General features: G+C 37.3%; 3 protein-coding genes across 3 annotated transcripts; 1 reads left to right on the forward strand and 2 right to left on the reverse strand.

Annotated features, from left to right (window-relative positions):
- Window positions 1-10,235: 10,235 nt before the first annotated feature.
- On the reverse strand, window positions 10,236-13,079 carry LOC114364939 (juvenile hormone esterase-like). The gene is made up of 3 exons (XM_028321297.1): window positions 12,775-13,079; window positions 11,283-12,541; window positions 10,236-11,012 (listed from the first exon to the last, which is right to left on the reverse strand). The coding sequence occupies exons 1-3, from the start codon at window positions 12,967-12,969 to the stop codon at window positions 10,484-10,486; spliced, it is 1,983 nt and encodes a 660-aa protein (XP_028177098.1). The 5' UTR covers window positions 12,970-13,079; the 3' UTR covers window positions 10,236-10,483.
- Window positions 13,080-37,414: 24,335 nt separating this feature from the next.
- Window positions 37,415-40,229, forward strand: LOC114364938 (esterase FE4-like). The gene is made up of 3 exons (XM_028321295.1): window positions 37,415-37,621; window positions 37,788-39,070; window positions 39,504-40,229. The coding sequence occupies exons 1-3, from the start codon at window positions 37,430-37,432 to the stop codon at window positions 40,000-40,002; spliced, it is 1,974 nt and encodes a 657-aa protein (XP_028177096.1). The 5' UTR covers window positions 37,415-37,429; the 3' UTR covers window positions 40,003-40,229.
- Window positions 40,230-45,282: 5,053 nt separating this feature from the next.
- LOC114364937 (uncharacterized) lies at window positions 45,283-60,578 on the reverse strand (the record flags this gene model as incomplete). The annotated part of the gene is made up of 8 exons (XM_028321294.1): window positions 45,283-45,977; window positions 46,235-46,377; window positions 46,841-47,000; window positions 48,446-48,676; window positions 49,159-49,263; window positions 55,475-55,723; window positions 56,686-56,802; window positions 60,440-60,578. Coding segments are annotated over 8 exons (1,231 nt in total), but the record flags the coding sequence as incomplete, so codon positions are not given.
- Window positions 60,579-66,410: the final 5,832 nt, after the last annotated feature.

Raw genomic sequence — 66,410 nt, forward strand, 5'->3', positions numbered from 1 at the left:
TTAGAACGTACACTTAATGGTCTTTTTTAGCCGTACCGAATGTTCACGGGTCGTTCGTCTTCTGTTTTCTTATTTTATATGCTAATAAATGTATTTGATGTGTCTGTTTGTATGTCAAAATAATGGATGCTTACGAATGAAAACATGCATCTTTACAAAGTATAAAACAAAGTCTCTCCATCTGTCTCTACGCTTATAGGTTAAGCTACGCAACGGATTTTAATGCAATATTTATAGATAGAGTGATTTAAGAGGAAGGTTTGGATGCATGCTATGTAAGTATTATAGCACCAACCAAGTCATGCGAAGCAGGGCTGGGTCGCTAGTAACATAGAAACAAAATAGAAATTGTTAGTGATCACTTTTAAATAAAGAAACTCGTTATTTCTTTAAATTATTAGCACTAGAAATACAGGGTGGCGCAATAGAACGTGCATATTGCATCATTTTTTTTTGCGGGGTAGAAGGGGCGTGGGCGAGGGGAGACCGATATCGTTGGGTAGCGCGGTTCATGAAGTTTTAGTCACTATGAGTCACTTCGACGGGAAGCGTCGCGCATTTTGCGTGCGCGCATTTTACGAAAACTCTCGTTCGTACGTAGTTGTCAGGCGACTATTTTGTTCTGAGTATGGTGTACGGCAAATTAGGGTAGCTCCGAGTGCTAATTTAATTAAAATCTGGATAAAGCGGTTTGAAGAGACTGGATCGACGTTTAAACCACACGCAAAAGGTCGTCCACGCACATCTAGGACCGAAGACAATATTGAGAGTGTTAAGCAGTCGGTACGAGAAGATCCACAAATGTCTACTCGCAAGAGATCGTCTGTCATAAACATATCGCGACGAAGTTTGCAACGAATTTTAAGCTTGGATCTTAAATTGCATCCATACAAGCTGCAATTAACTCAAGAATTGAAAGACTCTGACTTCATAGCACGGCTCACATTTGCTAATGAAATGCTCAATCGGTTTTCAAATTTTGAAAACATCCTTTTCTCTGATGAGGCACATTTTCATATGAATGGGTTCGTAAACCGCCAAAATTGTCGTTATTGGAATAGTGAGAATCCCAGACTCAAACATCAAAAACCGTTACATAGCCCTAAAGTGACAGTTTGGGCCGCAATCTCTGCCAAAGGAATAACCAGCACTACTTAAGAAAGTTTTCGGTAATTTCCGTTTGCGGTTAGAGGAGTGCCAACGTAGAGAGGGTCATCATTTAGATGATGTTATTTTTAAAAAATAAACTTCAGTTATCACTTAATAATTGCTTAGTTTTATTTTAACTATACCTTTTGTATTTATTTTTTAATAATTATTTTAAAAATGCACGTTCTATTGCGCCACCCTGTATATAGGTGATTTATAATATAGGTCAAGACAAGATATACCTACCTTAAATTTTTTATCATAACAATTAACAATCAAGCTAGACAGTGGCACGGCACTAAATATAAATATATACAATTTATTTAAAACTACCACACGGTTTTGTTATGGTGCCTTGCTTTTCTCTCTAGAGTTTTCTTGCCTTGTCTCCTAAATAGTTTTATATCTGGCACTTAGCCAGAAGGATATCTTAGACTTGTCATGCTCACTAAAATGTCTCTGGGGTAGTGGCGTGTGAGGCGGGTCGTTGCATTCCCTATAATATGGTCGAGTGAAGCGATGGCTGGTTCACACGTCATGTCTGTGAACAGGCGCTGCCTTCGGGGACTGGTCAAGGAAAGATATACCTGACATAAAATATATATGTATCAAAACGCAACAATTAACCTAGAAATTAGCACGGCACTAAATAAACATATTCAAAACTGCCACGCGGTCTCGTGCTAGATGGGCGTCTTAAAGACCACCTTCTATTAACGGGAGCGCGTGGTAAGTAACTTGCTTCTGAATGTATTGTAACTTCCTACTTTTTTATATTTTTAAACCGGCAGACAGTGGTGACTGAGTTTGTTGCGGCGCTTCTTCTCAGCACTTGCCAAAAGTTTGTCTCGAAGCGCTGGTAGGGCAAAAAAAGAATGAGACATGTATAGGCTCCTTAAGAGCATTTGACGATTTGCAAGAACTAATTTAATTAGTCTAAACAAATAAAGAAAATTTTGATTTTGATTTTTGATTTTGATTTTGATAATCTCATCAAACTTTTGCTTTGAAGTACTTATGCAGTAGTAGTATTTAGCAGCTCCACACATACGAGTATGCAGCCTTTATCTGACATGTCAAAGGAAAAGCCTACGTCAACCAATTAGTGGATAGGCAAACCTAAAGCCTAGTCAACTTGCAAACTTCAATATGATTACTGTACCTATATGCTTATGATTAATATTACCAACTAGCTTTCCGCCCTCGGCTTCGCCCGCGTGTAATTTTGTCTGTCACAGAAAAACAATATCGCGCGCGTATTTGCTCACCGTTTAGACCTACCCTGGACTACGACAAACATTTTAAAACCAAAATCAGCTCAATCGGTCCAGCCGTTCTCGAGTTTTAATCAGACTAACGAACATCAATTCATTTTTATTTATATAGATAGATAGATTAGCTTTGGGTAATAAATAAATAAATATAAATAAATAAATAAATCTTTGGACAATTTCACACAGCGCCAGCTAGCCCCAAAGTAAGCAACTTAATGCTGCTTGTGTTATGGGTGCTAGCTTAACGGATATGCTACTTATATACTTTTTTTTTAAATACATACATATTATACATGGTAACACCCAGACCCGTCACAGAAATTAAAATTCATCATTTCAATTTCTGCCCGGCCGGGAATCGAACCCGGGACCTCTCGGCATAGTAGTCCGCTCTGAACCACTACACCAAACGGCCGACAAACTAACAAACATTTGAGTTGGGCTAGATGTCAATATTTTAGCTTATTCTTGCCTATAGCAGCAGTATATAGCACATGGCGAGAAGGAAATGATCACTGGTAATAGTAGTAGTAGTAGCCAGCTTGAGAGGTTTGTGGTAATATCTGTGGTTTCTTTGAATGAAAGATCATCAAATACATTGAGTTATAATGTACTACGTAGTAATATTACTTCAATGATCAAAATATATGAGTTTCTATTCATTCAACAACAAAATATAAAATGTACCTATTTAACTGTATGTTTTTGGCGACAAAAAGTGCATTGCTGTTCAAGGAAAATGATTATTGTTTTATAGAAGATATAGATAAAATGATTATTGTTTTACAGACTGAGAATCTGTAACACAAACATATGGGTTTGTGTTACAGATTCTCAGATTACAAATGGTTTATCCGGATCATTAACCGTGACCCGTTTCGGATATAACGGGAACATCCAACAGTCAGTGTTTGCAGTCCTTTTAGCGGCTGAGGCCTCAGAACAAGCCAATTAGCGCCTCTATTTGCAAAGCTGCTGGAGCCAGAATCCATTCGAGTTTACTCGACGACATTTCCCGGTTTTTTTTTTTTCGATTTCATTTTTTAGACAACCTGTATAGACGGCTCGGATTACAAAAGAATATTTCAAAATAATGTATTTGTTCTTTAATGCCATATTTTTTAAGAATATTAGTAATTTGTATTGCACAAAATGACTAATAGACCCGTTAGCCCTTCCTACTAAGCTAAATAAACCTACTTGTGTCACGAGTGGGCTCACCACAATTTATAGTCGAGCGGTGCGCGGCGGGATTTGAACCCGCGTTCCTCGGATCACGAGTTGGTCAGTCGTTCGGCTATCGTGGCTTCTAAAATATAGTTGGTACATAAGGCGAACTTATTTTTTTTTTTATCCACAACGAGGAAGCTCTTGGCCTGTTATCTCACCTGATGGTAAGTGACGATCAGGCCGAAGGTGGAAGCGAGCTTCACCCGGAATCCTCAACCACGGAGGAACTGGCTATCTTACCTCTAACTGCCGGAACACAACAATGCTGTTAACATTGTTGTTATGGCGACAGACTTATGTAAGATGGTGGTAGCTAGCCAGGCGGACTTAGAACAAGCCCTACCATCAACCAAACCGAACAGAAAAATCTGCTCCCACTGGGAATCGAACCCGGGACCTCTGCGTCTGAAGCAGGTGGTCTTACCACTAGACCACAGAGGCGGTTAATGACATTGGGCATTCTCTGCCAGTTAACCTTTGGGTTAAACAGAAAATAATACCTTTACAACCATATGAGATTCTACAGTTTGGCTTGATGTATCATCTCATAACACCCTGTATATTCCACGAGTTCCCGGGCACTGGTGCGTTACATGCGCGAGTTGACGTCGTTACCATAATGACTACGTTTTGCAGCATAAGCGTCGACTTTAGCATTAATTAGTGAGGAGAAATCCTCAGGACAACATCGTCTAATTAGGTTACATACGCCGTAATTACTTTTGTAATTTAGTTCAAAATAGCCGTATTGTCAACGAAGTTTATCTAATTTAGTCTACACATTCTTATTTTTATGTCAAACTAGCGACCCGCCCCGGCTTTGCACAGTATACTTTAAAACCTTCCTCTTGAATCTCTCTATCTATTAAAAAAACCGCATCACAATCCGTTGCGTACTTTTTAAGATCTAAGCATATACAAGGGACAGACAGACAGCGGAGCGACTATGTAGTGATACAAAAAAAGTATAAAGCCTACACAAAGAGCTCCCTTTTCCCTTTTACATAACTTACAAAAGATTACACCTACCCAATGAATTACGAATTACTCACTCGTATATAAAAATATTTCACCGCCTCTAAAACCCATACATCACAAATTATATCGGGAAGGAAACCGAATATCCAAGTTCGTAGGTGGGAAATAATCTCATAAATAATCGAAACACGGCAAAGGAAATGCTCTGGAGAATCCGTAGCTATTCATGAATCCATCGTGTAAACTGCGGAAAACTGTGGCTCAACACGTAATTGCGGAAAATATGTGTTAACTCGCAACGTGTCTTGATACAAAGCTATGTGCTTCTTTATGTTTGTAGTAGTGTGTCACTTAGGCCCGTATGCTGAAACAAAGACGAAGTTTATGTATGAAATCTACACTTAGTGCCTTTTTACTGTGATGCGGATTTCCTATTACGCGGTCTACACGCATGCGGATATGGAATAATGAAATGTCGAAATAAGCATCACAGGAAAAAGGCATTTAGAAATAGACAGATGAAGAAGTTTAACGCCTGTTCACAAACGATGCTTGCTTAAGAGAAGCAGCAAATCGAGCGCACAGCGTTGAATAGAGCTCTGTAATTGGTGGCACTGTGAGACCTCATAGTAATGTTTGTGAATACGGGCATTAGTTTATGATTCGTCAAAATATAGATTGTCAAAGATAAGTTGAGTGTGAGATGAGTTATGGACGTTATTTTTGCGGGTTTACCTACCTTTAATTAATAGTACAGTACCTAATATGAGTACATACATTCCGTTTAAAATAAATGCTCGTAATGTTAAGGGATAAAATCGCGACGCGATGCGACGTAATTGAACAGTATAAAAGTCGGCAGTCGAGTCAAAAATACCTTTCTTGTAAATCATGTTTTGTACTTACACATCGTTAAATATTTCATTTTTGTCCAACAAGACTGAGAGGAAAGAAAAGATAAAATTAATATTATCGTCATTTTTATGGCTGGAAAAACATCAATTTAGGATGATAGGACCAGTGACTATCATTTAATTTTGACCTGACATTTCGCGAATGATTTTAGAACGAATTTCAATATTAGAAGAGAACAAACTCTAACTTGATACCAAAATGAATGATTAAAAAATAATTTGGTGAGGAATATACAAACTACAATAAATACATTTATATTCAAAACAGTTATTAATGCAGTGTTCACTATGACTATAATATGGCATTAAGCGCTAAATTGGTGTACAGCCGCTATCTTACAAGACTATTAAGTGCTCCAGTATAATTTTATGTGCACTAAGCCGTTGTCGTTTCGCTAAGGGGCAGTTAAAATTCAGAACAAGCCACAGTTTTGGGAAAAAAGTGTAATTGCAACGTCGGAATTGTTGTGAGGCTTAAAACAATGTTTGTATTCTTGAGAGAAAACAAATAATGCCAATGAAACTCAATCCGTTTTATTACGTATTACGATACTTTGTAGGTACCCGATGTTTGAAAGCATTGTAATTTTAAATAATTTGTAAATATCATCATCAACATCATCATAATTTCAGCCATAGGACGTCCAGTCCACTGCTCAACATAGGCCTCCCCCAATAAGGTCGTCGGCCCACCTACCACCACCACCACTACCTATTATAGTCTTCGGGAAAGAAGGCAGCAGGCAGCCAATTCCAGTCCCTAGCTGTTCGCATTATAAAAGAGTCATCGAAACGCTTAGTGCGAGCTGGTTGAATGTCAACAATATAGGGATGTTACGCCAATCTGCGTCTGGTTTCCCGATGATGGAAGGGGGCTGGTGGAATTAGATCGTGTAATTTGCACCATTAACTTATCTTCTAATGGTTTGTGATGAAAAAAAAGGTTTGGTGTTAATTGAATAAAAACTCGAGGCAAAAACGCGCAGAAATATATGACGCTCGACCCGCACAGGTGCGAATACAAAAATGACACCAAAAAGCCTGTTACATTTTATAATTAGTCCCAACGTCGACTCTGGCTTACATTCAGAATTAGTACAGAACGATGTCGCCATACAATTGCGACATACAACAAATAGTATCCAAAACATAGCCCTTGGATCAGGAAACTTTAGGGTTTGTTAATGATGCTTTGAATATTTTTTTATATGAAGTTTTATGGCTCTGTGTAACTATAAGCCCTTTTGAGCCAAAGCCTTGGATTTGAATATGTCAACAGAAGTCACAGATAATATTCGTAGAACTACGACGACATGCTACGAAGTTGTGCATGCTACAAAGTTCGTAGCTTGCTACGAATACTGCATACGTCATAATTGCTGGGTGATAAATTAATTTCTGAAACAATTTATTGTACTCGTATATCCCACAATCAAACTTTCTTGTTATTTTAAATCCCATTAATTTGCGTAGAATTTATGTTGAAAATGACGTAGCACAGAACAAACCAATAAGTACATCCAAGGAAGGTTCGCAAAAAAATAATTATCAAATAATGATCATAGCCACTGCAACTCTGTGGCAAAATGTCCATGACCTACGGCCGTAAAGCAAAATAAACGGTACACGAGTCATTTAAATTTATAACCAGACTTTTTATGTCCCTTTTCTCGTTAACCCTTTGTTGGTCGCTGTGGACTCAACAATGTAGCGAGGGCCTTAAGACACACATAAATAAGAACAGTATATTCAAGTAACACGTGCGATCAAATCGATGCAGTCCGCCACCAACCGGCCTTTGTGGAAATTATTGGGGGAGGCCTATGTTCAGCAGTTGACGTCCTGTGGCTGAAATGATAATGATGATGATGATGATAAGAGGTGTTCATTCACAATTGTCGTAACAGGCGAAAGTCTGAAATATAGTGAACGATGGAAAGTGGAACGTATACATCACTATTCACTATGCTTAGTGACAGGGCGTGTGATAAAAAGCAGTTTAAATGATAGGCAAAAATAAAATTAAAGAGTACGCTTACGCTTGTGTAAATGGTATTTACTGATCGAAATACAAAACTCGATTCAATTTCAAGCATACATTGAGGCTATTAAATTGGTTGAATTTCAATATTAGTCATAGTCATAGTCATAAATGGTACTATGGAATCTAGAGGAGCAATACAGAATTAGAATCTAGCTTTAACGTTGTTTTGTATTACAGATCTTAGAATACCATCTTCTACTGTGTGTTTGTTTCAATAAAATATTTGTATTTGTACTGTGTTCATTAGGCCCAGTTTCCACCAAGGCGGAGCGGAGCGAAGCAGAGCGGAGAAGTGTCGGGCCGTTAAAATTTTCTACAGAATTTGACAGCGGTGGCGGTGCGGAGCGTTTCTGTGCGGGCCAGCGACGAGAAGTGGAAATAATGAAATTTTATTGGTTATTCAAAACACTGCTCCGCTCCGCTCCGCCTTGGTGGAAATTGGGCCTTAAGGCCTGTCCTGTTGCAGATGGTCATCTGGTCAAGTCGTGTCGTGGTGATTCATCATAAAAAAGTTGACTAAGATAACACATACAAAATATTTATCTATGGACCTATGGACACAGCTCTTGTTGGCGGTTCTCGTTGCACTGTGTTTGAATTACAACCCAAAACGGCATACTAGTGTTAGCAAAATGAGATTATTTTCAAAGGAGAATTTAACCCATTCCTCCCCACTGTCCTATTTTTAGGACACCATATTCAACATTTTTTTTTTACAAGTTAATAAACTAATTTTTATTGTTTTTGACAAAATTCGTATTCTTGCACTGTTATTCTAATAAAATAATTTTTTTCGGCAGCAAAAAGTGTATCCGTTATTTTAATGTAATTTTTTCAAATTAACACTTTTGTTGCCTCAAAAAGAAGCATCATATTTTGATTTTATATACCATAATATAAAAAAACTGGCCAACTACAATTTACATAAAACTGATTCTTAGACATCTACCAATATATAAAAAAATTAAACATAAACAAAACATAATTTAAAAACTTGTGGTAATGTTTTAAAATAAGCCGTACTATAAATATGACACTGGGAATATGTCTATACAATTTGCCGCGAAAGCATTTTCGGATCTGCAACGATAAGCACTAGTTCAAACGTGTCAATTGTTTGTTTGTTTCTTGCGGGTCTTGTGTTTAGATTACTTAAAAGGTCTCTGCCGAACAGATATAAAGAAAACTGTACTGATGAGGAGTTGGACGATAATGAAGTAGCCATATTACCTCCGGACGAAGTGGACGAAATGACTGACATGGAAGAAGGTTCTGGCGACTTCTTCTAGTAATCCAGTATATTCTGAAATTCAGCTGGTATCTAATACCGCAAAACAATGGGCTTATTCCACTATTCCCCATTGACAATCCCCGGGGGATTTGGGGAAAAGTGAACTTTTTGTTCACTAATCCCCGTTAACGCCAATTGGAGCTTATAATGGGGAATAATGAACTAACAAGTTCATTAATCCCCGTTATATTAGGATTTTATTTTTAACGTAATGGGGATTAATGAACTTTTTAGTTCATTATTCCCCATTATAAGTTTTATAAGCTTCAATTGGCGTTAACGGGGATTAGTAAACAAAAAGTTCACAAAACTTCAAATATTTCTATCGTTGACTTTCGTCCAATTCTGTAATCAATAGATTATCTTCAGCTTCAGAGGCAAAAAATGGTATTGGCCTTAGTCATTCGTGTTTTAGACATGTCCCTAGTGAATGCATGGATTATTTATTATTTACAACGAGGTAAATAAAGATGAGACATTGAAATCTAGAAAGATTTCAAGCGTAGGGTTTTTTCTTGGATAAAAAAATCGGGAGGCAAGGCAAGCAAACCTGCACCAGGTACATATGAACGCCTTTTACAACCTGTGAGGTTTAACAATATGATCAATATTGGCGACTATATGACGAAGAGGGACAAATAGAGGCATTGCCAGGGAGAAGATTGTAAAAAAAAAGTCTTATTTTTTGCGCTAAATGTGAAAAAAAACACTCTGCAGTGATTGTTTTATACCTTACCATACAAAATAAGTTAATAAAACTTTATGTTTAAAGCTGTTTACGGACAAATTTTCAAATACTGCTAATTTTCTTATAATTGTTATCTTTTATTATTTCTGATCACATGTCCCCACTGTCATATTTATAGGACAGGCTGACTCAGCATTAAAGGCACTATTTTTTTTTAATTTTTTATTTTATTATTTTTTCTTAGCCTATTATGAACTTAGTTTCAAGATTTGATCAAAAAATTCCAAAGATTTCGATGCTTGGGAAGTAATGGGTTAATATAACCTTGTTAATCATTTCATATTTTATGATAATATTAGTTAATATGTTTTCAATATGCTCTCTTTATTATTATAATATTAATATGTACGGTCAACAGCACGTCAACGTAAACACTGTGGTATCTTACGTAGTTGCGATAGGGGCGACTTTGCAACGAAAATGTATAGCTTGATGTGCTGTCGACTGTACCTAATGTGTGTTAACCTACATTATGATAGTTAGTGGGATTTTCTTAGAACTCCTTCTATGTTCTTCTGATTAATTTCGTTGCGAGTCCAATGAGAGTTTGACTTTTATCGGGACAAACTTGGAAATAAATGCAGTTTTTTCAGGGTCAAAAATGATTTTATCTTGTTATTTCAATTAACTTAATTAATACATAATTAATTTATACAATAATTTAATACAATTATTATTAAATAGCTATCAATGTCAAGCCTAAATCAAAAGTCCTCAGTCTTGTTTAGGTGATCTATCCATGAAGGCTTGACTGTCACTTCAATAGCTTATAAATAATACTTATTCACTAGATGTCACTCAATATTGAGAACCTAAGTTCAGTCCACACAATTTAGTAAAACATTACAAACTAATCTACTTAAAAGTTATTAAAAGAACGATCGTGTACAACACCCATAACTGGTGAGAAAAAATGAGATTGTTAGCAGAGTTATATCCTTCTGTAGTCGGTTCTGAGTCGTCACCTGCTTCTGTAGTTGTTTCGTCATCCTCATATGCTTCTGTAGTCGTTTCTTCTTCGGCTGTTTCTGTAGTAGTTTCTTCTTCTTCGGCTGTTTCTGTAGTAATTTCTTCTTCTTCAGCTGTTTCTGTAGTAGTTTCTTCAGCTTCTGCTGTTTCCGTAGTGGTTTCTTCATCTTCGGCTGTCTCTGTAGTCGTTTGCTCATCCTCGGGTGTTTCGGTTGGTTCATCCTCAACTATTTCTGCGGGTGGTTGGGGTACAACACTATAGCTCTCATAAAGTCCATCCCACAAAAGGGCCCTGCTTTCAACTGGGATACCGGCAACTTGGATGGTGTCTCCTATGGAGTAGTGCGGAGATCGGTTGGCGCCCACCGGCGGCCATGTCGGTAAGGAAGAAACTGTATCAGATGGAGTTGGGTTCCTAGAAAAAAAAACCAGTTCGGTATAATAGACCGTATAACAAGTAGGTATTTGTAACGCATTCTTAAATCTTGTATAGGCCAATGTATCGATGCTCCTTTATTTACGTTTTTTTTCTATCTATCTAAAATGTAAGTTAATTATTTCGCAATATAACAACACAAAAATAGTGATAATGTTGATTACATTGTTTATCACATATTAATTATTTTTTATCAAGTCCAAAGTATATAATGATGATGATTGAAATTGCACTAATTGTAGCACTTACCCAGTCCGAATAAAATCATATATGAGTCCTCTCATCGTCTGTGCCATTTCAACAGCTTCCTCCGACAAGCTCACAGATTCGTCATGGTCCAGTATAATATCCAATTGATCACAGTGATCAGCGCCCTTCATACCATCCGTATTCGGTATAGTCACTGATTGGTTGTGTGTGAAAGAGTATTCGTATAAATAAATATTGTCTTGACCGGCGTCTACTCGCAACGATATAGTTCTAAGTATACCACTTAGAAACGCACTATCTGTCATAAAGTCCAAATACTGTAAAGTCGAGTTTTCGGTTATATCTCCAGTTCCGAAGTAAAATTCTTTTACTTTATTGGCTACCTCCAACTTATGGGTTTCATTTTCAAACTGTAGGTCAAATGGCAAATAATATGAAAAATCATCATTCATCACACTGATTGCATCATTGAAGTTTGAAATACTCAACAGACCTTCATGCGTAGCATATCCGTATATTAATGGAATTTTGCTGAAATTACCGCTCTTCAAAATAGTTACAGGCGCATCTTCTAAAAATCTTTCTTGCCCAATATTTCTCTCTACACACGGCTGGAAATGCACATATCCATGCCTGAAAGGATGCATTGAATCATCCATCAAATCACTGAGGGCTGCAGTTGTGTAGAATTGTCCTAATCCACTCAAGGTTCCATTATAGCCAAGATTTTGAGCATGAATTAATGCATTATCTAGAGGATCTATTTGCGTTGAAAATGTATTTAGACTGCATCCACTTTCAGCTATAGCCTTTTGGAATAGACCTTCAGTCATAGTAGAAAGAGTGAGCAGGTCCACCGAGGATCCACCTGCGCTGCAGCCAGATATCGTGACATCTCCTGGATTGCCTCCAAAACTGTCAATGTTGTTTTGAACCCACCGCAACAGTGCGACCTGGTCTTTCATGCCAGCATTCCCAGGGGCGTCTTCCGTGCCAAGACACAAGAAACCATGGACTCCAAGGCGGTAATTGAAGGTGACGACGATAATGTTCTTGTCGCTAGATAAACCATTCGGTAACTCAAATGCACCTCCTCCTTCCTTATAAGCTCCACCATGGACTAATACCAGGACTGGGAGGTTAGTTTCGTTTGTGTTTGGTACGTGTATATTCGCGACCAGACAGTCTTCTCTCATATCGAAGAATAAGGCTAAGATAGGGTTTATGTTTTGAGGGCATATGATCCGCCGATCGACTGCGTCTATAACGCCCATCCATAGTCCTGGTGCCATAGGTGCCTAAAATAGACAAAAAAAATTACTGACGACATGGTTAATTACAAATTAAGGCAACGTATCGCTCAATGGTGTCGGCATCTGACTGCCGGTTCTAAGGTCTCTAGTTCGATGCCTGTCGACCTTTACTCTAATGATGAACTCATCTCTAATCCAAGCAAGACCAGTTAGGGGGCATATTACTAATATAGTCACTAGATTGTTAGAATTTAACCAGATTATTATAGTATTCTTACCTTAAACTTGTCTGGGCCGGTCATCGCTACGGCGTAAGGGATGTTTAAGAATTGGAACACATCATAGTTGGCCGCTTTGAATCCCCTGACTTGTCCTTGGGAGATGGTCACCACCTTCGACTCCGTTTCCTCAGTCTCCTGACCGGCGCCGGCGGCCACCATAGACGCACAAACCAACACTACCACCCTCCACATCTTAATTAATTGCACTAAAATTTGCTGTAATTATTTCTGTTTATATAATGTAAAATGTCTTGTATTACATACGATTTAGATAAAAGAAGTACGTCCATAAATACACGTAGGAAGGAGCCAAATTTATTATACCGATAGGTAGATAAGTAGTAAATCATGGATAAGATTATCACAAAAATTCTTAATAAATAAGTGAAACACGTTTATAATTAGACATTTTTCTTTTTATAATAATTAAAATAGGTACCTATTATCGTATTTGTAAGCGGCAATAGTGTTACGCAATCTGAGAACATTTAATTGTTTATGTACTGACTTTAAATCGGATAAAAGCCAAAAAACGCGCTTAGTGACTATGTTTTTTCTTTTCGAAATCTTTTGGGTACAATCTCTAAAAAGAAGTATACTTCGAGCACGTGCGAAAGATTATAATGTAGGGTTGTCACATACAACTGAAAAAGTGAATAAAATGAAGCTTATTTCTAATGTCGACATTAACATTATCGACTCTTCTTGTATTTCAAAGAAATGACGTCCACAATTCATTGATACAATCTGTTTTCTCAGTAACTGTATTATCTAACGGCTTATAGCTATCATTGATAATCTTCAAATATAAATCTAACGCTTATAAATAAATCAAATGATAAAGTCGGGCCCATTGAGAGATTAAAAGGTGATTTAAAAAATGACATTTTTAGTCAGATAATGTTTTTTACATATAAAATTCTTGTGTTACAGTATTTGTGACCGGTTCTTTGCATTTTGTGACCTAGATCAGTAGGTCTCAGAATAAGACGAAAACTATTTTTCATACACCTAGGTGCAAAACGTTTTCTGGGTCAGATAGTTTTAGTAAAAAACCATCAAAGGTTACTATAACTATGCTATACAATAATAATATTGACAATTACCCTCTTTCTGGCGCAGTCGGGTAAATAGCAGCAGAATAATGGCAAGAAAGAATCCGCGTGTCATAAATAAAGATAAAAGTAAAGAAACGTGTGTTTGTTATATTTTTTTGGTATTTGTGTCAACGACTGCTTTACAATAAATGTTTTATTATTATTATCATCACTATCATCATCATCAGCTTATTTTAGTCTCAACTAAAAGCTTTTAGTTTCTGATATCCAAAGTAATCAATAATTAATCGCAACACGTCTGTTACAATTGGAATAAGGTTGCGTGCGTTGTCTACTTTTTGACCACTTTGCGTGTCACGAACTATATTTTGACGCTGACTGTACAATCTTCTTCTATATTTTATTCGTGCCTTTGCTCGCGCATCAAATAAGATTGATACTGACAGCCTATGAGAAATGCGTCAATATATTGCTTTACGCGAGGCAATGTTGTCACATAGATTTATGTCAGCTTACGCCATTATCGACGGTGTTTTTAAAAGATATGATACTCATTCTTTCGCATTTTTCTTGCGTCTTAATATTCTTCTTGGTATATTTTATGGAAAACACACTTTGAGTGTTACTTTTAGAAAGTTATTTTAATACAATAAAGCTCAAGTATAAGCTATCTTATACTAGTGTAAAGAAGTTGTAAATAACAGCGTGTGAAGTACCTACCGGCATGTAAGTACTTAAGGTACTAATAAACTTTGCATTCGTATGAAAGATATTTATAACCTAATTAGCAAAAATTATACGATAATGACCCATGCTGGACCATTAAACGGCAATTGCACTAAAGGATAATTAGACAGAGAGACACAAAGTTAGAGCCAAAGCACACGATGCGTTGCGGCGACGATGCGATGCCGGAGGGGTGTCGCTGCGTCGACAAGAAATATCTGTGGCAGGGATGTTATGGATAACCGTAATCAAAACTATCGGATATCCGAAATAAAAAAAAATCCTTATCGTAACCAAAACCGATTCAAAAGTTTCGGATTAAAGCGGAGGCTTTTACCTTTTTAAAATTCTAATATCCGTAACCGAAATTATCCGAAACTTTCGGATAATCCGAAATGATTTACTATTCGTAACCGTAACCGAAACCGGTATAATATTATTCTAATATCCGTAACCGTATCCATAACCGAAACTTCATATCCATAACATCCCTGCTGTGGCAGGCACACGAGTGGTGCGGCGCCGCGCCGCGCGATACGGCGAAATCTTTGCGGTGCGGCGCCGCAACGTATCGTGTGCTTTGGCTCTAAGATACAAGCACATTTAGCGGTAAAATAAGATAGCGCAAAGTGGCCTTTAAAGCCAATGCTAAGCGATCGTTTTATTTGAGATCGCTTTGGACATACATACGCGGCCATTAAGGTCAACACTGTGGTACCTTATGCAGTTGCATTTGGAGATATTTTGCAATAAAAATGTGTAGTATGATGTGTTTTCGCTACAAGAATGTTAAAGCAATCATTTGGAAAAAGAAACAAGTCTTGCGTTTGAATAGAGCTATTAGGTTTAGCTTCATAAAAATTATGTAACAAAAAATCATGTAGGTAGTTATCTCTATGTTTTTACAAAAGACTGAATACAATACATCGTAATGATTTTGTTCTTTTGTGTAGTAATCACTGACTATTCGTAATATTCACTGAATACACTTTACTCGAAAGTTGTCGTTGGAAACTTGAAAAAAATCTAAAGAAGAAGAAAGATTTATTCGTAATGATCTATAAGTAACTGTGAATTTCTTATCTCTACAATATCGCAGTCATAGATAAAACACAAAATAAATCATTTCATGATTTTCATCGCTGAAATTCCCCATTGCGAACAATAAGATTATAAAAGCCTTATTTTCCCAAGAATAATAATAACAACCCCAGTCTGTTAAGGTCTCGCTGTTTAATTGAGTTACAACAAGCGACCCTCTCTTAATTCGTATTCAGTATGCTTCTTAAGCTAAGGCTGCCTCTCACGCAAAATACAAGAGGTCGCAGATTTAAAATAATGCTTCAAGCACACCAACGCATGCAGATCGCCATCGCCGGCGCGATCACGGCGCGATCATAGGCCAATGACAGGTCGCGTGAACTGTCATGGGTCCCCTTGGTGTGGTTGAAGCTTTACTCGAATACTTTACTCGAAATTCTTTATTCGTAGTTCGTTTCAGCCTAATAACGTCCACTGCTGGACAAAGGCTTCCCTCAAGGATTTCCACAAAGACCGGTCTTGCGCCGCCCGCATCCAGGCTCTTCCCGCGACGTCGCGCGATCGTCGGTCCACCTAGTCCCCACCCAATCTACGTCTTCCGGCTCATGGTCGTCCCTCGAGAACTTCTGCCCCAGCGGCCATCAGCTCTGCGAGCTATGTGCCCCGTCCACTGCTACTTGATTTTATTTATTTATTTAAACTTTAATGCCAAAATAAATTTGTACATAAGGCGAACTTAATGCACTAATACATTCTCGACCAGTTTACCTTTATTCGTAATGCATGTTGTCCCGAAGTGGTGGTAGGGCAAGCTATACGTGGGACGTGTAGTAGCGTTTTTTAAAAGCCTACATACCTACATGCAAAAAAGAAATGAGATGTAGAACAAATTACCAGTCATTCCGTTAAACTCTCGTAGTAAGCTAAAGGTGCTTGAGTTACAAGTGAGTTCACCACAACAGTCCAGCGGCGGTGGGGATTTAGTACCTAATTCAATCTTACGCATTTTCTTTTCATATTTCTCCAAATTCCATTTCGAATGTTATTTAGATTACTTTAATCTATGATCTATTGCTAAGATATAATTAGACTGCTGAATACAGACTTTTCCATAAAATGCTCATAGCAAGTGTCACCGAGCCGTTTAACTACGTCATCAGTGCACTGGGTTATTTGGATGCGTTCCGACATGCATCTCACTTTAAACTTTATAGTTTTGTCCTCGCTTTTCTGGCTTGGTACATATTTTATTGCCAACGTTTTTCTACAGGGATACCATTATCTGCAGTCGGCTAAGCATCTTATCCAGATAATTGAATTGCAAGTTCCCGCTTGTGAATGAGGCGTAAGAATTTTTACTGAAGCGCTTATTACGGCAAGAAGTATTTTATAATACGAATCACCATATTTAAATGACCATATTTTTTTTAGGTTTTTAATAAAAACATCTTCACAGTAATTAAAAAAACTGAACAATTTTCATTTTTCACTCAACACCGTAGCCCTTCAAGTACCAGCGAATAGTGACACAATAGAAATCAATTGTTACCGCGGTCTCATGCGACCACAGGGTTCCACAAGATACTATTTTTTTTACAAAAGTGACTTATTTATTTATTTATTTATTTAAAGACTTTATTGCACACACAACAATGTTCTGTACAAAAAGGCGAGTTATAGTGAGCGAGCGAGAGCGAGTTGAGGTTATAGTGTTGTGAAAGACTATAAAAATGAATAAAGCGTCCAATCCACTGCGTTTTCAGAATAACTGAAGTCTGTGTATGTGTAATGACTTTGTTCCTCAATGGAAAACAGCTCCATTAAAAAAATTAAACCTTTTGTACAGTGTTATGAGTATTTAACAAATAAAAACGCCTTCAGAACATGGGAGCGTGCTATTCATTTCACTTACGCTCCGAAAGAGACGTGTGAATGGGCTCTTAAAACAGTTACATTAAACTATATAGATTGTAGAGTTTGTGGTTTCATTTAATTTGCAAATATCATTTCAGAATTTCATTGACTTATTAATCTGTTAAATTAAGAACTTTTCACCTAACATCCATGGCGACTTTTTGTAGCGATTTTGTAGCTGTAGCGCGTTAGTAGCGCGTTGGCGTCACTTCTGTAGTGCGTTGCAAATGCGACTAACGCGCGTTAGTAGCGATGCTGTCGCGCGTTTCGGGCCCTAAACGGGATTCTGCAAAGAACGGGATTTCTACGTGGAAACAAGCCCTTAGTGGGCACTGATGTTAGCCAGTATATTCCAAATCTAACCAACTTATCCTAGGATCTTTTGACTGTAAAAAACTCTGTTGACCTCAAACAAAAAGTTCAAGTAGCTATTCTTAGCACAACGATTTGTTATTATAACGAGGTATAAAACCTTCAGTCCACAGTCTAGGAGAAAGCAGTCTTACGTTCTAAATTGACAGCATTTTTTGTCTCTCACATTGATCGAAGGGTAATGTGATAAGAGCATTTTTCCATTTTTAGTTGAATGTCTTTAGATAATAATAGAAGATTGGATTTAATTACGATTCAAGATCGAGGTCACTTGCTGTATTCCCAAAATATTGTACTTTTGTATACCCAGCATTATATGTATATCCTAAGATATTCTTTTAGGAAGTAGGTACATAGACAAGCACATTTTCATTGTAAACTCGCTCTTCATGTAAGATGCCACAGTGATTATTATTAGCTTGATGTGCTGTCGTCCGTCCGTACGTGGATTTTTTCTCTTATTGTGATTGCATGTTGCAGTTGTTAATCATTTTATTATTAGCCTATTAATGTTTTCTATAATTTGTCTGCTGCATATTTTAGACTGTGGCTGTCCCTACCCTCACAGCCATCTCTTGCTAATGAGCTGTTAAAAAATGCGCTAGTTTTTTCTATCTTTAGCCGGCGCCGCATCAAATTAGCCTATTATGTCCAGGCGCCGTTTCTGTAGGCATTTTCGCATTGTTCCTTTAGATGCTTTGTGTATGAAACATTGCTTGACTATAGTAAAAGGGCGTTACTAATAATGGATTTCTATATTCAATCCTATTCCAAATCCGTCCTTCAACTTTCAAATTTTAATATGTTTTTGGTCAAAATATCTGCGGTTTTCGACGCATCGAATATTTTGGATATTTAATATAAAACTGAATTCAATTTGATAGTTGTAATCAGGATTTGGACAAGGATTGAATATGGGAAACGGGCGTAAAAGAATAAATAACTTTTCTACGAACGGATAGTAAAAACATTTTAGCTTTTAAAGAAAACTCTATTTGTTGTAGCAGCCTACGATCGGGAAACAAAACTCGTTACAAACTAATTAAACCTTACTACTTAATTAAGGCTACAGTTTGGGACTCAAGTCTTGCTATAGGTTGAGTTTGAGGTCTGAGACAGTGCCTGGTATGGGAGCGGCACAGAAAGATGTTTTTGAGACTTCAAATGTCAGCGAGAAATCAGATTTATTTCAGATTAGCTTTCCGCCCGTGGCTTCGCCCGAGTGGAATTTTATCTGTCACAGAAAAACTTTTTAAGTCAAATTTTTCAAACTTTTCTATGGAAATGAATAAATAAAATTGGTCATTATCTTAAAACTTATGAAACTTTTCTATGGACATATTAAGCTTGTTCGATGCGTCTTAGACTCAGCTACCTCCAGTGTCAGTATGACGTGCTAATTTTGGGACTCCCTGTATAGTTTCCAAAATGGCAAAAATCGAAATCAGCGATCCGGTATTGACGGTGGCGCCCCCTGTCAATGTCACTGATGGGACGATTCGTTGTAGTTGGACGTAGTTGCTCTGTTACATCATAAATGTCAATGTCATGTCCCGTACCTCTCCTACACCTCAGGAACTGAATAAAGCGCTAGACTTTATAGTTTTGTGTAACAATTTCTTTAAAATTTACAGCCTTCCCCATGGCAGCTACAACAATTTGCCATTTTCCCCTTTGTGTGGGGAATCCCCTGCCGATCAGCTTTATCCGCCATGGTTGCTGTACAAAAACCTTTTGTAGGTACGTCGATCTATTCTGCCGCACAATTTATAAACGCAGTAAGTAACACGTGAACAGTTTCGAGAAAAACGCGATCAAAGTTGAAATTTTATTTTGGGGTGTCTACAATTAGTTACGAAAATATTTGTAAAAAAAAATATATGGGCTTATAGAGCTAAACTCAAAGTTTATTTTGATATGAGGTTTTTGTATTTTAATTAATATTTTGTATTTAAAATTATTAAAAAACTGTTTATGTTATGGATTAACTAAGATTTCGTTCGATACTTACTACCCATGAATGCAGTATGATTGTTCCTTACTGCGTTTATCAGTAGTTTTCGTTACTTACGGTACATGTGTTAAATGATTGATTTAAATTTTAGTTCTTACAACGTAATATATGCGCCGTATCTTTACAACTTACTGCATTTATGAGTGGGAGTGTGAATCAAAATAATTTATCAAAACTTTAAATGCGCAGTAATAATACAATTATACTGCGCTTATCATAAGCCAATAACGCTTTCATGTTGAACTTTCCCAAATGACCAAGGGGTAAATGAAACAAGTATTACAAAATAATTGCTGAGATCGCTTGTTATTCAATCAAAAATTAAGATATGGCACCCACTTTTAGATCTTAAATATACCAATCTAATAAAATAAAGACTCGGTCGTTCGTTTCAGCCGAAAGACGTCCACTGCTGGACAACGGCCTCCCCCAAGGATTTCCACAAAGACCGGTCCTGTGCCGCTCGCATACAGGCACCTGACGCGACCTTCACCAGATCATCGGTCCACCTAGTGTGAGGCTTGCCCAAGCTGCGTCTTCCAGCTCATGGTCGCCACTCAAGAACTTTCCTGCCCCAGCGGCCATCAGACAACTCATAGTGTCTCCAACATTCAGAGGAGTGGGTACAGCACGGCATTTGACATGATTTTTGTCTTGTCTATTAAAGACCCATTTGTTGAGAGGCTCTATTGAGGCAATCGAGGATTGAGCTTAGATCCTCCACGTTCTCAGCCATGACTACGATATCGTCCGCGAATCAAAGATGGGTGATGTACTCGCTGATGATATTTATGCCCAATCCGCTCCAGTCCAGAAGCTTGAAAACATCTTCCAGAGTGGTAGTGAACAGTTTTAGAAATATCACATCTCCCTGTCTAACCCCTCGCTGCAACTGGAGTCCTGATCCCGGAGACGGACTGACATTGTGGCCTATTCGTACATTACAAGCCTCTACTTTCCTCATCTTTGTAAGTGTCAAAATCTTTATTTTCTTGTACAGGGTAATAATTTTATATCACGTGGCTAAGGATTTGAGCATGTACAGTTGAGCGTATATCAGATTTCATTTTTGTTGGAATTCTATTGGAACTATTTATAAACAAGAACTGTAGAGATTCTTCAGGGTTAAGCTTGACATAGGTACCTCGTATGTATAAGTATTGTGTTTAATTTTCTTTGTCTACGTAAGAAAAAGTAAAATGTTAACAAAACTCTAAAAACTCATTAAAACTCATTTATTTCTGTAAATAGGCTTAAAAAAAGCACTTTTACACGTTAAGTTGCCTCATGGCAGAACGACGTGCAATGACGCTGCAGTCCTCCGTTGACGCTACGGCATATAGGCAGCTCAATAGACAGATAAGGAAGTCCTTGCGACATGATATTCGCAACTTTAATACAAACAGTATTAAAGAGGCGATAGAGCGGAACCAAGGCTTCAAAGTGTTCGCAAGAGACAACTCTATTGGGCAAAGCCAGCTGACGAAGCTAACGACGGCGGACGGTAGTGTAACGTCAACAAAAGCCGAGGTTCTAGGTGAGATCGAGAGGTTTTATGGACAGCTATATACCTCGGTCACCAAACCCGTTGAAAGCTCAACTTCAGATCTAAGAGCTAAGCTAACTCGACACTATACCGAAGATATCCCGGACATCAGCCTATACGAGATTAGGATGGCTCTCAAACAGCTAAAGAACAACAAGGCACCGGGTGATGACGGAATAACATCGGAGCTTCTGAATGCGGGTGGAACACCGATACTGAAAGTCCTTCAGAGACTCTTTAACTCCGTCTTACTCCAGGGAACTACGCCAGAGGCATGGAACAGAAGCGTGGTGGTGCTCTTCTTCAAGAAAGGTGATAAGACCTTGCTGAAGAATTACAGACCCATCTCGCTTCTGAGTCATGTCTACAAACTGTTTTCGAGAGTCATCACGAACCGTCTCGCGCGTAGGTTCGATGACTTCCAGCCTCCCGAACAAGCCGGATTCCGAAAAGGTTATAGTACCATAGACCACATCCATACGCTGCGGCAGGTTATACAGAAGACTGAGGAGTATAACTTGCCACTATGCTTGGCGTTCGTGGACTATGAGAAGGCCTTCGATTCGATTGAGACTTGGGCAGTGTTACAATCTCTCCAGCGGTGCCGTATTGACTATCGGTATATCGAGGTGCTGAAGTGCTTGTACAAAAACGCCACCATGTCGGTCCGAGTACAGGAGCAGAGCACGAGGGCGATTCCACTGCAGCGAGGCGTTAGGCAGGGAGATGTTATATCTCCGAAACTGTTCACCGCTGCATTGGAAGACGCTTTCAAACTCCTGGAATGGAAAGGATTCGGCATAAACATTAATGGCGAGTACATCACTCACCTTCGGTTTGCCGACGATATTGTAGTCATGGCAGAATCGTTGGAAGATCTTGGCACAATGCTCGAAGACCTTAATCGAGTTTCCCAACAGGTAGGCCTGAGGATGAACATGGACAAAACGAAGCTTATGTCGAATGTCCATGTTACGCCCTACCCAGTTTCAGTTGGGAGCTCAATTCTCGAGATTGTCGACAAGTATGTCTACCTCGGACAAACGATCCAGCTAGGTAGGTCCAATTTCGAGAAGGAGGTCAATCGTCGAATCCAACTCGGCTGGGCAGCGTTCGGGAAACTACGCAACATCTTTTCGTCCAAAATACCTCAATGCCTGAAGACTAGAGTGTATAACCAATGTGTGTTACCAGTGATAACTTATGGCTCGGAAACGTGGCCTCTCACTATAGGCCTTATACAGAAGCTCAAAGTTGCACAGCGTGCTATGGAGAGGGCTATGCTTGGTGTTTCTTTGCGAGATCGAATCAGAAATGAGGAGATCCGTAAACGAACCAAAGTCGCTGACATAGCCCGACGTATTAGCAAGCTGAAGTGGCAATGGGCAGGGCACATAGTACGCAGAACTGACGGCCGATGGGGCAGAAAGGTTCTGGAATGGAGGCCGCGTACCGGAAAACGCAGCGTGGGACGTCCACCTACAAGGTGGACCGACGACATCGTAAAGGTAGCAGGGAAGCGCTGGACGCAGACCGCTGCCAATCGATCAACATGGAAAGCATTGGGGGAGGCCTATGTTCAGCAGTGGACGTCCTATGGCTGAAATGATGATGATGATGACGTTAAGTTGTAGTTATTGTTGTTGTTAAGTATTAAGTTGTCTTCCAGCTTGTTTTTACAAATTATGGTACAGACTGTTTACTTTTTTCACTATTACGGCGCTTCTTGCGTTTAAGGCGCCTTATAATGTCTAAGGTTAATAATTGTGACGTCAGTTTACGTTTAAAAACAAATTATGTATAGACAATCTCTTCCAACATTTCAAAGAAATACTTAGTTAAAAATAATTTAAAAAATATATTTTTAGATAAGCTAATTAACACGTACGTTTAGTGCATTCAACTCAGTGCATTATTGTGTTATCACGTTAAACTATGATAATGGGATTATTTTATAAAAAAAACTAGCTTTCCGTCCGCGGTTTCGCCCGCATAGAATTTTGTCTGTCACAGAAAAACTTTATTGCGCGCGTCCCTGTTTACCGGGATAAAAACTATCGAATGTCCTTTCCCGGGACTCAAACTATCTAAGTACCTATCTATCTAATATGCCAAATTTCATCAAAATCGGTTCAGATGTTTAGGCGTAAAAGCGAGACAGACAGACAGAGTTACTTTCGCATTTATAAATATAGTAAGTATAGAATGTATTGATTACTTATTTACGATAGTCATGGTCGGACTATAGCAACACTTATCTTGTGCTGAATTAGACGAGTGATTGCGTTATCAAACCCACTCCTAACTTAATATTTGCTATCGATGTATTACTACGACTTGCTAATTTATCTTTGCCATTCTAAACTATTTTTGTCCAAGCTACGAGTGTGTTATTATGTAATGAAATGTTAATACGAGATGTTGGTGGTATTATATTAAAATGGCATAATAGTTTTCTATGTCTGTTTATTATAAAATTATTTTAGCCAATTTTTGTTTTAATGTAGACATTCATACATACATATTTCGAAACATAGAGGATGAAATAGGTAGGCTTTCATTTACCGAAAAAATGTACCTACCTAAGTTCATTGGGACTAAGCCTAGGCGCAGACCACCGACTATAAGTTGGCCGATAGTTGGGCCCGATTTTAATTTGTACAAAGAATAGGCCGATAGTAAGTCGGTGTCCGACCCAACTATCGGCCAACTAAAAATCGGTGGTCTGCGCCTAGGCTAACACGCGTCGCCGCGTGTAATTATTTTTGCATGTGATGGTGATAAGTATGTATATCTTTGATAACAAGGTAAAGTAATGTCATTCCCCTACATGAACGAAAATTAGAGCATACAGGGTGTACAATAGCGCATGCGGTTAACGAGATCCTAAATATCTTTTTATAGCTCTCTGGCAAGTAGATAGCTCAGCTTTTAGGTAGACCTGTGTGTTTACGTTAGGTGTGTTTGCTAGCGACTTCGTAAAAATAGATATTAAATATATTATTATGACAGATTGTAATAGCGCCCCTAGCGGTTACTTTCAAGAACTAAAATCTTCATAGATTTTTGACGCACTCGCTAGCGTACATCTAACGTGAACTCATGGTAAGTACCTACTATCGGCAACAGTGTTAATTACCCATTGCCGATTATATTGTCATCTTATTCTATCGCAAAGAATCACCATTTTAATGAAAATGAGAGCAAAAACGGAAATGGATAGTTAACACTGTGGCCGACCCGACAGTATACAGTTACAGTCTTAACTACGGTAATATTAACTAGAAATAACCGAGTCTTGGCGTTATCAATAATTTTGTCGTGAAAAATGTTTTTACTACATAATCTACTGTATGTAGGTATTGTCTACCCCAATAGAAACTGCCAACTGACCAAATAAATAAAGCCAAATAATTTAGACTCCAAATGGTCTACTTATAAAGAATTCGAATAGAATCTTTGATTTAAAGTGCTGGACATGATTCAAATCTCCGACTGAGTCGAATTTTATTTGTCAGCATGAATTATACAAATACTGTATTATTCTATTGGCATTGACTGTACAGAATTCTTGTCTACCATCCAATATACGCTACACCAATAAAACAGAGCTGATCGCTGAGCGCATATATTTATAGCCTGGGGCGTATGTGCCCAGGACGTTGCGATCGTTACCGAAATCGAAACCTTGACGTATGAAAATTCAAATGAGTTTCAAGGAGACCTTATTTTACTTTGAAAAGGGTGAATAAGATTGAGCAAGAAAAGAGGTTTATTTGGTTAAGCGAATAAAAAATTTCAGTTATAAGTATTTTTTCTATTTGCCAACGCAAAAATAGTTGGCAGCAGTTGCATGATAAAATATCTCTAGATCGTACTTTGTGGTGTTTTGCGTAATGGTCAACCTTGGGGTGATAATGATGAGCACATTCTTTGCTATGTCTTTATTTGGGAAGTTAAACCTTAACTTCGAACTCCTCCTATGTTCTTCTGATTAATTTCGTCCGTTTTAACTTTCCCTCGGAACAAACTTGACCTACCTACTGGTTGGATTTTTATTAGTAGTCAAGCTGAAAATCCTGGCTACACAGGAGTTTTAGCGGTGAGAATAGTCCCGTTTCGTTCGTTCGTTCGTTTCAGCCGAAAGACGTCCACTGCTGGACAAAGGCCTCCTCCAAGGATTTCCACGAAGACCGATCCTGCGCCGCTCGCATCCAGGCACCTCGTGTCCCGTTTATGTCTTTGTTAATATTAAATGATTTTCAAAAAGTCCATACGTTTCAGTCACAGAAGTCCACAAATGACAAAGGCCTCCCCCAACGATTCCTACAACGACCAGTTCTGTGCTGCCCGCATCCAGGTGCCTCCCGCCATCTTTGTCAAATACACGGACCATCCATTTCTTAACCTGCCTTATAAAGCTGATAATCATATCCTTCTAATATTATAAATGCGAAAGTTTGGATGTCCAGATGTTGGTTACTCTTTCACGCAAAAAATACTGAACGGATTTTGATGAAACTTTACAGTATTATTGTTTATAACCTAGATTATCATAAAGGCTATAATTTATGACGATCTGTGACTTACTAAATTTCACGCGGGTGAAGCCGCGGGCGAAAGCTAGTTAACCTATAAATGGAATTATACTCTGTATAAATTCTGACTCATTGAAGATAACTTTCACAATCATTTAATATGTAGCTCAATCAATAGATATGCTTTTAAGTTAATGATTCATTACTTATTCGATTAGAGAAAGATTACAAATGGGGTTCCTTTTGTGTTCGAAAGTTGATAGTTCAATTTTTATCATACCGAACACGCTGTGTCGGTAGTTCAGTTGTGCGATAATTTATTGTATCGATGCTTTATTGATGCGATGTAACGTTTGTGCGAAAAATTCTGTAGCGAAAAACCCTACGACGATTGATCATTACTTCGATAATTTATTCCTCCGATAGTAATGTCGGTTCGAAATGCCTACTAAGTATTAAAAAGTCCTGTGATTTAACTAAATATCATACCTACCTACATATCTTCATTCAATCAATTAGGAAGACAGGCAATAAATGAAAACACATTCAATAATAATTTACATGTTTTATTTTCATAAACAAAAAATAAACAAAACTTATTCCTTTTTTAAGAGCCATTTCTAATAATATAGAATTATAATCACAATTATAATGTATGTAATTAATTTTTTTGCATTTTTATTGGTAAAATGTGTTTGAAAATGTAGTCATAATATATTTTTTTTAATTTAAAATTAATTAAAAGTTTTGTTTATTTATTTTTTATGAAAATAAGACATGTAAATGATCATTTAATGTGTTGTCCATTTATTGCCTGTCTTCCTAATTCCTTAAATTAATAAATAATAAAAACAATGAAGATTTATGTAGGTAGTTATGATATTTAGTTAAATCACAGGACTATTTAATATTTAGTAGGCATTTCGAACCGACATTACTATCGAAGGAATAAATTATCGAAGTAGGTAATGATCAATCGTCGTAGGGTTTTTCGCTACAGAATTTTTCGCACAAATGTTACATCGCACCAATAAAGCATCGATACAATAAAATATCGCACAACTGAACTACCGACACAGCGTGTTCGGTATAATAAAAATCGAACTATCAACTTTCGAACACAAGTAGGGAACCCGTCACTTTAAGGTTCCGTAGTCAACAAGGTAGGTAGTACACTGAAAAGATTCGCTATAATTATGTTATTTTTTTCCTATAGGTCCGTAGTTGTGGAAGAAAACTGAAATATTTATATAGTTTATTTTTTCAAGTCTCTAAATTCCAGGTTTTTTACGCGCTACGTATTTATTATTTTTGAATTATTATTTTTTAATAATTCACATTGCACTGTATAAAAATAAAACTGTCGATTCCATCGATTTGGCTGTTTGTGTGATTCATAGGGCAGTGTGCTTACCATGAGTTTATGTTAGGTGTGCTCGCTAGTAAATACGTCAAAAAAATCTATGAAGATTTTAGTTCTTGAAAGTAGCCGCTAAGGGCGCTGTACCAATCTGTCATACATTCAAATGTCATTTTTTACGCAGTCGCTAGCGAGCACACGTAACGTAAACTCATGGTAAGCACACAGGTCTTTTTAAATGTTGGAAAGTCTTTGACAGAATAAAATTAAGGAGACCGTATTCGCAGTCGTGGGTTAAAGCTAATATTACTAAGCATTAGATATCCTACTAAGATATAGCCTTATCTTTCAGTTTCATTCATGTATTAAGCCCAAGTGTCAGTGGCAATTTATACATGCCTTTTTATCACTTCCTTGAGCTACCCACAAGCCGTCAAAGGACTCAAGGGCTGTAACATCAAATGAGTTGTTACACACAATGTCTCACGGCCTCGTTCATACGGGCACTCTATCAACGCCTGCGGGGCGACTTTGGACTACTCCCAACGACGTGATCCGAATTCTCGGATGTTTTTATCCCTCTCACGCAAAGCGATATCTCGGCATGAGCGACAGTGACGGATAGATTCGAAACCTCGTAAACGATGAGCAATAACGTTGCTGGCCGTAGCGACAGAGCTGGGTCATCAATATTTATCGACACGCGCTGAACAGATTTCGTCGCACCCGAGACTTTGTGTAAGGTGTGGTAAAACAATTTATTGGTGGTATGTCGCGTAGCTGGAATGGACAACGATACTGGGAGAGATTATATTAATTTTCGCAGCAGATTCTTGTAGGGTTGTGCCTACAAGATGCGATGATGCGATTGCATGATATTAACGTAACTGGGCCCTGAGTCATAATACCCGACGAGTTATTGTGAAATTACTTAAAAGAATAGTTTAAGCTTTGATAAATTCGAATTCTCACAATCTTGTGAACATTATCAATGTCACAATGTTTTTCCTTTTCAACCTAAAAGCCGTCTGCTGGATAAAGGCTTCCCCAAGGATTTCCTCAACGATCGGTCCTGGGTTGTCCGCAAGAGTTATATGTAGAGTCGCAATAATGTATGATTTTTTTTCATGTCATTTCAATTAGGTATAACTTGTATAGATGATAGCAAATTAAGTTAACTGAAGTTTATAAAAACGTTTTAAAAAATAGAGGTAAGCCAAATAAGTAGAAAGTTTTTAAAATTTTGTCATTTAGCATAATTAGGTATAAGTATTTTACTAGCTGTGCCCGTGACTTCGTACGCGTGGAAATCAAATCGTTATTTTTCCCATGTTTCTCACCGTTCAAACCTTCCCTGGACTACAACAATTATTCAAAAACCAAAATCAGCCAAATCGGTCCAGCCATTCTCAAGTTTTAGCGAGACTAACAAACAGCAATTCATTTTTATTAAGATTGATGATGCCTTGATATAACATTGAAGTGACAGTGGGTGGTGCTATTCCATTATGAGTATAAAAGTGATTGAATATTAAACTACTTCTTCTTTGTTCTTAAGAGGTAATATAAGATTTGTTCTTCCCAGAATCCCTTACTGGATTGTTTTGCACGTTATCGAGGGAAATGAATAAATTATATAACTTAGAACTTTTATCGTAATAAAATTACTTAAGAAACGAAAAACCGCATGACAGACTTCCGCTACCGGGGGTGAACTATGTTTTTAAAAAAATATTAGTAATATCGTTGAGGATTGATTGTGCGTGTAAGACTAAGCGCAGACCACCGATTTTTAGTTGGCCGATAGTTGTGCCCGATTTTAAATTATATGAAGAATCGGCACAAATCGAATTGGTGTAATGTGCGCACTTCCATACATGCCCACACTGATCAACTGCCCGACTAAACTATCTGTGCCGACGATAAATCGATGGTCTTATAGGCTAATATAATATAACTACGTGTAAATATGGCTTAGCATGTTTATTCAAAACCCAACGATCAAGAGACGTCTCTGGCGATGCGACCCTCATAAACATGTCTCCCTGACAGATTGTCAACCCTAGTTTTGATGAGGACATTAATTCGAGATAAAGGGGTTTGCGTGAATTTGCTTAGCCACCAGATTAGGCAGGGTTATTTGTAAACTATTTGACAGCGTACACATAATATAGCTCGCGCAACAAAGGTTGAGGCAAACGCACTCACACTAATGTAATATTTCAATACAGAACACACAAATCTGTCACGCACGACAAGCGTTGTTCACCTCAACTCTTGTTGCGAGATCTATACATTAGTAAAAGAAGAAATTTTTCAAGTTCTCCCGAATGGACGACGCCGCGAGCCGCCAGTCTGCTTGTGACCACGGCTGTAGCATAGCAGCCGAAACGTAAGGCCACATAATGTAACTCACTAATAAACGTCGCGTTAAGACCAGTGTCTTACTATTTAGTTTTACTTAGTTCTAGCACACTCATTCCGTGTGCCTGAAGTATAAGGGTAAATGATATTGAACTAATATGACGTGACAGAGCATAAAAATCTGAAAGTTTTGCTGACGATTATTGACGTTACAAAAACACGCTCCCATACCTCACAATGACCGAGTTAAACGCTAGAACTATGAAGCAATCGGAGGTCTCGCTCTACCAGTCTCTATAACTCTAAAATCTGATTCTCCAAGGGTTTGTATCGAAATGCCTGGAAAGAAAGGTTCTAACTACTTTGGTTAATGAAATAAGTTAGGAAATTATGTTTTTGTAAGAGAATTTCCGTAGGTTCATTTTTTACTTGCGGTATTTATTTTTTTCAAACACTCGTTCTTTAAAATATCTCATGATTGGTGTTAAGATCTTAAATTAACGTTGGTTTTACCGCTAAATAGCGTTGAGGTTGAAGAGGCTGAATTTATGAAAAAGGCTGACTAATAAAAAAATAAACCCTGAAAGCGCTGAAGTAGGACATTAGACTTAATCTCCTCGCTTTGAAGAGTTCACTCTTTGCAAGAGTAGCATTCTACGTTATCTTGCGTCTTGTCAAATTTATGCGTATATTCAATTTAGGGAATAGACAAGTTGTACAAAAATCGACCGTAAGTCTTCTGTGTTAAGGAACACGTAAACGCGATGGCAAGGCAGGCCCCAAGTAATAATATAAAATACGTCTCGATTTACGAGAGAGATGATTGAGCAGATTCTCTGATCCAAATTAACGGTCGCTGGAAAACTCAGGGCGAATTTGAACCTTAGGTTAACTCAGTTGTTAAAAGATTCGATTCGAACAAACAGACAACGATCATTTCATTCATTAAGTTAACGAGTGGTCTTGGTCTGAAAATGTGCATTTGGTGAAAAGCAAAAGCATATTTACATTTATGCCTACTTAAAGTATCCATTACATAAATGTACAGGATGGAATTTTGTAATGTCACCTGAAGGGAAAGTACTCTTAATAACTGTAGATAGAAATTTTTACTCAAGGAAAACATTGCTTTATTTTTGAAAAGAAATAGAACGGCATTCAAAGATTTCCAAAAATTTGCTTGCTACACCCGGGAATCGAACCAACTTCAAAAATAAAGGAATGTTTTCTTTGAGTAAAATTTTCTATCTACAGTATTAAGGGTACTTTTCCTCCAGGTGGCATTACAAAATTCCACCCTGTATATTAATGAAGTGAACACAGTATACCGGAAATAGGAAATTACTAAAGTAGTTTTAATCTCTATAATATGGGCTTCGTTATCTTTTTTTTTGCGATTAAAAGTAGAGTCGACAGCATAATAATAATTACCTACTCGTACACTAAATTACAACAAACCTGAGAAGCCACAGTACTTTTACTTGAACTGAAATACAACCCTCTACTTTTCCTACTGAACCAATATAAAATTCTCAAGAGAAAAATTAGGTCATACTGGTCACATACATAATGATTGACTGCTGATTTTGTAATTTGTTTGCTCTAAAGAGATCGATATCGCCGCTAATCATATCGATTTTTGAAGAGATGGTTTTTTATGAGATTTCTGTTGAAACCAAAATATTTTGATTGCTATCAAATTTCAAATTACTGATTATGTATTACCAGGATGGAAATTATGAAGTTTATGTTCTTCCCCGACAAAAGATGACGTTATTTTTAATGAATCACTCATTAATCAGTTTTAATCCACATGTACGTCATGAGATGATAACATAATTTATCTGCTACTTGTTACTTGATTTGGTTTTTAGTTGGGCTGTGTTATACCAGAGTAAATACAAATGAGTAGGTTATCTTCATAGAAACGCACCGAGCGCGGTTTGTATGTGAGCGCGCCAATATACGTATGCGGCGCGCTCGCACACACTGAAAAAATTCGGCGCAACCATGACTGGCTCTCCGCTAATCCCCGCAAAATTTTGTCAGTGTGTGCGTGCGCGCCGCATACCTACGTGTTGGCGCGCTCACATACAAACCGCGCCCGTGCGTTTCTATGAAGATGACCTACTCATTAGTATTTACTCTTGTTATACAGTATGTATTATCCCTTTACACACGACGATACACGTACGTGAGAGTAACTTTGAAAAAATCTCATGCCCATGTAAACTTGTTTTTGCGGCCGCAATCGGCAGCGATCGCTCGTGAGAGATATTTACTCGCACACAGTGCCGCTCATTTAGTGTTGGGACCTGTCAGTGCTCGTTTACTCGGACTTAAAGTTGACTGCATTTTTTGAAACGAGAGGCGGCCAGTGTAAATATTGATTTTATGTGGTTATTGTTGTTTTCGGATAAGTGTTATAGTTTTATTTTATTACGAAAACAGTGATTATCCGAATGGAATACTTTTATTGTTATTTCATTGCATAAATTAATAATTATTACTACCACAAAATTAAGTCGCACGATCGTAACTGGTCGGTCAAACCTCCAGTAGTTGATTGAAAACTATTTTATTTGTGATTTGATATTATGGCTTAGTGTTTAGTTGTTTTTCTATTTTAGTGCATCCTAAATATGAAGGATGTGTCGTAGCATTATTTGGAAACGCAACCGACTATGAAATTAAAGATTTTCATGACTAAAAGGACCAGGAAACACAATTTCGGGTTTTTACGGACTTTGAAGAGTAGAATACCAAATGTGAAAGCTCAGGAGACGAAGTAGACCCTGAACATGAATCAGCAAGGCTGGTCAGACATTTTAAAAATACTATGTGGCAAGCAAAAGCTGAAACAAAAGCCACGTCCGCTACAAAATACAGGGTCAATTTGGAAGAAAATTCAAACAAATTGAATTCGTACTCCAACTGAGTATCTCAATTGATTATTTTGATGACACATTTTACAAAGAGATTGCTAGGTTTACAAACTTGCACTACATGCGTTAAATCGATAAAGAATTAAAAACTATTAGAACCGAAATTGCTATAGTGTTCAGTGCACATATTTTCATGAGATGCCTTCCGGACCCATGTTTGCATATGTACTGACACACTAGTATAAAAAATAGGGGCTTATTGCTAACAAAATAGTTCATAACCGATTTGTACCCACACGACATTCCCTTTATGTATTTTACCATGACCAACTAGCAGAAACAGAACAAGACAACCGCTTTGGAAGGTGCAACCCATGATAAATAAAGGATCAATATACCTGCAAAGAGGTCCATCTTATTATTCAATCGTTGAACGATATTAGTGGTGTAGATATTCTGGACTAACAAATGGAATGCCACCAAACCTTTATTACAAGATAATAGGGTTTGAAAGTTCTAGTTTAAATTTTGGACCTGGCAGTTGTTAATTCGCGGCGGCTTTAGAAAATTGATTGCACAGCTAATGGTTATTCAAAAAAAGACATTTTAGCATTACTCTATTTTCGTTTTAGCATAGCTGAGGCTTTAAACAGATATCCTAATAAAGAGCATCGTGTTGAAAATTTACTAAACGACTCGACATCCATAAACAATATAATATAGACTTTTAAGGTCAGAAGGCAAATGATAACACAGATGAGAACGATTACCTGGCTAAAAAGCACCGAGGTGTTACATGTTGGAAGGATGTTCTAGCTGGTCAAAAATTAAATGTGCTAAGTGAGATGTCTACCTGTGCCTTTCTCACAAAAAAGCTGTTTCCAGTCATATCATCTTAAGCCATAAAAATGACATTTATTTCTTTATTATTAGTTATAAAGTAATTTTGTTCTATTTTACAATCTCTTAATAATCATCTCGGACCTCATATTGGTGCCAACCAAACTAATAAAGGTTTTTACTTTGCAAATTTGTCAAAAGGTGGATATTTTTCAATTAATTCGTTTTTTGTAAGACAGTTTGCTAAAAGAGGTTTAATTGCTTGTTAAATTATAGCTTACTCTTTACTTATAGGGATCTCTTACCAAATGAATACTTATGTGCTCATAAATTAATAGTTTTCATTAAATAAATTAACTAAATAGTATAACACTCACTATCGTGAGACTAACAAATTATACCGAAGCCTCACTATCGTGAGGGCATACTTTCAGGAAAACTGAAATTTCAATTTTTTTTTAAGTATTTTTCTAATCTTATTTAAACTCTAAAATAACCCCTTAGTAAAGTTTTATTAAAATATTGACACTTTTTTATTCTCGTGTGTAAAGGGTTATTTACATAGGCTGGGTTGCACCATCTTACTTTGACTTACTAAACGTCAAAAATCTGTCATACTCCATTCAAAAAACTCCGATAGTTACGGTCAAAGTTAGGTGGTGCAACTCAGCCTAAATATCGAAGTATTTCGAAAAAACCTTGCCAGACAAAATACTTCTTCTACTTGTATTACCTACATGATTATGTTGTGGAGGAGAAAATCATTTTTCTTTTTACCAGCTTTATTTTAAACAAACTTTTAGGACTTACACAATAAGACTGACTCTTGCATCACTAGCCGTTGCTAGGTCTAGGGCTGACAGCACTGTCTAGTATGCATTGCATGCAATTATTATGTACCACTACCATTATTATGTACCACCTGATTTATACATTTACCTATGTTTTACAAATAAATGATTTGATTTGATTTGATTTGATTTGAATTTATCAGCAACTAGACCGAGCTTGCTTTTAATTAGCATGGTGTATACCACAAACTGTGTATGTAAAGTTCTTCTAACACAAGAAAAAAAATTGTGCTTAGATGGTTTCAATCTAGCTTTTTCATCATCATCATTTCAGCCATAGGAAGTCCACTGCTGGACATAGGCCTCCCCCAATGCTTTCCATGTTGCCCGGTTGGTAGCGGCCTGCGTCCAGCGCCTTCCTGCTACCTTTATGATGTCGTCGGTCCACCTTGTGGGTGGACGAACTTTGCTGCTCCATCGGCCGTCATTTCTGCGTACTATGTGCCCTGCCCATTGCTATAGCTCTAATCTAACTTTTACTTTAAAATGAATAGAGCATGCAAAATAAGTATAGTCCAAATATAGCTTGCCCTTTGATAATTTAGAATATTTGAAAGTAATTGGAAAAATTTCTTGTAATCCATACAGGAAATTAACAAGAAACATAATTATATATAATAATAATAGTCAGTGAAAGCAATATTTGAAAGGTCCTGCAATTTTAATTCAACCATATTTACCTTTTTATATGGATTGTCATAAACATAACTTAACTTCAACTTAAGAAAAGGCAGTTCAATAGCAGTCGGTGCCTTTAATTAAAATCCGTATACTTACTTACCTACTTGCCAATGCCAAATAATGAACTTCACGAAACCTGAAATTAGGAACTGTAACTTTATTCTTATTTCAATTTAAGGAAAGTACTACGAGTACAGTAACGTAACCTTTACCTACCTACACGAATTCCTTTTTAGTCTAAGCAGAATATAAATACAGAAAATCTTTAGAAATCATCTACACATAACTATGTTGTTCAACACTGATATCTTTTAACGGGTAGCTACGATATTTTCCAGAAAGAAGGTACCTAACCAATTTTATTTCTCATCCGATGCCAATAGCAGACTCTCAAGACATCAAAAGGGATGTATTGTTGCACAAGTCCTTTGTCTTTATAAACGTTCGCTTACAAAATAAGTAGAATGACATAAAAGCAGCCTTTTGTATGTACGGTAAATAAATTGTCTTAGATGGATGACAAAACCTGTTATTCAACAGCAACAGTAAATAGGAAAGCATCTGTATACTAACGCCCGTATTCACTAACGATGCTTCTTAATAAGTGAAGCAGCAAATCGGACGCACAGCGTTGTATAGAGTTCTTTGAGTGGTTCGTGTTTGACCCTGTGCGTCCATGCGCACTGTATCTAGATACTAGAGATACAAGCTGTCCCATAAATTTAAGTACTGAAAATGTTTGCTATGGTTGTATGTTCAGTCAAACACGACATTTTATTCTTAAAGGAGCGGTCCAGCTATATCATCAGATGTACCTACATTATAATATACCTACAAATAAATAATTTAATTGCAGTTTTCTTTGTTTTCTTTGATTAATCTATGTACTGTATTAGATAGAGTACTTTCCCTTCAGGTGGCTTTACAAAATTCCACCCTGTATAGTTATTAATTTGTATAGTTTAGACAGTGCAGTAGATTTTAATCCCAGAACACAAAATATTACCAGCCAGATGCTTATTAATGATTTGGTTCCAACGAGACACAATTTCAACGGGACACATTTTCAATCAGACACATTTCCACGTGGACACATCAATTATTGTATCATCAGTTAAATGTTTTAATGAAAAAAATAAAATGTTTTAATTGTCATGGATATATTCGTCTGCCGTTTGGTGTAGTGGTTCAGAACGGACTACTATGCCGAGAGGTCCCGGGTTCGATTCTCGGCCGGGCAGAAATTGAAATGATGCATTTTAATTTCTGTGACCGGTCTGGGCGTTATACTATACTTATAATAAATCTGTAGAGAGGTCAATTCTGTACATGAAATATATTTTCAAAATAACTATCAAGGGGTGATTAGAGATCGATACTGATGCCAAAAATGCAATCAGTAAAATTTTTGTCTGTCTGTCTGTCTGTATATTCCTTATAGAAACAAAAACTACTCGACGGATTTTAACGAAACTTGGTACAATTATTTTTCATACTCCTGGGCAGGTTAAAGTATACTTAGGAGTATCCCACGGGAACGGGAATTAGCGGGAAAATCCTTTTGTATGAAAAATCTAAACCGCTTAAGTAAGACTGCTAAGACGCTTAAAATTTGGCATGCAGGTACCTTAGTAAACTTAAAGCTTAGACAACAGGATATTGCAAAATTAGAGTTAGCGGGAAAAAACATTTGTATGAAAAAATCTAAACCGCGTAAGATAGATATAGGGGATAATAAAACGGGATCCACGCGTACGAAGTCGCGGGCGGACGCTAGTCTTTCCATATCTATGTGCGGAAACGCCACGAAATCTGAATTTTAGTTGACCTAACCCCTCATAAAAGCCAGGTCTATGTTATGTTTAGGTTATTTTATTGATTTAAGGAAAGTACGCGAAGATGCTTATTTCTGTTTAATTTTGTTTTTAATTGTAATAAAATATAGTTATTTTAATGTTCATATTTTTCATTTCACTTTCATTTATTCGACTGACTGTATTGTGTCAGTTTGCAACTGTGTCCACGTGGGAATGTGTCTGATTGAAAATGTTTCCCGTTGAAATTGTGTCCCGTTGGAACTAAATCTTATTAATTAATATGTGTCATCAGCCACGGTTATGGAGACAATGTAATGTTTTTTCCGGTGAAATGAAAATATACACAAATAACGACTCACTAATGTATAAAACAATAAACATACAAAAATCCCGAGTCGTATATACATATCCAGATCTACATGCCACAATACTATGCTATTAAATTATTACCCATAGTCCAAATACGCCGAAATACCTACTTGTCAGAATTTTTAATCTTATCCAAAATTTACTATCTACTCAGCAGGTGCCACTGCCAAAGAATTTCTTACAACTCATACTGCTATCTTAATCTGTTGTATTATGCATTATCATATTGTATAAAAAGAAATAATTGCAGTCAATTCGTTATTGTAATCGTTTAAGATGTGGAGGGTGGTAGTGTTGGTTTGTGCGTTGGTGGCCGCCGGCGCCGGTCAGGAAACTGAGGAAACCGAGTCGAAGGTGGTGACCATCACCCAAGGACAAATCAGGGGGTACAAAGCGGCCAACTATGATGTGTTCGAATTCTTAAATGTCCCGTACGCTCTTGCACCCACTGGTACAGACAAGTTTAAGGTGAGAGAGTAAAATGTATCCTATCGAAAATAGAATCTGACAGTTATAAAACTTAAGTTCACATTTAAATCTTTGCAAATTTTCACATTCAATTAGCGTATTACATAATGTGCTGATAATAATATGAATCAGAATAATTCAATTTGTAATATTTTATCTGTTTTAGGCTCCCTACACAGTAAATTCAGTATTCATGGGAGTTTTTCCCGCAGTTGATCGGGGGATCCTATGCCCTCAGAGCATCTCCGCGCTTTTTCCTGATGACTCACCTTTAAACTTCAAAGAAGACTGTCTAGTCGCGAATATACACGTGCCGAATACAAACGAAACTAACCTCCCAGTTCTGGTGATAGTTCACGGTGGAGCCTATTTATTAGGAGCAGGCATATTCCAAAAAGCTAATGGTCTGGCTAGTGACGCTAATATTATCGTTGTCACCTTCAATTACCGCCTCGGACCCCATGGTTTCCTATGCCTTGGCACAGATGATGCCCCTGGGAATGCTGGTATGAAAGACCAGGTAGCATTGTTGCGCTGGGTACAAACCAACATTGCTGGGTTCGGAGGCAACCCTAATGATGTGACGATAAGTGGCTGTAGCGCGGGAGGGTCATCAGTAGACTTGCTCATGCTCTCCAATATGACCGACGGCCTGTTTAACAAGGTTATTGCCGAAAGTGGTTGCAGCATAAACCCATTTTCAACACAAATAAATCCCATCCAAAATGCAAGGGATTATGCTCAAAGTCTTGGTTTCACGAACGCGAACGTGAGCAGTTTAGAGGATTTGGCAGAGTTTTACACAACAATACCTCTTTCCAATCTATTTAGCTCTCTGTTGGACATGGCCTCTACCAAAAATTCTTACTTTACTTTCCAACCTTGTGTAGAGGCAAATATTGGCCAACAAAGATTTCTAGAAGACGCGCCTATAAATGTTTTGAAGAGTGGTAATTTCAAAAATCTACCAGTTATATATGGATATGCTAAACATGAAGGTTTATTCAGAATTATGCAGCTCAACGAATGGACCGTTGCAATGAATGAAGATTTCTCTCAATTTTTACCAGCTAACCTGCAGTTCGAAAACGAAACACAAAAAGTTGAAGTAGCTAATATGGTTAAAGAATTTTATTTTGGACCTGGAGAGATCAGCGAGTCTTCTGTTTCTCAGTACATTAATTATTTTACTGATGTGGTATTCCTAAGTGGAATACTTCGTAGTGTTTCATTGCGAGTTGGAGCTGGTCAAGATAATATTTATTTATACGAATACTCTTTCACACACAATGAATCTACAAGTATACCGAATGCTGATGATCGAGGGGCTGATCACTGTGATCAATTTGACATTCTATTAGATCACTCAATACCTGAAAGCTTATCAGAGGAACGAACTAATATGTCACAAACGATGAGAGAGATTATATCTAATTTTATTAGCACAGGGTAAGAACTTTAACAGATACTTGGTGATTTAACATCTAGGTGGTGGTGACAGAACAAATATATTTGTGAGGCAATAAATAAAATTACCAGTACTTATAAATTTTGTGATGAATGCATACTTTTATCAGTAAATACGGGTATTAACCTGACATTAAATGCGTAAATAAAAAAGACCTTTACTCAACGTCTCACATGGTAGCATGATCTAGCTAGAGCTTCCTATAATTTATTCTAATAGACTATAATGAATATCGAGAAAACAGAATAGTCTAAATACCTAATAAAATAACCCGTTTTGAGACAAATAAATATTTTCTATCTATCTATCTAATATCCTTGTTTGTTTCATGTTTCTGATAGTCTCCGTAAATTTTATTTAAATCTCTATAGAATTATGATTTTATCGGATGTGATAACTCTGCTTATTTTTTAGGAACCCAACCCCATCAGAATCTTCCTTGCCGACATGGCCGCCAGTGGCCAGTGCCAACCGGTTTCCACACTACTCCATAGGTGACACCATTCAAGTTGCTGGCATTCCAGTTGAGAGTAGAGGCGCCTTCTGGGACGCAATTTATGACGTCTATGAAGCAATACCTCAACAACCAGTAGAAAATGAACCAGAGGCAGAGCCAACTACAACTGAGACACCGGAAGATGAAATAACGACTACAGATTCCTATGATGAAGAAACGACTACAGAGACAGCTGAAGATGAAGAAACGACTACAGAGACAGCTGAAGATGAAGAAACCACTACAGAAACATACGATGATCAAGAAACGACTACAGAAGCATATGGAGACGATGAAACAACTACAGAAGCAGATGACGTAGAACCGACGACAGAGGGATATAACTCTGCTAACAACATATTTTCTCATCAGCTATGGATGTTTTTCACGGTTGTCGCTGTAATAGCGTTTAAGTAAGAATTTTTTAATGTGCTATTATGTAGGCCAGGCAAAGCTTCGCTTTTCAAACTCAGTAATTATAAATTTAAGTTACTTTAAAGACTGTGCATTTGTGCAAGTGGACTTTTTTGGATTTTAAAGTAAGACAAATAGATTAGGTACATACTAAGTATAATTTATTGGCCTGATTAGATTTTACATGACACGTGTTAGTGAATAAGTATTAAATTATGTTCAAACATAAATAATCTTACTGATTTACTTTCCTTATCATTCGATTAGCAAAGAAATAAATCCTTGCAAAATTTCTACGAAAATTATTGCCGTAATTTAATTTTATGTTATCTATTTAACCTATTAACATCGAAGAACTGGAATAATTGATTCCGTGATCAGATAAATTTTGTTTCAATAGTGTGTGTCCTTGTACGACAAGATAGTGTGGTTCCCAGATACCACTTGGCGAAAAAATATAAGGTAACATTTTGTAATGCGCGCATACAAAAATTGATATAGCGTTTTGACTTTGACATCGGCCATGTACACAAGACTGTAATTCTACCCTCAAACACCATGTAATGAAGTATACCCGGGTTAATCGTGGCAGGCGACATAATTGGAGCCGACCCCTGCTCCCCCCGGGTAGTAAATACCCGAGATATTAATACCGAAACAACGGGCAGATGTAATGACTTCGCGATAATAATATTTCGTGTATGAAGCAAAAGGTCACTGAATGGGAGATTGCTTTTTCAAAGCGGTTTTGTTCTACAGTTGTTTTGTATACCTGCTTCAAGAGGCAGCTTAGCTCCACTCTTCCTTCAATAATGGGGACTGAAAGGAACAAGTATGACTTATGTTTTAACAAAAATCCTTTGTATGATGTAATAAATAAAAAATGATAAAATTAAAGATCTGAAAATCAACAAGAAAGAGTTGATTTCGCATGCTAGAGATAAATAATGTGATCGCAAGAAGGTTGTCTAATTTCATACGCGTACTATCTGAATGTATGTTACAATATCGGTAGTGAGATCTATGTAGGTGAGTTGTAAATTGTAATAGAGGAGAGTTGTGACATTGTCGATTTTTTTTTGGAACTTATTATCTACTAGCGCCCGCGACTTCGTACACTTGGATCCCGTTTTACCCTCTTAGGAGTGGAGTTTCGTAAAACCATTTCTTAGCGGATGCCTACGTCATAACATCTACCTGCATGATAAATTTCAGCCCGATCCGTCCAGTGGTTTGGGCTGTGCGTTGATAGATCACTATGTCAGTCAGTCAGTCAGTCACCTTTGAGTTATACATTATATAATTTTAAAGACAAGCGAGCTCGTAACAGTGCGCTTTTTTAGTTCAAGACTCAAGCTACACCCTGCTGCGAGCTCCCAGAAATTTACAATGTCACAATTCTCCGCTGTTACAACTCTCCTCCTACGCTAGTATAAAATCAAGTTACTTGATTACCTAAATCAACTATGTCCCTCAGCCGAACAGATATTGCCTTTATTGCTTCTCGATAAGTATTCCACTGGGACGACATTTCTGTGGTATCCCTTGTTTATGTTGTAAGTCGTAGTGACCCGTGAATATTAATATTATACTGGCTTTCTGGAAGCCGAGAGGAATAATAATCGGTCTGGATTGAGATTTTGGGATATTCAATATATTTCTAATCTCACCAGCTTATAGGACATCTGTCTAGTAGGTCAAATTTCTTCTTGCCTGGGATACAGCTGTTCCAATTAAAGTTAAACTTTGACCAAACTGTCCTTTTTTAGGGTTCCGTAGCCGTGGTAACAAGCAGACTCAATCGCAGCCGAAACGTCAAGCCGTGAGTAGGTAGGTACATAATGTAACTCATTAATAAACGTCACGTTAAGACCCGTGTCTTACTATTTTAATTGAAACCATTGAAGCATTGAAGTCTGTCTATTTTAATTCTAAAACGGTTCTTTTTGTCTCAGAGGCACAAACTCCACGTTCTAGTTATTGGTCACTCACTGCACATTACACCCTATATGATATCAAAATAATCTGCGCATAGTGAGAATATTAATCATAAGAAAACTATGCGACTTTAGCGATAGTCATCTGGACAATTTCACCGATAAAATCCCAATCCTATTAAGTACAACCGACCGAAAATTGGGATGGATAAGATTTGCCGCAATGCACGTGTGAACGGTATGTTCAATAACTCTACCATTTGTCTCATAGGTAAGTAAAATTGGTACCACAATTTTTACTTTTCAAGGGGTCTAAAACAATAAAATGTTAAACTTTTCTAATCATCAAAAAAGTTCAGTGACTCTACGGGCAACGTATTTAATAGAATTTTGTAGCACCAGTTTGCGCCACTACTGGTGAATACTAGTTAGTATCACTTGCTAGTGACTAGGATAATAGCATAGGTAGTCGTAGTCAGTACTAATATCCACTATCAGGGCTTCATAAACTGTGCATTATCCCAAGGTATGGGCTTGAGGATTGTCCCAAAGAAGGCGCGAGGCAATCGAAAACAAATATAGAGAAAGAGATGAGAGTGCCAATTTCCAAAATTGAGTCACATTTTGCTCAGAAAAGTAAGTTAACCACACAAAAAAGCACATACTTTTTATTAGTACCCATTTTTTTGTTGTTGTACGTAGTTAATAAACAAAGGCGTCGCAAAAAATTGCACTACATTATTATTGCTCTTTTATCAAAATGTTGGTAAATAAACGGCACTGCGAACCTACTCATAGGCATTACTTTATTCCACTATACGCTTTGCCCAGCATTTTCTGCTTGCGAGGTCGAAACCTCGTATGTAATAGGTTTTAAGACCCTAATCTCTTTACAAGCCTTCGATATGATCTTACAGCTGGGGTTTCGGAGTAATAGACCCGAATATACTAGGTTTTACCGAAATTAATAGTTTTTCAGGCACAGAATCGTATTTAGAGGTAGGTTATATTCGTTAGTCCACGTTAAAAATAATAATTTAATGTTAGTTCAGGGTTAATTAATGGATTAATAATTTGAATTTTACTCAACAGACGTACTCACAGACTCGTACTTTTTCAACAGAAAAACAATTATGATGCTTTGTTTTTTTATTAATTTCATTTGACGTCTTTATTATTTCCCGTGTTATGTTATTTTAACTCACGAAAAAGGCAATTTAAACGCACAAAAGGATAAAATACCGTGGAGTTAACAACACGGCAACGAAATAATTTTCTGAAAGCAACAATATTATATCCTAAACAACAATACGCCCTACAAAAATAATATAATATGTTTAATATTAACGAAGATAATACCTTCGGTTCCCGTATTTTCATAAAGCTTAATTCTTTAGTGTGCCGTAGAAATGCTTAAACTTAATCTAATACTTTCAATATTATCGCTAAAAAGTGTTTTTTTCTTCAATCGCTCCTTCTTAATTAGCCTAGGCGCAGACCATCAACTTTTGGTTGGCCGATAGTTGGGCCCGATTCTAATTTGCATGAAGAATCGACCGATACCAAATCGGTGTAATGTGCGCACTTTCATACATTTCCATACTGATTAACAGCCCGACCCAACTATCGGCCGACAAAAAGTTTGTAGTCTGCGTCTAGGCTAAAGCGTTTTTTTAGCCTATTTAGACATTTAAAAACTAAGTATTTTTTTTATAACTTTTAACTTTCACCATGTTTTTATCCGATAGGATCTCAATAATCTGTAATTTTATATTAATCCCAAACGATATTTTCCACAATGTAAACACCTCGTCAAAGAGAAATACTATAAAATCGACTTTTACCACTCTGCAATAAACTTACGATAGTTGGTAAATTCTAGCTTCGTCTGCAAACTTGTACTCGTTCGGAAATAGTTGAAACGAGGCGAAAAATGTCACGTTCCCGACCGTGCCGTAATGAAGCCCCTTGAACGTTGATTTCACGATACCTTCAAAAATATTTAAGTTATAATATTTTTGCAACCTTTTATATATTTTTCGGACTTTCCACTTCATTAAGTCGGCAATAACCTAGGTTGTGCTGCGTAAAAGGTCTGCAGAATTCAATATCAAATAAAGATAACATCATCTTTTTTAACTACAACGGACATGCCTAAACGCTCTTAGAGATCTCACCTGATGGAAAATTATTAAAAGGGCGAAGGTGGGCGCGAGTATTTAGTTTTAAAAAATAGTCTTTTTACTTTTCCTTTCTTTTTGGCCTTGCTAACCACTAGTAATTTTGGTAAAAATATATTTTACAACGAAATTATTGAGTCTCTTGATTTTATTCCTTGCACACAAAATTTGAACTTAATCATCATTACAATATTGCCTAAACCGAGACGATAAGGCGCTTTGTCATGTTCAAAGCAATTTGGGCCTAAAAATTTGCGAAATTATGGACTGGGAAGAAAATACCTACTTACTCTACCAACCCTAATATTTCTGGGTAATTTGCCAGATAATCAGCTTTTTTATTGGAAATAGGATGGGGAACGGAGGATACGAGTAGGTACAAGGTATGTTATTTTATTTTGTGAAACCAAAAATGAAATTATTCTAATCCAATTTTTTTTCTTTCTTTCTTTATTTCTTCTTCTTTAAGATTTGAGGAATTTTTCATACTTCTATGGATGTAAAAGTACTTTCATATTAATTTATTTTTAGAATATTTAAAATTCTTTCATTCTTTCTTTCTAAAGACTTTCAGAGAGGAGATGCCTATAACAACAGAAAATAATTAAACTCGTAGAATATTTAATAAACCTTTTTATTTTCATCAATTTATTTTTCTCTGTTATATTTATATATTCGAAATTTGTAATTTACAGTGGTCTGTTATTTCCGTACAATTTATTTTCTCGAATCATACTCGTATAATTGGTACTTATATTACAACCTCCACATATATGATAGAACCTCTAGACACACACACGATTTGTATATTTATACGAAATTGTAAATAGGACGAAGTAATTTTTAACAAATAAATATATTATTTAGTTAACAATACATATTTTATCATTTTGGCACTACTTATTAATAAATAATAACAGTTATCGTAACTTAATTAAAACATAAAAAATAATGTCAAAGAGCGAGATATTTTACCTATAGATATTACATAATAATTATTTCATAAGATGTTTTTTTACAAATAGAGTATACAGGAACTCAGTGATTAGACTTATCATAAATATCTAATGAATGAATGAATCAATATGTGCTATACATAATTTGTCACAGATATCTAATTATTTATATTATTATATTTTATAATAGACTTTCCCTTAGTACTTATACATACATAGATAGAGCTTTAGACGAAAATAATATAAAACATATCGGAATGAAAATGAGAATCAGTCTTTAGAAGTGTACCTACTATACAATAATAGATAGACATAATGGAAAGATAATAGTCTGAAAAGCCCACAGAAAAAACAATAGGTAACATAATAAAACCATTTGTTAACATTTGTATGTACTTATTGTTCTACAAGTTCAATATTATTATTATTAACATTCATTAAAGTGTAAGACGTTTGACTATCTATTTGGTGTTTTTATATCTAACATTTACATAGATAATTTCAAGACAAAAATATAAAAATTTACTCTGTTTTCGAATTGTCTAAATTGGCATCGAGTCCATACACAGAATTGGTGCTATGTATTATCTACACTCGGTTTGTTTAGAATTGAGCTTTTATTTTACACATGTACACACATTTGATTAGTCAGTAGACGAAACGATTACGACTAAATTGTTAACCTATCTATCCACTACGACACTGCTACGATTCACTATGCACTTTAGTTATATCTTGATAGAGTAGATATTCGCTGGAGTACGGCGCGGATATGTGTACTCGTAGGACGCGGGGGGCGCGGGGGCCGAGGGGCGGGCTCAGATGGCGGGCAGCAGGGGGCTCGGCGACCGCGGGGGCCGCCGCACGCCGCCGCTCCAAGCCTCAGCCATCATATCCTCGTCTCCCTGCACACGCGAACTCGACATACTCTCAGCATCACACTCCTCAACTTCCCAACTCTGAGTACGAGATGTTGATATCATTTAACTTAGAGTAGGGCAGCTATGGAACCACTAATCTGGACGTCGCTAAACGCGACGCTTCATGCGTTACTAGTTCTATCTACGACTCGCAGGGGAGACTAAAGGGTATACGTGCGGGGCAGTGCGAGTGATTAAACCACGTATTACGGTGTGAACACTTACATATAAGAAGTAATTACCATCATCGTGTGAGGCGTCGGCGGCCCCATCGGGGGGCCAGGGACCGAGGTGGCAGGAGGGGCCATTGGGGGTGGCGGCGCCGGCGGCGGCTCGGGGGACGCGGCCGCTGGCGAGAACGAGGACGGCGCTAGTGGAGATTGAGCTGGAACAAAACACTCCTCAGATAACCTGATCTCAATGAGCCAAGGTAAGGTAATGACAGAATAGAACCAAATAGAAGTAAGAACCAATCTGAGCCGCTGGAACGCTGCAGATGCAGAAGACTTAGTGCATTTTTTTTTCATTGAGCGGCTATTCTAGTTCTATGAAGTCCCACAATTACTACGACCGGTACCGATCTATTGTGATCACCACTATTTTTCTTACAGTTCACCTCAAAGTCCTAGAGCATAGTGCTACACCTCTTTTACCGATCCTTAATCTTCCATAGATGGTTCAACTAATATTAAAGTACAAAGGTCAATTAAAACTAACTCATTCATTACAGTTAGTTCCATCACAAATTGACTCCAACTGCAGCTAAGCTGGATATCCACGAGCTTTTTTTAGCAGCACCTTAACCTTTCATGGGATCAGCTCTCAGTACAAAGTTAAATAAAACTTACCCGCAGCAGTGAGTGCCAGCACAAACTGACTCCAATGCACGCAGCAGCCGCAGCACAGCTGCAGCGCAGCGCGGCGCAGCGCTCGATGCAGCGCCATGAACAGCAGCGGGTTGACTGCCGCGTGCACGTACGATATGTGCAGCGTTATTTGGAAGTACATCTGTCAAGAAATTAATACATTATTTAGATGGGTATTTTATCTGCATACAGTTCTACATAATACTCTAATTGGAGAGGTATCCCTGCCTACAGTTGTTCTACAGATATTGCAACTGCGCTAACAGTACATTTGCTTACTCATCAGTTCTTAATTAATTTGACCTCTCTACTTCAAGGCTCTTGAATCACTTGGGTTATTATTGTGTTCCTAGTCTGGTTATCAACCGTAGTGTCGCGCATACTGCAGTACTTCGGACATGTCTCAAGGCGGAATGATACTGCATAGAACGACTGTTCGTCCAAGGAAAAGTCGAAGGAACCCGATCGCGTGGCAAGTCACCTATGGGCTGGACCGACCAAGTGAAATCGGCAGTGGGAGACGGCGTATGTGACTGCACCAGACAGTCTGCCAACAGAGAGAGATGGCGGGAGATCGTGCGGAGAGTTGTATCCGCCTCTACAACCGATGTGAACAACGCCTTAACGTGACCACGACCGCTCTGCCAAGAGCGAAACGAATGAGCAGAAGAAGTCTGGTTAAAACATGCTTGAAGGGTCCTGATTATAAGTACAAATCTGTGTTTCAGAGGTTACAACCCTCGTTTTTTAGAAACAGAATGCCAAAAAAATTGCCTGCAATTTTCAATCTATTCTAGTGCAGGAAAAATGAATAAAAATTCACGCAGCTTGCGTTCGTTATTAAACTGTGACACGAATATTGACGACGCATTTAGGCATGCCATTCCGCATAGTGGTTAACTAGTATATACGAGTAAATGTACGTACAGTCGATAGCATGTCAGACTTTATATTTTTGTTGCAAAAGAACACCTAATACAACTTCTATATTCCCGTTTTGCGATGGTGTTGGTGTGTGTACAACTATAATGTAGGTAAACGAAACGACTGTATATCGCTGGGCAAACATACATAACTCTTAAGACGCCTGCGGCGTCTAATCTCGGTTATATCACGCGTAGCACGTATCGTTTACGAGACTCTATTAGAATTTCATGTAGACTTAAAAGGTCTTTGTTGTAACATTTAGGTTAGAAATCTACCAAGGTTGTTTGGTAAACAATTACTTTATCCATTTAACATTACTTAGTATGCTATATCATAGTATCTATTATATCGACTCTAAGAAGGTTATGTATGCGACACCAATTTTGGGACGGAAAATAGTTGGTGATTTCATGAGAACGCTAAAGAAATTCGGACATCCTTAATGCTCTTTTGATCCTCGGAATTACACAATTCTCGTGAACTACGAAAGCGAGAGTCATAAAAGGTTATTGCATAGTTAAATGTCTTCAGTAGCTTCAGCTTGGAAACTGAATGCAGCAAAATGTAGAACTAATCTTGTAAAAAAGGTATTTTTGAATTTCGACAAGTAATCTTATTTGTTTGACGAACATATAAGTATTCTCATAGTCTCATACTAACCTCATAAGCAACGTGTGACGTCAAAGCCGGGTGATGGAACAGCGTGATTATAAACAGCGGTCCCCAGAAGAGGACATAAGCTGCCGTGATGACCAGAAACATGCGGACTCGCCTCACTCCCTCCCTTTCTACCCTGGCAAGGTACCCTCGCAGGCGACGGCCTCCTCCAAGAGGCAGGTTGGCACTAGCTCCAGACCTGCATTGGCCATCGGCTAGCGCTCCGTCAACAGTCTGCGCAGAAAGAAAAAGTCTCAAATCAAACTGGCCACAAATAATCTTTGTCAAGGTTTCATGTCAACAATACGGAGTTAATAGAATTTTCTAACCTCTTGCATCCAATATACTCACAAGCCCATGAGGTTCTCATCAGGGTTTGCGATATCTGTATTAATTTTGTATAATAATTTCTAAAATTCTATTTAAAATCTTGAAAATGTGTAGCCGGGGCAAAGGGGAAAAGAGCATAGTTGTTTTTAAGAGAATTCAAGGGAAAAAGGATGACAAGGTATTTGTGCTCCAGTTTTTAAAGAAAGTGCCAGCTAAATATCTGTTTAGAGATGCATTCTGTTTAAATTCTGACTTTGAAAAGACAGGTTGAAGAAACAAGGTTTGATCAAGTTATACAAATCCAAGAAGCTACACTACGATACAAACTACAGCATCTAGAAGAGTATCCAGTGGTTGCAAAACTAAATGTCGTGCATGATACGTACCCTGGGTCCAACGCTGTTGGGCAGAGAGTCCATGCGCCTGTTGTCGCCAGCCATGCTGACTAGGGTCGTCACTAAACCAGCTACTCGAACTGCCTCTACGTTAGCCTGCATGCGATAAGATTTAAATTTATCGAAAACCCCTAGCAGACAACAGCTTTCAATGGGATGATGCAGTACACATCGCCCAAATCGAATCCCGAAAATTTAAATCTTATTTACGAACGCTGCGAGATATTGGCAATGTACCAACAAATATTCCTAGTCCGGCCAATGGACTAGTGTATGCACAATATTGCAGCAACTCCAAATTATGTGGATGACTTCGTGAGTTTCAACGAGTTTCGGGCTAGTTTTGTGAGTGCGCGTAAGCAGAGGCGATGGAATTGAGAGCGTAGAAAAGTAACTTCATGCAAATAGGGTTCGTACATCGTTGCATAGTAGGGTGCAAATTTCAGGCCGAGTCGATAAACTGTGCGCAGAAATTTAATTCTATAACTTGGCTCAATGAAATATGCACGTTATGACTTCGGTATTCGGACTCTATTTCCTTGATGTTGCTTGAGTCTTTACTTGTACTGCTTACGTACACTCCTTCGCGTTGTGGACTAGCACGTCTACGGAACTGTGTCATTCAATGTCTGCTATTGCTAGATTTTTCACAAAGCTGTGGATGGTTTTATGACCATACAATGATTTCAAATATCATGGAGAAGTTTATGGTACAAATTCTCGTTAATGGAGATGGATATGATAAGGCAAACGAAGGAAACGAAGCACGTACATTATTTACTGCCACGAGATCAGAGAAAAAGAGACGTTTTAGACGTAACGATAAGAAAAAAACCTTTTTGTAAGTAAAACAATCTAAATTCAGCTTACTATGTTTCACTTTCATTAATTTACTGGTAGTGAAAGAGGCGACTACCTATAATTTTCACCATGACGTCATAACGCGAAAATTTAAAGTAAATTCAACTTTGATTATCCTGCTTTCGCCTCCGAGATTTATTTTACCATGTAGTACCCCTGTACGACAACCCAATCCGCACACAATATTCAGCGTAGTAGTATTAAAAAACAAAAGAGCGGGCAACCCCACCCCTACCACGCTGTGGGCTCGGTGTCCGAGCGGTCTCATTCCTTTGTGCGCACGCGCAACGACCGCACGCAGTATAAGAAAAATGCTTAAGTGACGTCACCAGGACGTTTTTACCGACAAAAAACGTAATTATTTTAAGTTGTGCAGTGTAGTGACGAGAATTAGACCCAACAAAAGGTTGGTTGTAACAACTATTTTGTGCAAGTGCTCGTACATTTTTATTATAAGCGTTGTGACACGACGCGTAACTTTGACCCATTTTTAGCTCCAAGTTAACGCGCGATGTTAACCAGTAGCCATTTTTTTGCTCCGAGGTAATGCGAGATGTTACCCAGTAGCCATTCTTTGCTCTAGCGAGTTAATACGAGATATTAACCAGCAACCACTTTATATTCGGTCATTTTTGCGGGTCATTTTTTAACCAGTAGCGTTAATACGAGATATTAACCAGCAGCCACTTTATGTTCGGTTATTTTTTAACCAGTAGCCGTTTTTTGCTCTAGCGAGTAAAAACGAGATATTAACTACCGAGATAGCCAGGTATTGTAATATTATTCACTTTTACGAGTTAAGTATCTTCTTTTCGGCCATTTTAAAAAGCCGTAAAAACAGAACATAATGAGCTCATACAGAAAAATGTTGCGTTTGTACGAAACTACCCACATTAAGAGCTTGCCTTCTTGGCCTTACACCTTATGAACCATCAACCGTCTTGGAGCCTGATGACCCGGCGCCGCGGACGCACTCGCCCCAGTCGAGCCTCCGCCTGCTTTTATAACGACCGATGACCCTGTGGCCATACACATTGTTCAATGCTACAAAGGGTAACTGAATAATTTTGTTGTTTTGTATTTTTATACATTACACCAATCGATATTGGTCTAAATACAAAGGCTAGTAAGAAAGAAATAAGTATCAGATCAAAATTCAAAGTGCATTTATGTAGATTCATTACTTGCTATTATAAGGTCAGAATAAAAGATCCTAAATAAACCTTAGGCCGGTTTGTTGACCGAACCGAGTCGAAGTGGAAATAAATGCCTACTTTATATATGAAGTATGACAATATGTCGTTTTTTCTATGCAACGACTCATATTAACTGACATTGTGATTTTGAGTACTTATCAGTCTCACATTTTTTTTGTTGGAAACTTACAAAGATCTTTCTACATTTCCGGTCGGTCGACCAATTACATCGACGGTCGACAACTATAACTCATTATAATCCTCTAAAACGGGAAAAGAGGTATTTATTTGATATGACAACTAATCCAGGCTGCTGCACTGAATATATAATTAAGCTTTAGCCGTTCGCATAACTGTGTGAATCGAGGCTTTATACAGAGGCCGTACCGACAAGCTACGCCCTGCTGTATGGTATGATGGGCTAAGACCTATCACCCGCCCGCGGCGCAACCACGCCGCCTTCCACAAGCGCAGGCGCCTTTATTTACGCCGCAGCGCCGCGCCGCCGCCGCCGCATGCCCAGCGCTGCCAGCGCAACGCGGGAAGCGCCATTAAAGACCGACCAGAACACCAAGGTAACCCGCGTCCCTAGACGACGCGCCATCTATGTACAGGTATGTGCTGGCCGCTTAAAATATTTTTATTTTAAATGCAATGTACATATTATCCGGTTACAGAATTTATTGTACCGAGATACCTATTCGATTCCCGAATCGAACCCAGATGATTTTTTTCATAATCATCATAACCATGCGAGTAAACATAATTAATTATACAAACAAATAATTATACACGTCGGCGCAGAGACGTTGATATTAAGAATATTCTTAATCGCATCCGTCAACACGAGTACATTCTGAGATTACCCACTTGTTAAAAAAAAAAAAAAAATGTTCCTAGATGGTGGACTTAGATAGCGTTTATATAAGATGCTAAACAAAGTTTATGTGGTTTAAGCACTTCAAAAGGGATGATATTTTAACCGCAATTAAACTTTTAACAAAAGATTCATTTATGGTTTAAAGAAACTTATTACTAATATAATATGTTTATTACATAAACACGATAGCCACTGAAAAGCAAATAGAATTATGGTCTTATTTTAACGGATGCTTGTTTTGTATCTGAACAAACAGGCAACATTTTTGTTTGTCTCTTTGCGGCCTTTCTTTAGCCCTGATATTTTTACAAAGTTTATTTTTTTATTCATGACGTCTCACCAGCTTGTATCTATAAATAATAGATAAAATCTAAGAGCTTCCTTAAACTGTATCGGTATCGGTACTTAAGATGACGTCATTTTTTTCTTGTATTGGAAAAACATTATTATGTAGGTTTGTACCTACTAATCAATGTATGATTAATGCTAATAATACTATTGATAGTCTTACAAAGTAAGGCTTCATCATCATTATTATTATTTATTTAAAAAAAAAAAAAAAAAAGGTCAGTTTTAACTCCATGTACTGTTTTACAATTGGTTCGTATAAACTATTTATGTATAACGTTAGAATTCTCATAAGAAGAGATGCGACATCATGAAATACATTGAATCATTTCTTATCTTGCTAAATCTTTTAGACAAGCAAAGTATCTTATTATGCGTTAAAGCGATAATAACTATGCCTTTATAAATATAACACAATAATAATTACATTGTAATCAATGTAATAGAAAATTATTGACGCATCAAAAAATAAATCGGGCCGCTTGTAATAACAACCGGACTAGTGGACTTTGGTCAGTCAAAGAACGAATCAACCACATAAAATAAACTATGTATTATGTAGGTACCTACCAGTACTACCACTACTTGTAACCTTTAGTTTAGATTAAGGACATTTTTTAATAATACCAAAAAATAATGCGATTTTATTTTACGAATTGATAACGCTGCCACAAACTCATAATAATGAATGAGTCTTTCTTCCCTTTCTATGAAGTATAAATTGAGAATTAGTATTTTGTTATTTTTTCTTAGCATGATTATAAAAATTCAATCATCACAGTCATAATACTGAAGCTGACTGAATCAAGGTGTCTGAATAAAGACACGGAGTAGGAACTTGGTTTAATATTGTCTCAGAAAATGTTAGACGCTTTGGTTTCTGTACATGACATAAACCTATTTTTTGTTTCTTGAACTTTGTTTGATATTTAGTCATAATTCATATTTTATCGTCTGGCGTAGAGATTTCTACACGATTAACATGAATTAATTCCAATTAATTCGCCTTAGAATGGCGACCCTTTTTTTTTTAGACGTTAATACGTTTTTTCACTAAAAAATAAATAAATAAAAAAAAAAAATAATAATAATAATAAAAAAAAAAAAAAAAATAGAATGCTGGGGCAACAGGTACATCAGTAGTACCATATTGCCCATTTAAGCTTACCTTTCCTTTGCAGTAAGTTTTGTATTTGGCAGTCGTGGATCAAACAAAACGTACCAGACTCCGCTATACACTCCGCAAATAATAAATAAATATCCTTCCTTCGACATTTTACACTACGCTCCTAGTCCCAAACACTGAGCAAAGCTATGGGTCCTAGACAACGGATATAAACATACTTAAATACCGTTTTTATATACATAAGTACATATTATACATAGTAACACCTAGACCCATCACAGAAATTAAAATGTATCAATTCAATTTCTGCCCGGCCGGGGATCGAACCCGGGACCTCTCGGCATAGTAGTCCGTTTTGAAACCACTACACTAAATGACTGACAAATAAATATTTTTACAATGCTCAATTACATCATTGTACCTACCTTACTCTATTTTCTTAGCATATTCTAAAGTCGGGTGCATCCTATAATAACATTAAATAACCACCGCTTAGCAATATCGTTAGTGAAATCATATAATTTATTGAAATATATAATTATTTAAATAAATAATATAATTTATAGGTCAGGTTTCAAGAATCAAAAGATTGCTATTAAAAGGTGCTATTAAATAGAAACCAAACTTTTTCCTCGCAACAGTGTTACTTGGAATCCAAATTAATACTGTTTTGGAATACTGGTCAAACTGTATCCAAATAAATTAATAAGTTTTAATTAACCACATTATTTATTTATTAATTAAAATGCAAGTGAGCTTATGTTTTACAACAATCAGAGTGTTAGCTTTGCAGTCACTGTGATCGATTCGGTGTTAACCACTACCGTCGTCAAGCTCAGTTCTGAGATGAAACTGGATAAATATAGGAAAGGAGTGTCGACACGAGGGTGTTCGGCCCACACAGCACGCGACACGCGGCAGTATTGCCTGCGGTTTGCGCCGCTGTCAACGTTGATTCAATTAGCCAGTGTGCTGGATAGACAGGATGCTCTGTCAACTGTCTTGGCAACTTTTTACAATCAGTAGTCGTACTTAACAGTTAATAGAAGTACAAATAAATGTATATAATAATACTCTATAATGAACAAAATCTTGTTGAGACCGTGATACTTGTTATTGTTATGAATAAGTGATGCAATACGATTATAATACAAAAATATTGCTTTATTATGTATTTAGTACATTGACATTTACTCTCTTAACCATTTAACATGGACATTGATCCATGCTCTAAACATCTACATGGTAAAATAAATCTCGGAGGCGAAAGCAGGATAATTGAATGATCAAACGAACTTACCAAGTGAAGTTCGATCTAAATTATCCTGTTTTCGCCGAAGAGATTTAAGGTCCCTCCCAACCCGAAGATTTCTATATCTTCTTCCCTGGAGGTAAACGTCAATGTCATCTCTTCTCTAAATATAATGAGACCGCTCGGACACCGAGCCCACAGCGTGGTAGGGGTGGGGTTGCCCGCTCTTTTGTTTTTTAATACTACTACGCTGAATATTGTGTGCGGATTGGGTTGTCGTACAGGGGTACTACATGGTAAAATAAATCTCTTCGGCGAAAACAGGATAATTTAGATCGAACTTCACTTGGTAAGTTCGTTTGATCATTCAATTTTAAAACAAAAGAGTTTCATGAAACTGTTCTTCACGAATCTTCCAAAAGTAATATAAGTTAGTACCTATTAATTTCTTAAGTTCTCGAAAACAATACCTAATGATTTTGCAAAAACATTGGTTCGTTTAGCTATAATTTACGAGTCCTTGTATTCTATTATCACTTATTATTTTACCAAATTTCTCTGGTCTCGTGGCTTTTAGTATACATTTCAAAACCTCTCCATGCCATCTGTTCGGAAAATTCTGGAACAAATCCAATCATGGATACCTTTGTAAGATCCCTGTGGAGTTTCTTCAGGTGGAAGAGAGTCAGGCCGACGCAGACGGCGTTGACCCCGATCCAGAGGGCGTTCAGCACGTAGTGCCTGAAGGGCCCTCTTACTAGGGGGCAGGACGGGGAGGGACCGTACGACCCGTAAGACCCGGCGCTGGCAGCCAACGCCCCGGATAAGAATGTAGGCCCGAGGTTTATTGTGATCGACGCGAACCATATCATGAACGTTCCGAAGAGGACACACTGCAACAAAATTCTATCTGTGACTTATATAACACACATTATTATTAAATACATACTTCAATACATGCAAACTTAAGGACTTAGTACACTTATCTACATGATTTTAAACCTTTGTCACCTGTCATCCGCTTTGCAATTGAGGAAAGTCGAACCTTAATTTCGAACTCCTCCTATGTTCTTCTGATTAATTTCGTTGCGGGTCCAATGACAGTTTAACTTTCCCCCGGGACAAACTTGCCCTTCATTGGTTGGGTTTTTGTGGCGGTCAAGCTGTAGATCCTGGCTACACAGGAGTTGCAGTGGTGGGAACGAGAGCTGGGAATAGTCCCGTTATCTATATGATGATGACAGCTCGTGAAAGGCGATACGGTGATGATCTCTTTCCGAGTTGATAAGTCTGCTATGACCTTTATAAGTCATCATTCCTGTAGTGATTGCAATTTTAGGACAGCAGGTAATTAAGTATTTGATCTAATTTAAACAGAATATCGCAGTTCGGATGATGGTACATCAAGCTAAAGGCTGAGGCATTATGTTTTTATAACTCGTTTTTATAATGAGAAGTAGTATTAAGTGCGATTTACGAAACAAAAAACACGTCAGATGTGTTGTCGACTATACATTTTGCAAAAAAATAGGTACGGTCTGTACATAACCATAAAACCTCATTTCTCTTTAGGTATAAAAGTGTTTTAGTGCTCTAGATTTAATATTACGCTAACTTACAAGTACGAGTAAAAAGAAACATAAATGAAATAGACGAATGGCCTTCGTATATTGGAACATTATTTGAAGATATAGGTGTAAATTTTACGAATTTACATTGTATCTTCTTACTTCTTTGTGGAGAGAAAGAAAGAAATTATTAATAGAGATGCGTTTAACGTAAACTCACACTACGCCCCTGATTAGTTATTCAACACACTCTGCTCCACTCCGCCTTGGTGAACACCGAGCCTTACCTGTGGACTGTCCATCAGTAATGGTGCAGACAAATCTGCTTGTTCTTCTTCGTTCTCGGGGAAGATAGGACTGTCGTTTAGCACCGTCGTTAGCATGTTCACTGTGGACACCGTCACCTACAAAGAAATACAAATTAATAAAACAATTCAAATAACATGGCGGCGAAGCAAGAACTAAAAGTATGGACTCTAATTTCTACTTTGAAAATGGGTAACTTGGATTTAAACATTCAGGATAAAAAAAACAGTTTAAGGCTTTTAAACTTTAACTTTGACAAACGTCAAAAATCTGTCGAACTCCATACAAAAAGCACCGGGTATCGTTATAGTTACGGTCAAAGTTAGGTAGTGCAACTCAGCCTAAATATTTTGACAATCTCTAAAACATAACATGGTTCACAGAACATTAAAAGTAGAGAACGTTGGTGTAGATCTAAAGTACCTTTATCAATTAAAAAGGCACTATACTATAACGACGAATATCTATACAATGTCCCACCCATATGGTTTCCATCTTTAAGTATTACAAATTGTGGGGAAAAAAAACTGGCTATCATACACATTGCGTTACCCTGAGCTATGACTGACGACTCTACTTTATATGGCACTAGGAATCCTTTTATTTCCATAATACTACATACATACATGGATATAAAGCATCAATGGATCATTTCATATAATAAATTGGTGCCCTAAATGTCTGAGAACAAAAGGTGGGGCTAAATTGCGTTATTATTCAGTTTCATTCGCGTATAAGAATTAGGTAGAGTAATTCGTCTGTGTGGAAATTTATTGCAAAAGTAACGGTTTATCATACAGGGTGTGCAAGCCGAGCAACTCAATGAATAACCCAAGGGAAGAGGGAAAATAGTTACCATCATAAATATTTTGAAGTATATTTCCTGGTCTTAAAGCCCAAAAACAATGAAAAATTTAGACTTGCTATGGAAAAAGGTGGTCATCAAAGATGGTCACACATGCTCATTACTAGCACAAAAGCATGCTACTATTGGGCAATTGCTGCTAAGTAGCATGTATGTCGAAGCACTGTTATTAATAAGCATGCTCATTTCGAGTTGTTCGAGACACGCTTGTTTTAAGCATGCTAATACGCATGATATCTTATGAGCATGTGTAACTGTACCTTAATGTTTTTAAGAATCATCGCTAAAGATTCACAAACCTTTCACAGAAAACCGCTCCTAAAGTGGTTAGACCGTTTTAGAGATAATGGAAAGTTTAGCACCTCTTTGTTTTTTCGTACCTAGTAAAATAGGTATCCCAAGATTAGGTTGGAGTGAATTACTGCCATTTTTATAACGTTAACGTTCATTCACAGATTTTTAGCTCTTTTAAATAAAAATCTTCAAGACAAAGCGTATCTTGCGTACTTATAGGTGCTTAACTGTCCCAACAATTTAATTGATATTTTGAATTAATTTTAATCCTCATTTACTTGGTCCATTAACTCTGAGACACCCTGTATTATTTTAAGCGTGTTTTTCCCGCGAAGCTCAGAAATTAACGATCCGGTATGATGAATAGCGGATTATAACTTTGCTTGGGTACGATTAAGTTTGGATATCCAAAAGCTTATGGAACTCTCTATGTACTCTGTTGATTTTAATTAAACGTAAAGATTAGAACCTATTCATAAACTTAAAATACGATTCCTTTTATGAGGGCTGGAGAATATAATAACTTTATACATTTTTGATAACTTTAGATAAATTAGTCGAAGGTATCATATTAAATTATTGTCTTTATTAAGCTTTCTTTTACATAGTCTCATTATGTATAAAGCAGTCCATCGGTGGACTTCATTTGGCTAAACAAAAGATGTAGGCTGGGTTGCACATCTTACTTTAACTTTAACAAACGTTAAAAATCTGTCAAACTCCAAACAAAAAGCACCGCGGTATCGTTAAACTTATGGCCAAAGGAAAGTGGTGCAACTCAGCCATAGAGATTTTTGCCCTTTTTGCAAACATTTGTACCACCTTCGACTCTTAACTTCCAGGCTAAGATACCTGTATTAACTGCCAGCATTATTCTCGGTTTCTTATCCGGTGGCAACGCGACGTTAAGTGCCGATAAATCAGCGGTGGCCTGCCCTTAATTTGTTACTAAGCCTGCAGGCGATGGATGCGATTCCCCATCTTACCCGGGTGTATAATTACTGGGTATTTTTTACCTTCTTGAGACAAAAGCCGGTGTCATTAAGGCTGAGTTGCACCACCTAACTTTGACAGTAACTATAAGGTTAACCAGTGTTTTTCGTATGGAGTTGGACAGATTTTTGACGTTTATTAAAGTTAAAGTAAGATGGAGCCTAAGAGTACTGGTTTGTGTATGTTCCACAAGCTTGTAAGCAAAAGGCGATGACAGCTTTTCTGAATAGATTATGTAGGTATTTAATAACGAAGGATTGATCTAACTCTTAGGTACATGATATAATAATCTAGGATTAAGCTACCCATGTCAATGTCAGTTGAAAGAACATTGAACTATTATAAATGACGAATTTCCCGTTATAGAGATTATAATAAACTGTAGCCTTGAAAGGATACCTAAAAAATATTATTTTGTGTTAAAATGTTAGAAAACGTTATTGTACTCTCTTTTCAAATGTCGCTTTTTTCGTAAACACGTAAAAAAGCCCACAAATTATTAGAAACAAAAGCTCTAAATTAAATTTGTAACAATCTCCCGTAGATAATTTACAATAATAATAAATTAATTCCCGTAATAAATTAAAAAGAAAACGTCAAATGCAGGAAAATATTGTGAAAGGTTTTTTCAAATGTCGCTTTTTTCGTAAACACGTAAAAAAGCCCACAAATTATTAGAAACAAAAGCTCTAAATTAAATTTGTAACAATCTCCCGTAGATAATTTACAATAATAATAAATTAATTCCCGTAATAAATTAAAAAGAAAACGTCAAATGCAGGAAAATATTGTGAAAGGTTTTTTTAAACTGTTCAAAGCGAGTTTTTCGGTCGTTTCCCCGCTTCAAGCTACTTTTTTACGAGCAAACTGGAGTCTGCTGTAATAATTACTCCAACTTTTCTACCTATGTAAGATGAAAAGTAAATGAATAATTTAATCAAATAAAACTTTAAGCCCAAATAAACTGAAAACATTTAATTTTCGGATAGATCCAGTTAATTTTGTAACCTATTATTGGTACCGTTGGATAGAGCTCGTGAAGCACTTTCAGGATCAGTAACCAGTTTTTCGATATCTTGTATGGTTTAGAAATAATCGAATGAGATCACTTATCGTTTCCACCCTGTATCCCAACTAATCCCAACTAATATTATAAATGCGAAAGTAACTCTGTCTGTCTGTCTGTCTGTCTGTCTGTCTGTCTGTCTGTCTGTTACGCTTTCCTGCTTAAACCTCGCAACCGATTTTGATGAAATTTGGCATAGAGATAGTTTGAGTCCCGGGAAAGAACATAGGATAGTTTTTATCCCGGTTTTTGAAACAGGGACGCGCGCGATAAAGTTTTTCTGTGACAGACAAAATTCCACGCGGGCGAAGCCGCGGGCGGAAAGCTAGTAGTACATAAAGACAAAGTCGCTCTCGCTATTACTATTCTGTAATTACAACTATAGTTAAAACGGTCTCAAAAATAATAACAAATTACTATTGTTATAACAGATAATAAAAGATGGCTACTAATTGACACTGAAGTCTGAACGTGTAAATTTTTTTTTCAGGAGACAATAAGTGAATTTGGTACATACCAATAAAAGAAAAGCGGTTTCAACCAGCGAGCACTTGTACACCGGCTGGCATCGAAACACGGCGATGCCCAGTGGCAGCAAGATGGCCGCGCGCGCGCAGTCAACTATCGCCTGGTGGAAGAGCAGCCCGTGGGACCATCTGTAGGGAGAAAAATATATTTTAATTTATACACTCGCGAGCAAAAATATGGAATCACCCTATTTATTCCGAGCGATTATAAGAATTAAATGACTAAAGGTTCGGACAAACCAACGCGATCACAGCGCGATCAACCGGCGTGCAGCGATGGCGATCAATGCATTTAGGTCTGGTCGCCATCGCTGCACGCCGGCTGATCGCGCTGTGATCGCGTTGGTTTGTCCGAACCCTAATAGAAGATCAATAAAAATGGTACCATTTTAAAGGTGATATTAAAAACTTTAAATTGATACCAAAGATACATACGATACATAGTCATTCAGTTCTTAAGACCGCTTGGAACACAAAGGGGTGATTCCATACTTTTGCTCGTAAGTATAGTTACAACCTCATCGAGTTAACTGCGTATAGATCGTTTCATCCACGAAGACGCACCCCACCATTCTTCCGCTAATGTTTGAGTGTTATCGGTACACGCTAAATCATCATAATGCAGTGTGCACACGCACAGTGCACACTGCAATAATGACGCTCGGATTGCTCGGATCAAACTCCTCGCACCCCGCGCTTCCCTTAACAAAAATTGGTGGGGCGCGTCTTCGTGGATGAAGCGATCTTTACCTGTATTTTTCCTTTCTTGCAGCATGCTGATTCTAACACCAGGCATTTAGCTACAATCACCATCATCAATCATTATTTCAGCTAAAGGACGTCCACGTTTGATCATAGGCCTAATGATTTCCAGGTTGGCCGATGGTAGGGCGCGACTGCATCCCGCGCCTCTGTTTTGGGATCGTCTACTCGCGCTGCGTTTACCACATTAGTTACAACATAATTGGTAATAAGATCCAGGAAGGAAGATAAATAAAGATCTGACTAGTACAATTTTATTATGGTACACCGCACAAAACTAAGAGTAGGCGCACACCGTTGATTTTTAGTTGGCCGATAGTTGTGCCCGATTTTAAATTGTATGAAGAATCTTCCAAATCGAATCAGCGTAGTGTGCGCACTCCCATACATGCCCATACTGATCAACTGCCCGACTAAACTATTAGCCGACGAAAAATCAACGGTGTGCGCCTACTCCAAAAGTCCATGAGTTGAATAATCCTTGTAAATTAATCAGAAATTATCATTCTCATTACCATCTACTGAATTATCTAAAATTTCTATTGAAAATCGTAAATAATACCAGAATTCCCATAATACCAGGGTGGGAATTTAGCATCTGTATACTCAGAGGTCACATTACCATAGCCGGCATGGACAAAGTCGGCTATGAGCCATGAATAATTACGACTAATTTACTGGCTTTACTGTATTCTTGCTCATTTGATTTTGATACTTATTTACATAATACTACTTTAGTACAGTCCATGAAGACGCGAACATAAATAGGTATTGTTTGTTATAAGAAAACGACAATCCAAACAAAAATTTAAGCTACTCGTACACGCTGAAATCGAACGATTTTGGTCTGATCATGTTACCCCGAAATAGTGGAGGTTTTTATGAAACGTCTCAGATGCCCTAATGTCAAGAATTAAAATCATTTAGGCTGGGTTGCACCATCTTACTTTGACCGTAACTCTAACGATAACCGGTTTTTTTTTTGTATGGAGTTTGACAGATTTTTGACGTTTGTTAAAGTCAAAGAAAGATGGTGCAACCCAGCCTTAATGTCATGTACTTATATGCATGCATGATAAGATCACATCAAATTAATAAAATTACTACTACATAATAACCACACACACACACACACACACCACACATACACACACACACCACACATACACACACACACCACACACACACACACACACACACACACACACACACACACACACACACACACACACACACACACACACATACACACACACACACACACACACACACACACACACACTTTTCAGTTCCTACTCGTAAAATAAGTCAATAGATATGCATGGTATTTCCTAGCTGTATAATTTCATAATGTACTCGTAAATTACTGTAAATGGAGAGCGGGGTTTTCTAACACAAGTATCTACTTATACTTAAAAGAAAACCCCAATCGAAACCGTGTTTTTTCAAACCTGATTCTGAATAAACAATTTTGTATTTTTGTATTTGTATTTTGTATCACACAGAGTACGCAGAGTAGAGTTCTGCCAATTTTAAGGTTTGTAAGCATTTTTATTTAATTTGCAAGCCTTTTTAATTTATGCTTCACAATGTTTAAATCCTCACACAATTGCTATAAAGCCCAGCAGACATAAACACAGCAGTTTTACATTTTTACTGCCAACTGTACGCGGAAAGACAGACGCCGGTAATGCTGGAATAACTGGCGCAGCATCGGTCATTTGACTTACAAATTTCCGAAACGACCCACCTACAGAATGTAGTAAAAATACACAGAAGACGAATATTGTTAATCAAAACATGAGGAAGTGGCGCATATTTTGTGGTAGTTTGTAAGTGGAATATTTTATTTCCAGTAAAATGTTTAAGAGAACTGTTTTTCCTAATATTACGTCACATTGATAAATGGTATGGTATTTACCCATCCGTAATATGAAAGAACAATCAAGTAAGACTAATAAATTTTGAAGAATATGTTAGAGCTTGCTAGGCCCTGGTATTTAAAAATATCCCTCTCTATACATCTTTTATTGAAGGCCAGAAACCCAACATCTTGGCTAACCTGTATATAACTTATAAAACATTGTTCCCAGTTTCAAAGATTTCCCGAAATTCCTCCTCCTCCTCTATTAATCTTAATATCATAAATTTGGCGAGACATGTTGAACTGTATCATCAATTTTGTGTTCCATCCTATGTACCGCGTTTCATGTAATAAACAATTTGAATTTGAATTTCGATCAATTGACAAAATCTTCAAACTCCGCAGTTATCAGTCGTACTCTCTAAATAAAGCCTATAAAAATAAAATGCGCCACTAATATCTCCTTGAAAGTCTTATATCACGTAAAATATCGTTGAAATTGAAAAATGTTCTCGGGAATTATAACTCACTCTGTCAGAGGGTAAGAAGAAAAAAATATATTTGATATTGGCAAGCAATTTATCAACCGCCCACTGACAAGCCGCAGCCCTAGCAGCGTGAGTGACGACCTTAAGTGGCTGGCAAAGAAAAAGTTACAAAATCCACGCTTCTGAAAGATGACGTGATTTTTTCAACTGCTTTTTTTCTAACTTCTACACGAATATTATAAAGATGAAAGATTTGATTGTTAGTTTGAAATGAATAGGCTCCGAAATTACTGGACCGATTTGAAAAATTCGAATCCTAGTGCATTATTCCTGATGAACATTGGTACGAAGTTCGCCGAATTCGCTTCCTATGTTACATAAATTGAATTAAGGTTTTAGGTCCTTATTTAGCAGAATTTCATCCCTTACAGTGACAATTTGGATTCAACAGTGTTAGTTCACAAGTAATCCCGAGATTCTTTTCGGTTCCTATTTATTGTTAAAAGTTTCAAAGTTCAACCACGCACACTAAAAAATAATAGTAGGTACCTAAACCTAAACGTAACTGAAATTCTTAATAGCTCACTTACGGATATTATTCAAATTTACCCTCTAATAAACCCTCCAATGGAGTAGTTAAACTTGTTTCAATAATATTCCCTACATCCCTCCCCGGCCAATAAGGCCAATAATTAGTTTGTCTACCACTTACCCGCTATTTCGTACTTGATTATGTATTTAAGGGTTTATTAGTTAACTGCTACAGATTCCGGATTTGGTCTCAAGAGGGAATGGTTCCATTTAGGTAAAATCATCGTGGTATCGAAGTTACATAAAATTTAAAATTATATAGGTAAATTTCTAATTGAAGGGTCTTTCTTTTGGAAGAACAACCAATGTCAGCTTTGGTAAATTTTATGGTAGAGACAAAAAACTTTTTCGGCAACATAATAAATAAATAAATAATAAATATCCTTAGACATTTTACACTGCGCTTCTAGTCCCAAACTAAGCAAAGCTTGTACTATGGGTACTAGACAACGGATATAAACATACTTAAATACTTTTTTACATACTTTACTACTTAAATACATAGCTGTGGATGGCAAGATTTATGTATAGTTTAACTAATATTATCTCTTGACTAAGACGCTTCTACAAAAAACTATTATTAACAGTTGAAAAATCTTAAGCAAACATTCTAATTATTAACAATTTCAAAATAAAGTTTGGGACATGTTGTCCTAAAATCAGTATTCAATCTGTATAAAAACGTTTTCTCTCCCTGGGGCAGTCTTGATTGGAAAAGGCTAATTAAAAAGTTATTTGCAGACCAAATTAATTGTTAGATTGGTCCAGATAACGTTCATCGAATAAATCCTGAATGCTAGTCAGTTTTATTAATTAGTTTGCGCTCGCGTTCCCTAGTGAGAACCATCGCGTTCTATTCGATTATGTGTTAGGGCTCGTTTCCATGGACCGCAAAAAAACCGAAATATGATCCGAAACCATATCCGAAACATACATGCGTAAGGCTTGTTCCCGCGGCAGTCTAGTTTTGTCGTGTGAACATACCTAGTCGTGTTTGAAATTTGAATTACAAATTGAATGAATTGGTTTTTGCGGGACTGCAAACGGGTTGTTCGTGTAAACTGTGAACGTTTGCTGAAAAAAATTGTTCCTGCAATAAACGGGATGTCTCCATGGGAACAAGCCCTAACTTTTTAGGTACAGTCGTGAGCACTACAGTCACATTTTTGTAGCAAAATAGCACCTATCACAACTGCACAAAATAACGGGCGTATGGAATAAAATAATGTTATCCTTTTTGGGATCAAAACAATGTTCTTTTCCCATTCTAATTCTTAATTAATTTTCCAGATATTCACGTTCGCTTGATTTCCTTTGGGATATTCCGCGTTTTGTTATGATTTGTGCTCGTTATCTTGATAAGATTTCTTTGTTAAATAAGTGAGTGTTAAAGAGAATATGAATTGTGGGACATGTTCCAAAATAGGCAGGTACACGTGCCATTAGTAGGTACATAATAATATTTAATATCGATCAATCAATTCAATAAAATTATTTTGCGATTTGCGATAAAAGATACAATAGCAAGATTTTCTTGGCCTTTCGCCAAGTATGTATATAAATTGTGAAATGTACCTCGAAATGGCCATTTTACACATTCGCTGGCCACTTTATCTGAGAAAAAATACGGACGAACAACTTAGGCTGAGTTGCACCATCTTTTTTTAACAGTAACTATGACAATAACCGGTGTTTTTTGTATGGAGTTTGACAGATTTTTGACGTTTGTCAAAGTCAAAGTAAGATGGTGCAACTCAGCCTTAGGCTCTTCAAAAATAGTTTTAACTGTAACTGGAATTCTAAAACATCGGCAACTCTTTTTGTTTCACAAAACTTTCTAAGATTGACGTCGAAACGAGTGGAAAATGCAAGCACTATTTCTGTAAGGTCGATGCATTAATAATGGGCAGACCTGGGACTGGAAGGTCCAGATATAGATTGGCCTTCAATTTGTTACAATGTAACTGGGACTATGATCTGTGCAGCTTAGAGATTTCTAAATTCAGAGGATCATCATCATCATCATCATTTCAGCCACAGGACGTCCACTGCTGAACGTAGGCCTCCCCCAATGACTTCCACATCGCACGGTTGGTAGCGTCCTGCATCCAGCTCCTTCCTGCTACCTTTATCAGGTCGTCGGTCAGCCTTGTAGGTGGACGTCCCACGCTGCATTTTCCGGTACGCGGCCTCCATTCCGGAACCTTGCTGCCCCATCGGCCGTCAGTTCTGCGTACTGTTACAGATAGCCCTCGC

This window comes from Ostrinia furnacalis, unplaced genomic scaffold, assembly GCF_004193835.3.
Source record: "Ostrinia furnacalis isolate ACB-3 unplaced genomic scaffold, ASM419383v2 OfSCF7505, whole genome shotgun sequence".
NCBI classification, from domain to species: domain Eukaryota; kingdom Metazoa; phylum Arthropoda; class Insecta; order Lepidoptera; family Crambidae; genus Ostrinia; species Ostrinia furnacalis.

What these genes read in the sequence shown, in the direction of transcription:
- LOC114364939 (XM_028321297.1), bottom strand. Translation starts at nt 12,969, where the DNA reads ATGTGGAGGGTGGTAGTGTTGGTTTGTGCGTCTATGGTGGCCGCCGGC. An exon ending in CCGGCCCAGACAAGTTTAAG is followed by an intron (nt 12,542 to 12,774) that starts GTAAGAATACTA and finishes TGTCTATTTTAG; the next exon opens with GCACCTATGGCACCAGGACT. An exon ending in TATGATTTTATTCGGACTGG is followed by an intron (nt 11,013 to 11,282) that starts GTAAGTGCTACA and finishes TTTTTTTTCTAG; the next exon opens with GAACCCAACTCCATCTGATA.
- LOC114364938 (XM_028321295.1), top strand. Translation starts at nt 37,430, where the DNA reads ATGTGGAGGGTGGTAGTGTTGGTTTGTGCGTTGGTGGCCGCCGGCGCC. An exon ending in CTGGTACAGACAAGTTTAAG is followed by an intron (nt 37,622 to 37,787) that starts GTGAGAGAGTAA and finishes TATCTGTTTTAG; the next exon opens with GCTCCCTACACAGTAAATTC. An exon ending in TCTAATTTTATTAGCACAGG is followed by an intron (nt 39,071 to 39,503) that starts GTAAGAACTTTA and finishes CTTATTTTTTAG; the next exon opens with GAACCCAACCCCATCAGAAT.